Source organism: Eriocheir sinensis, chromosome 27 (assembly GCF_024679095.1).
Source record: "Eriocheir sinensis breed Jianghai 21 chromosome 27, ASM2467909v1, whole genome shotgun sequence".
NCBI classification, from domain to species: Eukaryota; Metazoa; Arthropoda; class Malacostraca; order Decapoda; family Varunidae; genus Eriocheir; species Eriocheir sinensis.
Window position 1 is genome coordinate 4,907,622 of NC_066535.1, and position 70,424 is coordinate 4,978,045.

The following is a 70,424-nucleotide window of genomic DNA, read 5'->3' on the forward strand; positions in this document are numbered from 1 at the left end:
AGCACTCACAGTATAAGACCCTCTAGTTTCTCCCAATCGTGCACTGCTCACTACATCAACTCTCCTTGGAGTTGTAAGAAAGTGAATTACCTCAGCTTTCTTTTCACTATGGTGCAGTTCAGTAATTCGATCATAAAGCAATGCTCACTTTATTGTAACTTCTATAACATAATTCATTTAGGCTTTGAAACGACTCGTTCTTGATGTATTTTTTATATTTTTGCACACAGGAAGGGAGAAAATCAGTCCTGTACTATTTCATCATCAACATGTTCAGTGATAATGGCTGATGAGTCAATGATTCAGTGGCCCTCTTCATGTTGTCATGTTCACAGATGGTAAAGATAAAGGAACAGGCGGGGGCATTCGTTTTGCGACGCTAGAGGTGAAATTCTTTGACTGCCGCAAGACGAACTACTGCAAACGCATTTGCCACGGATGTTTTCATTAATCAAGAACGAAAGTTAAAGGTTCGAAGACAGTCAGATACCGCCCTAGTTCTAACCATAAAGAGCTGAAAATTAAGGTGTCGAGTGAAAATTGGGAAACAGAACTCCTTAAATCTTGGTGTTACTTCATAATCTGTTTGCATATTTGTTCAAGTAATAAGGGAAATCACCAGTCGTTAAATATTGCAAGGGCCTTTGCAACAATTCTGATGAGTGAGGTAAAGTAAAAATTTGTAGGAAAATGAGGTAAATCTACCTTAGGGAGTAAAACTTTTTTTTGTAATTCAATTTACTGAGATGATTAGGTAAACAAGTGAACTGAAAGAAAAAAAAATGGAGAAAAAGTTTATTTTTGTAGCGCTCTTAGGTTTAAGTGCACTGCATAGCGATGATGATGATAGTATTTAATGAGCATTTGAGATTCCTTAAGTTTGCTTGTCTTAATTAAGGGACGAGGTGAAGGAAAACGCGTAGTCTTCGCATTACATCAGTTTCTGGACTATTAAACTTTCGTCTTTCCTCACAAGGTCTAGTTTTTCATCAGACCATTGCACTATATTTAATAGATACTGAAAGGGCGCTGTTGAGAACCCTTTCAAAATAAAGTTTCCACTGATGGCGGGTTACGATGCAGTAGCCTCAGTGTGTTGTTGGATAGATAACAATCCTGTAGGCTGAGGGAGACACGTGAGGCGTTATCTGATCGCCCTCGCACCGTACCCGTACTGCTGTCCGGGACACGTGACTAAACATGCGAGCCGCCACTGCGCTGACCAAAGAGACTGCGCACCATAATATAGAGCCAATTTCGCAGTTGTATAATCACACTCTGTACTGCCTTGGGGTTGGGATGGCATGCTCCTCCCTTCTCCTTTGTTGTTTACTTGCAACAATAAACTATCAATCAATCAATCAGTCCAACACAATGGTCTTGTAATCCCCCGAACCAAAACTATTCCGTCTTCTACACCATAAGGATTAGGTTTTCGATGCGACATCAGATGTACCTACAAGAGATTTCCCGTTTGGTTTCCTCAAATTTCCGAACTTAAATAGAAACACAAAACACTACACAAGGAATTTTCGAAGTCTTTAATTGACATTGGTTTGATGGCTTACTAATTAACCCATCATGGAGAACTATGAAAATGGCCCTTTAGTCTTGTTGCCGAAGCACTGACCGCTGAAAGGAATTATGCGCCGTTTTTGTCAGATCAAGAATTAGTAGTAGGCTAGTAGATGTAATGATGTGAAAGTGGGAAAAACGAGAAAATAAAAAAAATACCTTCGAAATTAAAGGACTATGTAATTATAACGGAACAGAAGTATATGAAAAACAAAAATGAATCAAAACTTTTTTTTTTTTTTTTATCCGTGTGTGTGTGTGTGTGTGTCGGAAGATACAACAATGAATGCTGAGAGTTCCACAGCTGGCAGATCATTACCCCATTGGGAGTATATATTTTCCATTACTTGCGGTCGCTTTCAACACACTGCTTATCACGTACTTGTCACCGCTATCGACAAACTGCTGCTGCTTGCATAACTTTTTTTTTTGTTTGTTTGTTTTTTGGTATTTCGTTGGGGACATACCCCAAGGGAGGAAGGCGGTGCATGCCGCGCAACCCCCCAGACGGCTGGTAGAGAGATGCCCAATTCTTTCAAGGAGGCGGCCCAACAACGGGGCTGAGGGTGTCGGAAAGAGCCCACCTTTCCACTCCCATGGCAGCGGGCAGGTCTCGAACCTATACGCTACAGCACCCCACCGGAGCGCAAGGCGCAGACTCTACCACGGGAGCCCCCCGATTGCATGACTTGTGATTCCTAAATAACTCAGTCCGCAACTACATTCAAAGGGTACGAGTAACATTTCATCATTATAACCATGCGTAGTGTGCCCAGAGTTCAATTTCATACTCTGTATCTCGGAAATTTCACATACCTTGGTAGAGTAGTTCTGAACAACGGTGAGTCTCGCCAGGAAGTCTTACGGCAGATTGGCTTGGCCCACGGTGTTATGGACTCCTCAGCAAGATAGGTATCTATGACGTTGTCGATACCTCTGCTCGCTGTCTTACTCTATGGATATGGGACATGACACTAAGCGGGGACTTTGAGAGGCGGACTGGTGCATTTGGTAATAAATGTCTACGCAGAATCATGGGGATATCGCTGGAATGACTTTATGTTAAACCGGCGACTACTCCGTGAGATTGATTCGACATATATTACTTGCATAGTCCTTCAACGCCAACTCGACCAGGCTATACGGAGATGTGGCACGTGCGTTACGCAGAAGCTGACACTGGTCATCGGGTTGTCTATGTAAGAGACACTCCTGAGTGGAGAAGGTCAAGGGGACGCCCACGGAGTTTGTGGCTTGAGCAAGTCGATAGATCCTGTCGGGAGGTACTCACCGGATGGGAAGGGGGCCTGCATGGAGATTCGCCCGGAGGGACCCCCGGACTTGGACGTCTTAGGGTGGGCGAGGGGACGCAACCCCCGGCATATGCTTGATTGATTGATCTTAAGTAGGTTATTTTTGCAACATTTGTTTGAGGCCAATCACATTTATGACATATGCTTCCATTATAGATAGGTAGAGATGGGACGAGGGGATGCATCAGCCGTGGTTCGTAGCGTGATTAAACGTGAGATTGACCTTGAGGGGTGCAAGTGCCCGGGAAAGCAACCGCCACCTTTGTGTGGGAATCCGCCTGTCTCTACCCAATGTGTGTGTGTATGGGCGTATGAGAGAGAGAGAGAGAGAGAGAGAGGGGGGGGGGATGGGGATCAGACAAATACGGAACACCTAAGAGCGATCAATGAGTTAATAACGTTCCTAGTGCTAGATCAGCTCACTTAGTAACCAAGTGAAACTTGTTGTAAAATGTTCAGTACATCCCCCTGTATAAAACACAAACCGTGCCAGAAATTTTCATTGATTGCTTACCCCCGCCAGAAGCCTAAAGGGGGTGACCATGCCCAAAGTGATGGTACACATAACAATTGGTAACCTTTTCAGCTAGGCTCACCTCTCTGGGCTCCCGGTCTAAGACTCGCCGTAACACTGGCGGATGAGAAACGGTAACCGAGAAGCAGTGTGGTCGCCAGGATGAGATGCAGACAGGCATTGGTCTGCCTGAGAGGAACCAGGGTCACCTGCACCCAAAACAACCCACATTGCCAGTCTGGACTTTGAGGCGACGGTGGTTGATAGCCGTACCAACCACAGGCTCTGCTAGCTTAAGAACAATATGTAGGCTATAATGATGTTTGAAATACTAACTAAATAAAGTAGGTTGTCGGTCAGTTATTGGCGAGGCTGGGGACAATGAATTACTTTGTGAAAGAATTTGAGAAAAATAACTCTCAGAACGTAACTCTAACGGATGGAGGCCGTAGTAGTAGTAGTAGTAGTAGTAGTACTTAGTAGTAGTAGTAGTAGTAGTAGTAGTAGTAGTAGTAGTACTTAGTAGTAGTAGTAGTAGTAGTAGTAGTAGTAGTAGTAGTAGTAGTAGTAGTAGTAGTAGTACTTAGTAGTAGTAGTAGTAGTAGTAGTAGTAGTAATAGTAGTTGTAGTAGTAACAGCAGCAGCTTAAGCTTACATAATAAACGCACGTTATATCAGTTTTTGACAAGGCTACGTAAGGGCAGTCACGTGACGCTCTCTGGTAACAAGAATATTTTATTGATGTTAAAAGACAAGCAAGAAAGAAAGTATCAACGGCTCCTAACGTCTTTTCTTGCCTTACAGCAGCTCAAGTACATGAATCCTTGATACGACACTCCTGGAAGTCATTTACCTTGACTTAATTTATTTGTTTTCCTCCAGTGTTGTTTGCCAGTTGTCACACACAAGTCAGGCGGGTGACATCATGGTGACATGCACGGGGTGGCATGACCCCGTGGTCCAGATGCCCGCCTTCCCACGACCCACGGCCCGCCGCCTGATATATAACAAGGGCGCCGGGAGGGTCCGACACACACACTGCCAAGGTGAGACCTCTTCGGGACCTAACTACATTGAGGCGTTCTTCTAGTGGAAGCGATGGTTTATTCATGTGCAGTCTTCTGCATAGATTTTTTTGGGGGATATCCTTGGTTCACAGTACTTTATTTTTCCATTAAGATTTTTTATATATTTATCATATATGAGAGATCACTTGTAAAACTGTCGATTAATCTTGAATGAAGGTAAAATAACGATGTCTTGTGTCTACAGATGAAAGTCTTCGTACTCGCCTGCCTTGTGGCCGCTGCGGTCGCCACCCCGACCCTCAACGAGTGGCAACAGTTCAAGGTAAGTGGGATGCTATGCATAGAAATTGTTTTTCATTGTATTTGAGTTAAATATAATCTAGTATATCCACAGTCAGTAGACACAGGCAGCACCTCACCACGTCCCCCTACAGGCACGGTATGGGAAGCAGTACCGCAGCACCAAGGAGGAGTCCTACCGCCAGTCCGTGTATGAACAGAACCAAGAGTTCATCAACAGCCACAACGAGCAGTATGAGAACGGCCTCGTCTCCTTCACCCTCGCGATGAACCAGTTCGGTGACATGGTAGGTTGATGGGTTAGCTCGTGTGTAAAATCAAGACATGCTTGTCGGATATGAATGAATGAAAGAACCAGTGAACCTTAATTCGTCGCACTGTTTTTTCGACTTTAGTCCATACAGATGTCTTCGTGTTGCCAAGACAGCCAAAGTGATTTACAACTGCAGTGATGAAACTCTTGGCCCACTCATTCTAATGTAATAAGGCAAAATGTTTTTGTGTGTAGCAATGAAAGTGTATTAGCACATTCGAGGGGAAGAGAATGCGATGGCATAAGTTTTAGCTTAAAATGAATTGAAACGATTCTTTTGCCTTAACTTTTTATTTCTCATTAATACCAAGTGTTGTGTCGTGCGAAAATACAAACTGGCTTACTCTTATTGTGTTCCTCATCTCGCAGACCACCGAGGAGATCAACGCTGCTATGAACGGCCTCCTGTCTGCCGGGAAGAAGGTGCCGAGGGGGACCATGTACCAACCCCTCGTTGACGAACTGCCCGACACCGTAGACTGGCGCGACAAGGGCGCCGTCACTCCTGTCAAGGACCAGAAGGCGTGTGGCTCCTGCTGGGCATTTTCTGCGGTGAGTTGGTAACCCATGGGGCGAGGTGAGGGGGGGGGGGGGGCAGAAAGTTGGAAGGTGGTATCATATTATGGTATGTAACATCGACAAAGCGTTACCTCGCCTCAGACCAATAACATGCGGCTGGCATGTTATTCAGTGCACCAACTCGAAGTTACTGTCATGCTTTGACGCACTACTCTTCTAAGTTTAACGAGGGCTGGGTCTTCCTGCAGACTGGCTCCCTGGAGGGCCAGCACTTCCTCAGCACCGGCAAGCTGGTGAGCCTCTCGGAGCAGAACCTCGTGGATTGCTCTGATAAGTACGGCAACTTCGGCTGCGGCGGCGGCCTCATGGACAATGCCTTCCGGTACATCAAGGACAACAACGGCATCGACACTGAGGAATCCTACCCCTATGAGGCCAAGGTGAGTTCCATGACACAGAAAATGACACATACAACTCCTGTCCGTGTTTCCCTTGAAAACTTCGAGCATTTTCCCGTTTGTTAAGATAACCTCATAGCTGTCCATCTCCCTGCTCTCAGAACGGTCCTTGCCGCTTCAACTCTGACAACGTCGGCGCCACCCTCAGCAGCTACGTTGACATCCAACACGGCAGTGAAGATGACCTCCAGAAGGCCGTGGCTGAGAAGGGCCCCGTCTCCGTGGCCATCGATGCCTCGACGTCCACCTTCCACTTCTACAGCAGAGGTAAATACACACACACACACACACACACACACACACACACACACACACTATACTGCCCATTATTATTACCACACACCCTTATCAAGTGCAGCTCTTCTATGGTTTAAAAACAATCCTAGGAACATGACGATGTTATAGCACATTCCCATCCTGTGGGATCCAGTCAGCATATGTATTTATTTGCCTCCTCTTTTAAGGAATCTACTACGATGAGAAATGTTCGTCCTCGTTCCTGGATCACGGGGTGCTGGCGGTGGGCTACGGCACAGACGACTCGTCCGACTACTGGCTGGTGAAGAACTCTTGGAACGAGACGTGGGGCGACAGTGGCTACATCAAGATGTCCCGCAACAGGAACAACAACTGCGGCATCGCGTCCCAGGCGTCCTACCCCGTCGTCTAAGAGCTCCGCCTCTTCGAGCTCTCTCCTCTATGGCCTCGTCTTGGCTGGAGGGTTATAATACGCATCAGTTTTCACGTGTTGCTAAAAAAGAAAAAAAAATAATAGCATCTAATGTTGGCGTATTTGAGGGCTTATGTTATTCTTTGCAGGAGATCCTGACTCTTTCGTACAAAATAATGAGGAGCCCTATATGTACCTGGTACGATTAGAGTAGTGTACCTAGATAATTAAAATGATATAAAAGATAAATGTAATCTTCAATCTTGCTTTGTCTTCTCTAAGGAAACTAGACTTCTAAACTCCTTGGTCTTGGTGGTGGTGGCGTTCCGCAGGTACCGAGGCGCCTGGCGTGGGTGCTTTTTGGGGGACAAAACATAACGATTCCAGAAGCAGGAGCGATAATATCAAGGCACGAATTGAAATGCACTGCCAGACATCGACCAAAACTCAATAAAAATGCCGCATGCTCTTTACAATCGGATATGTAGAGCCTCAGAATTGTGGCGAATAACTCAATAAAATCTGCAATCACCAAATAAATTAATGATCAAAATCTGACCAAATAAAAACATTAACAAAATCTGCAGTCACCAAATATACCTGGCTCTTGGAGAGTGTTTCTGTGACTGGCGGAGAAAGAAAAGTTCCAGAAAACACATTAAGCGAAAACAAGTCGTATAGTAACTATCGTCAAGCACTTATTCGGTGGGATAATCAATGGGCGATAGTCTTGTGTTGCCATGGCGACGACTGTCAAACACTAGAAGGCGACCAACCATCCATGCATTCCTTCACTACATCCTTGCCATTGCCTCTCCATCTTCACTAAACACCCAGGAAATACATTTCTTTATATGCAAGCAACTCGAGGTGTAAAGCGTATCGTTCAAGGAAAAAATGACAGCATGGTGTTTTTAATTAAAGATAATAACATCGAAGTTAAATATTTGATAAGAATATAAGTTAATCCTACTGCTTTTCCATTTGCTATTAACACTATCCATGCAGCCTGAAAATATACATCCTTATGCGCAAGCAAATCGAGATGTAGAGCATAATATCGTCCAAAGGAAAACTACTTCAAGATGTTATTGAGAAGTAACAACATTGAAGTTAAATATTTTATAAGAATGTAAGTCAATCCATGCAACTGCTTCTCCATTCTCACTAAACACAATTTATGCACACCCCAAAATACATTTTATACACAAGCAAATCGAGATGTACAGCAAGGGAAAACGACTGCAAGGTATTATTTTAGCGGCGACAACATCGAAGTCAAACATCTGATAATAAATGTGTCAGTCATTCCTGCTGCTGTTTTTCGCCTCCCGTCGTGTAGGTGTCCGAGCTGCCCTCACCTCGCTCGCCCAGGAAAGCCACGTTGGCGTAACCTTTCCCGCGTCACACAAACAACGGCGGCAGCGGCTTCATTATCATTTATCTTGAGGAAAACATTTTGGGGTTTTGAGGCAACATGGCTGTCCACCTTGCTGGCCACGCGCTGAAATCATTAACAGCGGAATGCTTTGAATATTTGCTTATTATTGACTTGATAAAGGGTAGAGTCAGTTCCTATAGATATAGTAGTCAGCCGAAGCTGTCGATGTTGGTTTATCATTTACCTAGCATGTAGAGATTTTTATCTACCATCCACCTTCAAGGCTTGCAGTTTATTGGTGCAATTATCCCCTCAGGCATCAGGAAGAGCTTGATGTTGGATTAATTGGCAACTTGCAAGGCGGCAGCGGCGGAGAGAAGCCAGCGCCTCTCACATACGCAGGCATTCCTCGCCTGACCTGCGCGACGTCCAGACGCTTCTCCCGCTGCTCCGTTCACCTGCATACAGTCCAGGTGTGTTGGGAAGGGGGAGGTGGAGAGGGTAGAAGTTTCCCGTAAGCTGCTAGAGGTATGATCACTCAAAACATGTTTAACTCTACGTCCTTTTTTTATTTTGTAATATTATCTGCTTCCTCCTGTGAGATTCACCCGTTAAACTGACAGGTCATGATGAAAATGACTTTAAAATTAATGCAACAAGCAAGATATGTAAGTGAGGTTGGAGTTACTCATCACAAAGTATTAGGGATATAACCAGTAGGTTATATCCCTAGTTAGTAAAACCTTATTTAGGAAAAATCTCATTTACTGAATATTTTAAGGCAGTTCACTATAATGCGAAGATGAATATGCATGTTTGCAGTATACATTTGTATGATGTCTACGCAACTTCCTTTTTGAATCTGTGGAGAGTATTACGAGCTCTTTATCACGATGCACATCGGAGCGTGACAGCCGCTGCTCGTGTGTCATGTGTCACGCTAACGCCGCGGCGGCAGACGTCCTGGGCTGCCGGGGAGAAGGGCGGGGGCATAGTCTTGCATTTCTTGGACTTTGGTAGTAGCGGCCTCAGGTAAATGTCCTTAGTCCACTTACTGAGTATTGTCAACCAACTTTTTTGCCCTATATATATATATATATATATATATATATATATATATATATATACATACATATATATATGTATATATATGTATATATGTATATATATATATATATATATATATATATATATATATATATATATATATATATATATATATATATATATATATATATATATGTATATATATATTCTAACCCCAGACTGTTGCCGCAGTAATCCCGCCGAGTGCACCCAGATCATTGAAGTTCCCAGGCCGCCGAGTGTCGGCTGTGAGGTAACGATTAGCGAATGAGGCGACATGATATCTAATGTGGCAGGACAGTAAGAAAGCTTTGATGCAGGAGTTTAACTTATTACGTAAATAGAATGTGCCAGTAATTAAACTTGGTGTTTTTTCGGAATGAAAGGGCAACAAAAAAGATAGGCGGCGCAAGGCATGAGTTCACAGTATAAAATCGTATTGTGAGGCATAAACCCTTGCAAAACTTTATATTATCTTTAGATTTAACTACATAAACTTGTTTTCTTCCCCAAATTCAAATATCAATAGGTAAGTTTGACAGACATATGATATGACTGACGCATCGGCTTCATGTTAAGAAGAGCAGCTGACAGAACAGCGTATAGCAATTACATGAGATGCAAAGGTGGTGTGAAACTAACATGAATTAGTACTATATGAGGGACTTTAATAACACCAACAAACTAAGCGTGACGCTACATCAGGAGCATTTAGAGAGTTTAGGGGGTGGGGAAGTAGAGCAACGTATTCCTCGTGACAAAGTGATGCTTGAGTTAGAGTATGACACAGTGAGCGGCGAAGTATGTATCGAAATGTCTACTTTTGGGGCACCGAGCGTGGGCTATAAATGTATAAAATGTAGCGAAGACAGTAAGGCAGAAAAAATAGAAAAATGCAGTAGATGAGACGGTAAGCTACATGGAAATATCAATATAGATATCTTCCTTTCGCTGACGAAAAGTAAAGTAGAAAAATCGTAGACCATTATTATAGGAGTCAAGGTGGGCGAACAATGGTGCTAATTACTAAAAACGAAAGGAATATGAAGGTTGAGGTAGCTGACGGTGCAGGAGGAGGCAAGGGAGATGGAGCACGGTGATCAGAATTTGAATTACGAGCATGATCATAAGGAGGGGAAGGAAGAGGAGAAAAATGGGATGGATCGTAGGGATCAGAATTATAATTACGGCCATGATTACAAGGAAGAGAAGGAAGAGGGGGAAAGGCTGAGGAAGAGGAGGAACGCGGGGAGTAGAATCAGGATTACGATCACAATTAAGAAGAGAAGAAAAAGAAGGAAGACAAGGAAAAGGCTGAGGAGGAGAAGGAGTAGGAAGAGGAAAATGGAATAGAAAGCGGGTGATTAGAATGAGTCAAGGAGAAGAAGGAAGAAAATGAAAAGACTGAGGGAGAGGAGAAGGAGAAGGAAAATGAGATGGAACGCGGAGAAAAGAATGAGAACTATACGATCATGATTAGAAGGAAGAGAAGATACAGGTTGAGGTAAAGGAGGGTGAGGAAAAGGCTGAAAAGAGAGACGAAAAGGTTAAGGAGGAGGAGGAGAAGGCTGAAGAGGAAGAAGGTGAGGAAAAGGCTGAAAAGAGAGACGAAAAGGTTAAGGAGGAGGAGGAGAAGGCTGAAGAGGAAGAAGGTGAGGAAAAGGCTGAGAAGAGAGACAAAAAGGTTAAGGAGGAGGAGGAGAACGCTGAAGAGGAGGAAGGTGAGGAAAAGGTTGAGAAGAGAGAAGAAAAGGTTAAGGAGGAGGAGGAGAAGGCTGAAGAGGAGAAGGAAGAAGAGGGCGAGGGGAGGTCATGTGGGACAAGGGCATGAGGAGTAGGGAGAAGGAGAGGGGAACGAGGTGTGAAGTGCGGACGCCTCTGTATCATGGAATGTTTGCTCGGTGGTCGCTAGGCAACGCATGTGACACGCCCTGGTGTGTGTGTGTGTGTGTGTGTGTGTGTGTGTGTGTGTGCATTAGCAAGTGCATATGGATAATTTAGAGCAATTGGAAGTCATGGAAACGCTTACGCCGTGTACTAAACAAACACAAAACCTAGTAATTAAGACGTTGAGGAGACGCATGCAACACTAACACAACTCACGCAATACACTCACTCATGCACAACACCCACACGCAACACCCGAAATTGATCTCCACCCAAAATTGACCTCCACCCAAAATTGCCCTCTTTTCTAGCCTCTCGTTCTTTCTTTCTTTTTTTTTTTTTTTTTGAGCAGCGTATAACGGACTTTTTTGTTACTGCCTTTGTTTTTAGCCATTGAGCCGTTTCCCGTGCGCTACCCCTCACACGCAAAACAGCCACCCATGGCCAGGAATTCCTGCCACGTGTAACGCCTTGGGAAGCAGCATAACATAAATAATAAACGAAGTAGATAACAGCAGCCAAGGGGTACTTCACTAGCGCTCTAAGTGCACGCAATGCTTTATTTAGCCCCCGAAGCACTCCGCCCATCCACCCGCTGCTCGTAGTGGAGTCGTGGGGTGCTCATAACGCTGGGTAATGCATAGTTTGAGGCTTTAGTACGGGACGCAGTATGGCTAAGCGTACCGTGGTATTATTCGCGTGCAAATAAATTACCGAAGCACTCCAGCTAGGCACGTGCTGCTCTTAGGGGTGTGGAATGCATTTACGTTGGACAATGATGTTAAGTTCAAGGTCTTTATCATGCAAGTTTTGGGGAGGCGGTAGCTGAGTGAATAGCGTGACGGCGCCGCGTCCAGGACGACGCGGGTTCGCGCTCTGGCCGGTGCCACAAGCTGGGATTTTTCAGTCACCGTCGAGTGCCTAAGACTACCCACATGCTATCCAGAAGACCACCTATCAACCCGGACTCAAGATTCTAGGATCAAAGATGAGCTCCGGGGGGGCAGCATAAGCCAATACAAGATAGCGCCACTATAAATACTTGCCTGCGCCACAACGGGCTGGGGCCGACCATCGGGCCCCATCAAGAAAGCCAAGCAGCGCCATAGGCGAATACGTAAAAAAAAAATCATAGGTAAAGTGCAGATGATCAAAGAATCCCACGCGAAAAGTCTAAAAAATATAGATGGATATGAACCTACATTTTACACTGACAAATATTGGGTGTAGTGGAGAATAAGCGCTCACTGCTGAAAAAAATTGCTTTATGCTGAAGAGTTCACGCTTAGTAGTGAAGACTGCATGGTTAAGGCAAAAACATGGAGGCATTACTGAAAAATCCACAAGTAATACTAAAGGATGCACGTTTAAAGACGTACAATTAGGGATAAAAGTGCAATGTTAAAAATGCACCCGAAATACTGAAAAAAAAAAATCTACGTACTTATAGTTAAGACTGCAAATGGATATATATTTAGAAGAAAAAAAAAACAAGACCTAACTTACGGAATCTATGTAGTTCAGAAATCTACTTGTATACTTTTAAAGACCTCACTTGTTTATATATTTTGGAATACAAGAGCTAACCTACAGAATCTATGTAGCTCAGAAATATCCCTGCACATGCATTGTAGATCTTCGTCCTCTTTCACCCCTCCCCCGACTCACACAAAACATATTTATGGGAAGACTTCAGAACTTACAAGATCTATGTATAGCTTATAAATATTACTGCATATGCATTGTAAATCTTTTCCCCCTCTCTCATCTTATTCTCCGACTATAACACAAAACATATTTATGGAAAGACTTAACTCTAATCCTCAGAGATGCACGCACGTGAATTACAGCGCAAGGGGAGAGAAAAAAACAAGAAAAAAATGAAGCTTATCCCTCGTCTTCTTTGTTGTTATTTTGTTGTTGTCCTGTGTAGGTAATCGTGAGTCCTTGTTTGCTTTCTTTCCTACTCTCGTGACTCGGAATCGCTCTCAGGACGTTCGTGTGCGTGTCTGCGAAATATTCAGACGAGCCACACACACAAACTACTAGGTCAGGGTACCCATTCTCTCTCTCTCTCTCTCTCTCTCTCTCTCTCTCTCTCTCTCTCTCTCTCTCTCTCTCTCTCTCTCTCTCTCTCTCCCCCCCCTCACACAAGAATACCAATACATCATCCGGCGGCTCGAAGTAGTTTACACTCAATACTTGCGTGCCTGATACAACGAATTTTGCTCATTATAAGTTTACCGTCCATGGCAAGCGTGACTAATAACACAGAGGGGGCGCGCGCACACACACACACACACACACACACACACGGACAGGATGACCCCTCCAAAATAAATGTTGTCTGTTTGTATGTATCTTTTTTTATTCTTTTTAGACAGGTGTGGAGTTGATATCACCTGCGTAGTCAAGGAGGTTAGAAAGAAAACGTCAAGAAAGCCCCAGAAGGTTTATTAAGTATGCATTAACTCCACACTAGGTATTTTTAGCAGGGTGTATAATTATCGCCAACTTTGTATTCCGGCTAATGGTCTTAATGCATTATTTTGGAGCTTTTAACCTTTTTCTTTTTCTCTCAACTCCTGACATTTTATTTCATGGTAATTCTTTTCATCTCTTAAATATTTCAGCTTTTATGACTTTAGCGCAATTTAGCTTATATTTGCTCGGGCACCTACGTATGTATGTATGTATGTATGTATGTAAATATGCAGGTGTTGATGTGTACGTGTCCCAGGTGGTTGCTGTGGTGTCGAGGGGGAGAGGGGGCGTGTCCGGGAGGGGAAGCTCGATCAAAGTCACCTGGAATGGGGTCTCCGGCATGTGGAAGGGGGGGCGAAGGGAGGAGCGACGCGCCCCTTCCCTCTCCAATCCCCCTCCCCTCTTCCCTTCGCCGCCCCCCGCCCCCTGCACTCTCCTTGTCGATAGTGAATATGGTCTGTCTCACCTCCCTTGCAAGCGAAGTATTTTTTACCCGACAGAAAATAGCGGAGGAGGTTGTTGTGAATTTGTTAAGTTTGCTGGTTTTCTTGGGTGCCGGATTACATTAAGGATTGCCATTAAACCTTAGAGGAGCAGTTTTAAACAAAGGGTGCCGTTGAAAACACGAAGGGCGTTGTAAATGAGGGCGGTCTATAACAGTTGTAAGGATAATCCACCCGAACACGTATCAAAGCGGATCGAGTCTTGGGTCCGTTTCTCAGATACTTTCGGCTTTCAGAACAAATATTTCCAAGGGTCACAAAGGAGGTTAGTCGGGTTCTCATGAGTGCTTTTTGTTTTTTTGTATTCATGGTGCGGAAACTGTCAGACTATCACTAGGCTCATAAAACTACCCACGGAAACATCCACAACAATCTCACAAAAAATCTTATCAAATGTGAGATTGTGAGCTCCGAAATGATTGAGAATTTGTGTATTAGGCGTTTCGTTAATTCAGACACGCAGAGGGCATGGGATTGGGGTGCGTTCTGATACTAGTTCTTCTGGGACGACTGACACAGAGAGAGAAATGTGTAATAATAAAGAATAAAGATAATACCAGACCATCGGGTGTTACATAAAGTCAAGGGAAGGAACGCTGCTTTCTCTGACTCATTCACACGGGAATAGACGGATTGGGGAGAATAATGAAGATACGTGATTCTGAAAACCACGATACCAGACATTATAGGAAGTCTTCTAAGTGGTTCTATATAAGGCCTTGAAAATGAATGTTGCTTTTTCCGACGACTTCGCATGAAAATAGACGTCTTGGGAAGAATAATGAAGATGTGTAATACTGAATGAATGAAAACCAGACAATAGGCAGTCTTCTAAGTGATGCTATTATAAAGCCTTGAAAATGAATGTTTTTTTTTCGACGACTTTCATACCAGACAATAGGCAGTCTTCTAAGTGATGCTATTATAAAGCCTTGAAAATGAATGTTGCTTTTTCCGACTACTTCGCATGAAAATAGACGTCTTGGGAAGAATAAGGAAGATGTGCAATACTGAATAAATGTAAATCAGACAATAATATGCAAGTCCTCTCAGTGATATTACAAAGAGTCAGGGAAAGGAGTGTGGCTTTCCCTAACTCATTCGCATGGAAGTAAAGGGCTTGGGGAGAACAGTCAAGACCAAGCTGTATGTAAGAAACCCTTTGAGTATTGTTACATAAGGTCGGGGGGAAAAAAACTCATTCGGAGCAGGATAAGGCGAATTGAAATACACCCTAAGCAAGTTATCGAAATCCTTTGAGTGGTGTTACATAAAATCAAGGAAAGAAAAAAAAATATTTGGGGCGAGGCTTAGACGAATAAAAATAAAACCCAAACAAAATATCGGAAGACCTTTAAGTGGTATTACGTAAAGTCGGGGAAGGTAACTATTTCAGGAGAAGCAAAATCGATGTAGGTTTTTCTTGGTAACGTGACTCACGCTTGGAGTGATACAGCTCCTCTTAAAATTATCCTCCACCTTATGAGCGATAGAACAGATAATGAACAAAACCTAGAGAATATAGACACTGTGAATATTAGAAGGTGAATATAAAGATGTATAATAAAAGGAGTATATTATTTTTTGACATGTTTAGTGGTACAGAAGCTCTTGAATATTATCTATCTATCTATCTATCTATCTATCTATCTATCTATCTATCTATCTATCTACCTTATGAGTTACAGAATAGAGTGAGCAAAGACAAAAGTATGGATGATAGAAATAACAAATGGCGTGTGTATTTTTTTCCTCCAGGTAACGTGACTCATACTTGGTGGTACAGCTGGTCCTAATATTGTTATCTTCTTTATGGGTGATATAAGAGAGAGAGTATACAAAAAACTAGAGTATGGACGATAGAAATAATAAATGGAGTATGTATTTTTTCTCCAGGTAACGCGACATACTTCTACTACAGCTGCCCCTTAAAAACTATACATCTACTTTGAGGAACAGAATAGAGGGCACACAAAAACTAGAGGACATAGGCGATAGAAATAATAAAAAAAGGTGTATATTTTTTCTCTAAGTAACGTTTCGCATACATAGTGGTATACAACTGCCCTTGGAATTATCGTCCACTTTATGAGCGACAGAATAGACGGAGTGAAAACTAGACGGCGTGGACGCTATGAATAATCAAATGTGTGTGTTTGTAGTTTAGCTTTTCCGTATCACGCCACACACAGGGGTTGTAGGTATACTTTCTGACTCACATCTACATCTGACTGAAGGCAACTTTGAATTCTTACTTTGGTACAATGGCGAAACTTTCATTATTATTTATGCAAGGTGCGTGTGTTGTATATATTACTAATTGGAGTACTTATTTCTTGTTTTGTTCCTTCCATCACGCGCCTCCTTCATTCACCTCATCAAAGTTTCTATAAAATACTTCACGTAAAGGTCAGTGACGTCACCGTTGACCCATCGTACTACCGTCATTACCTGAGGCGATGGTTCCTTTCCCGAAAATTTAAATGTGAAAGGAAGGAGATAAAGGATGGAGTGTGAAGGGGTAATATTTCACAGCAAGCACAAAGAACGTATTATAAAAATTGCTTTCCCGTACGAAGAAAAGGGGAACAATAATAAGAACAAGAGCGAGAGGTGAGAAAGCGAGAATATTGATGGAAAAGAAAAAGAAAAAAACAGGGGTGAGGTTATATCAGGTATTTGGGTCTGGTGTGTTTTTGTATTCTGTTGATTTCCTATAACACGTCACTAACTCACCCACCACCTCGTCGCCACCTCCACCACCAACACCCCTCCACTTCTCCCTCCACCTCCTCCATCACCACCAGCAACACCACCTCGCCACTCCCTCCACCACCAACGCCCCTCCACTTCTCCCTCCACCTCCTCCATCACCACCAGCGACACCACCTCGACCCCTCCCTCCACCACCAACGCCCCTCCACTTCTCCCTCCACCTCCTCCATCACCACCAGCAACACCACCTCGCCCCCTCCCTCCACCACCAACGCCCCTCCACTTCTCCCTCCACCTCCTCCATCACCACCAGCGACACCACCTCGACCCCTCCCTCCACCACCAACGCCCCTCCACTTCTCCCTCCACCTCCTCCATCACCACCAGCAACAACACCCCACAGGGGTCAGTGCTGGGACCCATACTTTTCATCATATATATCAACGACCTAGAACTAGGATTAAAATCCAATCTTTCAAAATTTGCCGACGACACAAAGGTGGGTGGGTGGGCGACGACGAACTGCTGCGAAGAGTAGAGAGAGAGAGAGACCTGGACCTCAGTCACTCAGTGGTCGAAAAATGGCAGAACCAAATTCAAATGTAAAATGTGTAAATCCGATCATATCAGCAGACAACATGTATACCATACCACACCACCACTACATGTTGTGCAGTGCAAGAGAGGAAGAAGGGTCACACCATCACAATGACTGAAACAAAACAAAAACAACACAGTCCGCCTGTCAAGAAATAAGAATACAAATACTGGGTTCATATCGAGGAACGAGAAACACAGACGAATTATGTTATATTATCCTTGTATAATTCGCTGGTAAGGCCCCATACTGGATGCGATACAATCTTACAATTCTGACATTATTTGAGACACTTGAATTGATGACGATAGAGCGCCGCGCCACGCCACACTGATACCATACCAAAGAAGAACGGAAAATGACTCGAGCGACTCAACCTCTTCAAACCTCTTCACGAGACGAAGAGAGGAGACATGATACAAGTCTTACAAGTCTTTACTAGCTGAACACAAGCTCAGCAACGTTGACTCTTCACACTCTTCTAACACACGAACACAAAAGAACAAAAAACAAAAAAAAGCAAAGCCAAGCCGACAGATACAGGGCATAAGCAGTTATTTCTCGAATGAGCCTTCTCTCGAGTTCACTTAATAGAGACCATCAAAACCTTCCAAACGCAGATCCACCAAGAAAAATCAAAACAGCCAAGAAACTTTGCTGCAAAAGTTCACTGCCACTGAACAAGGTCCTCCCTGAGGTTAATCAACCTTCCCACAAGCCCTCCTGTGGCCTTGAAAGATTAAAATGATTGAACGAGCCATGACTAATAGCATGAGGAACAGCCTCTTTAGCCTGCGCTGTCCCTCCCTCCACCACCAACACCCTTCCAATTCTCCCTCCACCTCCTCCATCACCACCAGCAACACTATCTCGCCGCCACCTCCACCATCAACGCCCCTACACTTTTCCCTCCACCTCCTCCATCACCACCTGCAACACCACCTGGACCCCTCCCTCACCCACCTCGCCTCTCCCTCCACCACCAACACCCCTCCACTTCTCCCTCCACCTCCTCAATCATCACTAGCAACCCCTCCACCACCTCCATCCCTCCCTCACCCACCTCGTTGCCACCTCCCCCAATCCTCCCTCCACCACCACCACCGTCATCACCACCGACCCAGTTTCGACCACTCCCTTCCTTGACCACCACCACCACCACCGCCCTTACTCCTCCCTCCCTCCCTCCCTCTGCCTCCACACTTCAGCAAACAACACCTCGCCTTCACGTCACGCCTGTCTGTCTGTCCGTCTGTCTGTCTCTCTCTCATTACCAACACGCATTGCTATTGACCTGTCATCTCACTCTCTTCTCTTATTCTTAGGTTTCTTGGACCGCCCTTTACGTTAATCCTATTCTTTTTATTTCTTTATATATAGTTTCTGTCCATTTATCAGCTCTCTCTCCTTCTCTTTCTTACCCTACCATGCAATCGCTAAATGAGATGATGGAGAAGAGGGAGTCATAGGGAATGGGAAACAGCCAGAGAATGAAACAGAACGAGGGAAAAGGAAGAGAGGATATCAATTTAACCATAAGAATTAGTTCAAAAAGACAGTGGGGAAGTTTCAATGACATGGGTTAGGTTTTGAGTCTGTTAGAGAGAATATGTCAATTTAATAATAAGAAAAGGGGTAAAAGGAAAGACAGAGGGAAAGTTTTCAAGATATGGGTTTGATTATCAGTCTATTAGAGGGAAAGATAGATGACTAAGAAATAAGAATGAGCAGGAGAGGGAGGGAGTGGTGAAAGGGAGAAATGCGTGGATATAATATTCGAAAAAGGAGAAAGAAAATAGAATGACAGCGGAGGACTAAGGATGGGGAGGGTGGGAGAACATATCGTCACCCTCATAAAATAATCGCCTAAGTCATTTTTCAGCGATTTCCAGGTTTTTGTTTACATCAATTTTTCAACATGTGACGCCCATTTTTGTATAGTTGCCTTCGTCATTCAGGGTTTGAGTGTTCTAGAATTGGCCTTTCCATTTCTGCCTAAATCTTGAGCCAAATGAAATAATGACCGTTCTTTTTCTGATTTCCTGTAAAGTAGAAAATAATGACTTAGGTGCTTTGTTTACGAAGGTGACGATATATAATTCGAAAATGGATAAAGAGAGTATAGTTGCAGTGAGCGGCGGAATCCTCTAAGGCGTGGGTAAGGTTGTGGATCCATTCCTAACCTAACCTTTAGACTAGGCTTAGAAGAGGTTTGGAATGTCATGCCTACAATCGATCTCATTCCTCATTCCTCTTCCTACTCTTCTCTCCTCTCCTCTCTTTTCCTTCCCTTTATTCTTATCTCCTTTCCTTCCTTTCCCTTCCTTTCTTTTCCTTTCCTTTACTTAAATTTCCTTTCCCTTGCTCTCCCATCCTCTCTGCCACCCCATTTCTTTTCTCCTCTCTCTTCTCTCCTCATTTCCCTTCCTTTCTCTTCCCTTCCTTTCCATTCCTTTTCTCTCCTCTCCTTTTCTTTTCTCTTCTCTCCTCTTCATCCTTTGCTTTCTTTACTCTTTTATTCTCCGTCCCTCTTCTCTTTTCTATTCCTTTCCTTTCCTTTCCATTTCTTTCCTTTCCTTTCCTTGCCTTTCCTTTCTTTTCCTCTTCTCCTCTTAACTCTTCCTTTCCCAGACTCTTCTTCTTTATCGTCATCTTCCTCTCCTCCATTCCTCTCCTTTCCTCTCCCGTCATCACCCTCCTCATTACTATTTGAGGGCATTAGCTGGCGCTCTCGAAAATAACTCGCCATGGCCTCGGCCATCCATTCCTGGCGCACACCGAAAGGCCACGCTCACTCAGGGGGAGGGGATCTAAATGTCCTCTGGGGGGGAAGGGCGGATGCGTGACGTCAAGCAAACATCACGAATACCTTTTGATAGCACTACCTGGCTTGTATAGAGGAGGAAGAGGAGGAGGAGGAGGAGGTTAGGGAAGAGGAAGAGGAGGAGGAGGAGGTTAGGGAAGAGGAAGAGGAGGAGGAGGTTAGGGAGGAGGAAGAGGAGGAGGTTACTGAGGAGGAGGAAAACGAGGTTATTAAGGAGGATGAGGAACACAAAGGAACACAAAGGAAGAACAAACAACAGCAGACATGATGGTCCTTACGAGGCTGTTTGTGACAAGCTACACTAACTATCTAATCAAAAGTGGCAGATGAAGGACAGCAAAGGCGAAGGCTCCTCCCCACCCCCTCATCCCTTCAGCCAAAGCTGGCAGGAATGGAAAAAGAACTATGCAGCATGGAAAAACTGCATGGAAATTATGTAGGAAAGAGGAAAGAACTACCATTACTGCTACCACTAACCGGGTTATAAAAACGAACAAGGACACCAGTATTCGAAAGAACTTAACGTTATTACGACAATAAGTAATATCTTAGTTGCTGGTTGGATTCAAAATACTTGTCTAATCTATTCTTGAAGGTCGTAACTGTTGTACTATAAACGACGTCACAGGGTAGGGAATTCCAAACATTAACGACTCGATTGAAGAAGAAGTGTTTGGCTTCGTGCGACGATAATCTTTTACCACTTATCTTGATATTGTTATTTCTTCTTGTGCTATTTGATCGATCATTTGTAAAGTAATCTTCCGCATTCATATCACTGAGTCCTTTAAATATGTTAAACACTTCTATTAGATCGCCTCGCATTCTTCGTTTTGATAGACTGCATAAATTTATTTCTTTAAGCCTTTGTTCAGAAGATACATTTCTCAATCTAGGAATCATTTTTGTTACTCTCCGTTGAACCCGTTCTAACTTTTCTACGTCTTTTCTGTAATAGGGAGACCAAAACTGTACACAGTACCCTAGATGGGTTCGAACCAGCGAATTATACAGTTTTAATATTACTTTTTCCGATTTATTATTAAGATCTGTTTCCGTCGAAATGTATTTATTGAGGTTATTGAGGAGGAGGAAGAGGAGGAGGTTAAGGAGGAGAAGCTTAAAGAAGATGATGAAGTAGATGAATAATTAGATGAGAAAGAAGATGAAGACGACGACGAAGAAGAACAAGAACGAGAACATCAAGAAAGATAAGAAAACAAAAACAAGAAGAACATAAAGAAGAACAAGATGAAAAAAACAAAAACAAGAGCAAGAAGAAGAAGAACAAGAAGATCAAGTAAAAACAAGAACAGAAAGAAGAGCATAAAGAACAAGAAGAAAATAATAAAATAATAAAAAAGAAGAAACGAGCCGAAGATCAATAACAATAACAGCAGCAACAACAACAACAACAACTACTACTACTACTACTACTACTACTACTACTACTACTACTACTACTACTATTACTATTACTATTACTACTCCTTCTAAAAATAAAAACAATAACACCACAAGTAAGACAAATAAAAAGAAAATATGATGATTGCTTCCAATAAAAAAAACGGAAGCAATTTTTTTTTTTTAGCAAGTCTCTTTTATTCATTCTTTGTTTTTAAGCAGCTTTAATAATATGCTCTCTCTCTCTCTCTCTCTCTCTCTCTCTCTCTCTCTCTCTCTCTCTCTCTCTCTCTCTCTCTCTCTCTCTCTCTCTCTCTCTCTCTCTCTCTCTCTCTCTCTCTCTCTCTCTCTCTCTCTCTCTCTCTCTCTCTCTCTCTCTCTCTCTCTTTTTTCCCTTCTTCTTCTTCTTCTTCTTCTTCTTCGCCATTTTCTTTATTTTCCTTTCCTTTCCTTTCCTTTCCTTTCCTTTCCTTTCCTTTCTCTCTCTCTCTCTCTCTCTCTCTCTCTCTCTCTCTCTCTCTCTCTCTCTCTCTCTCTCTCTCTCTCTCTCTCTCTCTCTCTCTCTCTCTCTCTCTCTCTCTCTCTCTCTCTCTCTCTCTCTCTCTCTCTCTCTCTCTCTCTCTCTCTCTCTCTCTCTCTAGCCACAAGCATGACGTGTCTGAGGCTCATAACCTAGGCGGAGCACGGGGCGTCCAGACTCGTTACTACATCACTCTCCCCTGGACGGCTCTTGACATTGATAGGTGGAGGGGGGGATGGGGGAAGGAGGGAGGGAGGGAGGGGAGGGAGGGGTTTTTTAAGGTCAAAGAAATGCCAGTCCTATCCAGGCCGGAATGCATGAATTTTTTAAGAAGATGAGTGAAGAAAGTAGGCCACAATGAAGTCTCTCTCTCTCTCTCTCTCTCTCTCTCTCTCTCTCTCTCTCTCTCTCTCTCTCTCTCTCTCTCTCTCTCTCTCTCTCTCTCTCTCTCTCTCTCTCTCTCTCTCTCTCTCTCTCTCTCTCTCTCTCTCTCTCTCTCTCTCTCTCTCTCTCTCTCTCTCTCTCATTTATTTCTCTATAATGATAATGGTTTTCAGTAGCTGACGTTTCTGCTTATTTGACTTTAATGTTGCAATCAGTATCGAAGCTATAATAGATTGATGTGTTAAAAGTATGCATGCGCTCTCTCTCTCTCTCTCTCTCTCTCTCTCTCTCTCTCTCTCTCTCTCTCTCTCTCTCTCTCTCTCTCTCTCTCTCTCTCTCTCTCTCTCTCTCTCTCTCTCTCTCTCTCTGCGACCTGCTATACCTGTCTCATTCCTGTCCGTCTCTTCCCAGCATGACTCGCGAAGATGAGATGAAGGAGGCAGCTGCCGCGGCGGCCGACGAGGCAGAGAGTGGGATGGACAAGCTGCGGTGCCTCCTGCTGACCCGCGGCTACAACGGCATCATGCAGTTCGGAAGGTAGGGCAGAAGGGAGGGTTGGAGAGCGAGGGGCAAAGTATCATATTCATAAATCTTTCGGCACCCAACCTCTCATATTTCACAAGGCTTTCGTAGGAGTTTTAGGCAATTCCAGTAGCTTATAGTTTTATGTTCCTTCTGATAGTTCGACCCTTCTTCCGTATCATGAACCTAAAAGGGCAGTCATTAGATCCCGACTGATCTCTCCTTTTTGGCCCTTGGAAATAGTTGATGCGCAAGACGAAAGTGTCTGACAATAGGTGCCTAAGTTCCTAAAGGGGGGAGGGGGTTCCTAATAGGGGAGGGGGGTCCTAAAGGGTGGAGGGGGGTCGTAAAGAGTAGTGTGGGGGAGTCCAAATTAGGCATATTTGGCTGGGATCGGAAGGTAGTGGAGAGGGAAAGGTTAGATGGTGAGGGGGAAGGTTCCGAAAGAGTGTGGGAGTTTCTAATGGGGGATGTTAAGTAGGGCTCAAAGGGCAGTGCAGCTAGGAAGGTTGGGTGGTGAGGGGCAGGCTGTAAGAGGGAGGGGTTCCTAAAAGGTGTTGGGTGAGTTCAGAAGGTAGCGTAGAAGGGAAGGTTGGGAAGCGAGGGGCAAGGTTCTAGAGAGGAGGGAAAAGAGGGAACCAAAGGATGATGCTTGGGTAAATTCGGGAGGTAGTGTATAAAGGGTGGTTGGGTGACATGTGGCAAGGTTTCTGAAAGTGGGAGGGAGGTTTCAAAGGGTGATGTTTGTGTGGGTTCTTAAGGTAGTGCAGAGAGGGGACGAGGGGGCAAGGTTCTTATGGGGCAGGGAGGTCATAAAGAGCCACGTCTGGGTGAGTTCAGAAGGTAGTCTAGAAGGGAATGTTGGGTGGCAAAGGGGCAAGGTTTTTAAAGAGGGAAAGGGGTCCTAAATGATGATGCTTGGGTGTGTTTAAAAAGCAGTGCAGAAGGGGAGGTTGAGTGGTGAAGGGCAAGGTTTCTAAAGAGGGGGAGGGGGTTCCTATAGGTCGATTTTTTGGTGGGTTGGGAAGGTAGTGTATAGAAGGGAAGGATGGGTGACGAGGGGCAGCGTTCCTAAAGGGTGGAGGGGTTTTTGAAGAAGAAAGTTTGGTGAGTTCGGAAGGTAGTGGAGAGGGTTAGGTTAGGTTAGGTTAGTTTGGGTGACGAGGGGCATTTTTCCTCAGTGGGATGTCTTCATGTTTTTTTTTTAGGATGTTTTGGGAGTTTGGTGTTTGTAGGAAGTGATACCTTAATGTACGAGTATTGATGTCGAGGTTTTGATGATCTGAAGGTGGTGGCTCTTGCATGTGTGTATGGGGACTAAGGGAATAGCTGGATAACATGACTTTAGGTTATCTATATGGTAAGACAAAAGTGGCCAGCAGGAATAGACAAGTCCCTGTACAAAAGTAGCCAGCAGGAATAGACAAGTCCCTGTAATTGATCCCACGTCCCATGATACGAGTTCCTGAGCATGTTTAGATACCCACGCCCTTGTTACACGTCCTGCAGGCTCTTCCGGATATCCGATGATGACGGCAGCCACACCCTGAACCAAGAGGAGCTGACGGAGGCTCTGAATAACTTTGGGCTTGAGTTGTCCGAAGATGAAGTCACCGAGATCTTCAGCTCCATGGACGAGGACGGCACCGGCTCCGTCAACTACGACGAATTCCTCGACAAGCTGAGGGTGAATATCTGAGGCTGTCTGGTGTAGCTTAGGAATGAAGTGGCAAGCGTTGTGATTTGAATAACGAGTGTACTTTCTTTTACTATTACTTTGATGTTGTTATTCGCTTCATGTTAACTTTGTAGATATTTCATGTTGAGAGTACAGCATATTCTAGCTCGTTTGGTGTGTCTGCATGTATGTTAGTGTGTTTATTGCAAAATGAAGGTATGTGCCTGATGTAGTCTCTTGTCCGTTCCCCCGGCAGCCGGAGTTGACGGAGGATCGCACGGCCATAGTGCTGGAGGCCTACGACAAGCTGGACCAATCTGGGGACGGCATGGTGACACTGGAGGACGTCAAGGGGCACTACGACGCCTCCAACCACCCCAAAGTCCTGGCCGGGGAAATGTCGGAGGATGACGTTCTCACTAAATTCCTGGGCCGGTTCGAGGGCACCACCAAGACTGACGGGCAGGTGGGTGGGGGTGTGCCTCCGGGGATAATGGTGACCTTTCCGCATTCCCATGACCTAGTTTTGTTTACAGAGAGGCCATGGCATCACCCTAACGAATGGATGAAGCTTGTGTCTTTCTCTCTTCTTTGGCTTCAGAGGAGAGATACAACAGGGTATTTTAGATCCTAGTTTGGTTTCCCTTTTTGTTAGTCTATAACACGCACAGCTGATGGATTAGAGCGTTTTATTTACAGAGAAGTGTTGCATCACCCAAGCGAATGGGTGAAGCTTGTATCATTCTCTCCCCACTGGCCTTAGAGGAGAGATACGGCAGAATATTTTGAATACTAGTTAGTTTCCTTTCTGTTAATCTATGACACGCACAGACGATAGATTAACACGCTCACCCGTCAGTAGTCAATCGCCTCTCTTCGATCAGTCGCTGACGGACAATGAGTAGCCTTCGCTTCGGGCAGACATAACCATTGATCAAACCGTACACGTACATATCCAATGCTGTCTTGAGCCACGGCAAGTGTTGGTATTCGAAAGGGCAACACCCAAGTGAGTCAGACGAGATACTCAAATATTTTCGACGTGAAAGCCTTTAACCTTTTGAAAAGTAACAGCAGTTTACTGAAGTTCCTTATTGATTAAAGGACATTAAGGCGATACTCTACAGTAACAACCAGTGCATGAAGAATTGAGTATTTGCATGTGTAAGTGGTCTGTTACACAGAAAAGCATTACTACCTCCAGCTACTCATGTGCCTGGTATGGGATCTTTCCTGAGGCGTGCGTGAGGTTGTCCAGTTATTTCCTGGATATTAAAATGCCCAATGAAAGGCCAAGCTTCTGATGCTGTAATACTGTTAGATTTAATGTGAATAAAAAATTGAAAATAATCACTGTCACGGTGTGTGTGTGTGTGTGTGTGTGTGTGTGTGTGTGTGTGTGTGGATAATATTTGCAAGAAGGAATGGGATGAAATATGTTTATTTTTCATATATTTATTTTCTTTGCATAAGCTTTTACTGATATGCAAATTTACACTTTCTTCCCCGTCCCACAGGTGACAAAAGAGGAGTTTTTGGAATATTACTCTGGAGTCAGTAAATCCATAGACGAGGACGAGTATTTTGTGGAGATGATGAAGTCAGCTTGGAAGTTGTAAGGCGAGCGGAGCAGCTGCGGGGCGGGGAGGCACCGGCAGGGCGAGGTTGTCCCGAGCGTCGCCGCGAGCTGGTTCGAACAATGCGGCTCCTGAAGCAGTGTTTGAAGCGGCCACGGCAAGCGACTGGCGCCACTTCACCATGACGAGCCAAGGAGCGTGTGGACGAGGTTGCTGGAGATACCTTTGGGAAAGAGGCATTATGCTAATTCTGTAGACTAACGAACAAAAAAAATAATGATAGGTGGTTAGAATTACTCATATGAGGGAAGCCTCACAAACACTTGCGGCGTGTTACCAGCGTGTAAAACTATTTCATGTTATATTTTTTATGTAATTAAGAGTACACGAGGATGGTTGAGCAGTCCACAAATTGGACTTCTTGAGGCATTACATCGAAGTGTGCCGTCATGATTGCTAGAGTTGTTGATTTATGAAAACGAAGAAATCATCGGTGAGTGAAACATTCGAGCATTGTTTCATTGTTTGCATTGATAGCAGGTTTGGTTAAATGTTGGAATTGCATAGGCTTATATATTTAGATTTTTTTATCTATATTTATTATTTATTATTTACATGAAAGGGACATAAGGGACTCTGTTGTGGATTAGCTTTACGAAAACTTTGTCGTGACCGACAGTCAGTCAGGTCATCTTGAACCTTGGCTGTATACCATCTTGCTTCACGAGAAGTCACGAAAAGGCCTCGAGACAGCCCGAGAGTATAACCTGGTGTGACCAGCGCATCAGAGTGATTTTGGGCAGTAATCATGGTGATCAAAGAGCATAAAAGCTTCTGAGAAGATATGAAAATATAAGAATAAAGGAAATGTCTCAAATAATCTTCGTCGCAGTTGTGGTGGTGGGCGGGAATAGATGATTGTGTTTTTGATGCTGGTATTTGCATGGCCGGTGATAGTGCTTGGCGAGGGACAGTGGTGGTAGTGCTGCTGGTGCTTATGGTAGAAATCAATTATTAAACATTCATATTTGTAATCACCTGCAGCACCTAATTCTGAACTGATATTGCGCTAGGGAGGAGCTGGAGGGAGAATAGGAGGAGGAGAGGAAGGAAAAACAGGAGAATAAACTATTACAGGGAACAAGGAACAACATGATGCATATAAGGAATAAGACGCAAAGAGTCAAAATGTCCTACTTCCTCTCTCTCCCCTGTCCCTCTCTCCCTCCACCTGGCGCCCGGACACTCACCTCTACACTAATTGGTGCTCACGACTCCGCACCTTCACATTCGTACACACCTTTGGATCCACCTGCCGCGTACCTTCAATTAAGCCGTAGCGAAGTGCTCCCCAGTATTGTTTGGTGGTAAGACAAGGGAAACACCAATACTCATTTAGTTTAGTTATTGTTTGATGATGATTTGTTAGAATTGGTTGTTTCTTTATCGTAATGTTTTCCGTCTTGTCCGTTGATATTGTTGTTACGTGTCTTCAACGTCATTGGTATTGCGCAAACCGTTGACGTTGTATATTATTTGTTACTATTGATTACTATTTATTTTTTGTTACTGAAATTCAACCCCAAACTAAAATTGTAAAAGAAATACTTGTTGTTTCCGCAATATTGTTACTCCTGTGTAGATTTTTATTTTAATTTTATTTTGGGGTTAGTATCGACAGCTGAGGCGGGAGAGGAGCATCGTAGAGCAGCTGCAAACTCTCGTGCACGGTGACGCTTGAACCTTTGTGTACATCATATGGTCTTTCGCTTCACCGATAAAGTGCAAATGAATAAATAGTTGTTTCTCTTAACCCTTCTTGATAAGTGATGCTAGTGAATGGTGCTGTGACTGCTGGTGTGAATAACTATGGTATTTTATGGTGATGGTGGTAGTATTAATGTGGCTCGGCTTCATCAATTTAACCTTTGAACTTTTGGTGGCTAAAAACTCATTACCTTGGGACAGGATAGTTGTGACAGCAGGGTAACCACAGTCTAGCTCCTCTCCAGGTTTCTCAGTGCATCCATTTATCAACCAGCCGTCCAACAGGAAGGAAGAACAGGTGTGTGGAATGTGTGCCGACTGCATTGGCCAGTATCGAACCCGGGCCCACGGAATGTAGTGGTTAGGCGTGATTACCACCACACCACACAACGGAAATTCACAGTAAAAGTAGTTATTGTAGTTGTTGTAGTTACTAAGCGTTTCAGGGACCATGTCACACATTTTAACAGAGCGTCGGACAAGGATGGTATTTTGGGAGAGGATGTTTGAGAACCCAACCTAATTGGCAAAAATAGGCTTAGGTGCCAAATATCAATGATTACGGCACTTGTAGGAGTAACTTTAGGGTAAACCACTAAAATATACGGGCACAGGTAGCGAGGCTAGGTGTCGTCATCATGTATGCACCGCCTCTCATTCAAGTCGTGACGTCGATGTGACATTTAACCGTGACGTAGTAGTAATCACTGACGCAACCGGTAGTTCTCTCTCTCTCTCTCTCTCTCTCTCTCTCTCTCTCTCTCTCTCTCTCTCTCTCTCTCTCTCTCACACACACACACACACACGCACACACAGTAACAGTAGTTCAGCCACTGCACTATGTTATATGCATATAGCTTGTACCAAAGACCGTATTTTCCTTGCAAAGGATAAGAAATTTCCTACGAGTAAAACTGGTTTTCGCCAAAATATAAAATTTCATATGAGCACCATCCCTACAGGCTGAACTTCTGTTACTGTGTAATTCACCTCTTGGTCTGCTGCGGGTCTCTCTCGAGACAGCCAGCTGTTCCTCTACGGAAGAGCACAGAGCTCATAGTACCGATCCTTGGGTAGGAGTGAGACCACTCACGCACAACACACCGCGACAACGAGGCCACAATTCCTTGCCTTACGTCGCGTACCTACTCACTGCTAGGTGAACAGGGGCTACACGTGAAAGAAGATAAACCCAAAGTATTTTCACCCGAACCAACTTATCTTCACCCGGCCGGAGAATCGAACCCCGGTCCTTCTGGTTGTGAGTCAGACGCTCTATCCACTGAGCTACCGGGCCGTGTGTGTGTGTGTGTGTGTGTGTGTGTGTGTGTGTGTGAGAGAGAGAGAGAGAGAGAGAGAGAGAGAGAGAGAGAGAGAGAGAGAGAGAGAGAGAGAGAGAAGTACCGATTGCGTCGGTGATTACTACTATGTCACAGTTAAACGTCACATCGACGTCACGACTTGAATGAGAGGCGGTGCATACATGATGACGACACCTAGCCTCGCTACCTGTGCCCGTATACTTTAATGAAGTTTACCCTAAAGTTACTCCTACAAGTGCCGTAGTTTGGCACCTAAGCCTATTTTTGTCAATTAGGTTGGGTTCTCAAACATCCTCTCCCCAAATACCATCCTTATCCGACGCTCTGTTAAAATGTTATTTTTGAAAAACTGTGTGACATGGTCCCTGAAACGTTTATATTTTTTTTAGTAGGTGTTCTGTTTAGGTATTGGGAATGTGATTACATCCTTACATTTAGCTTGTATATATTATTTTCATCTAAATAAGATGTTATTTACTTAGGCTTTACAAGGAAAAGAACTATTTTACCTCGAACCAAATTCTATCATTATGAAAAAATAAAAAATGTCGCTATAGCCATGTGCGTGTCCTCGTCCCTCCCTGTGCAGACCTTCACTGCCTTGCAAAACTTTACTTTTTGTGGGTTATCATTTTCATACGAGACAAATTCCAGGATAGATATAATTACTCTTGAGTGGTAGGGACTCAAGAGCTACGTATTTCGTACCTCCTTTCTCTTTGTGCACATTACAATCTGTCACAATACATTTTACTCTCGTCTTATTGCAGATGCATCACCTTCGCTGCTCTGTCATTATTATCTTGCATCGCATGAGGACAGCCTATTCCAGTGCATTCTCTTGCGAATGTTAACACCGGCTCCTTCCACGAACGGAATGTGATGAAGGGGATGGTGTTAGGCAAGCTCAGGAATTATGCCTCGATCCGATATTTATGTTTGCTATCCTTTTTGTGGGAGGGGTACTGAAGGTCACTACTTGAATGCGTGTGTGAGTGGTGTGTGTGTGTGTGTGTGTGTGTGTGTGTGTGTGTGTACCTTCCCAAGTATGAAACCAAAAAATAAACTATGTGAAGAAAAGTTATTACGAATGAACCCGGCAGTAGGACACGCGGCGAGCTGAGTTAATCTTGAAAACTTTATATAAAGTAGGAAGAGGAAGAACGGGTCTCTAAAGCATTCTTGGCACTCACTCCTGAGCGTGAGTCTCAGTACACTCTAACCCTACTAAATCACGGTGTAGGAAATAAAACAATTCGACGGTATTATTTTTTGTTATTTAAATTCCAGGAAACTCACTTTTACTATAATCCCCTGAAAGAAGTGTCCCGAGGCGTGGAAGGACTGGTGGGAATGAGTATTGTCACGTACGTACTCATGACTACATCGGAAAACTATATATTTTTTTGGCATCTGTATTAATTTCTGAGAGCAGCGAGTTGCGTTATTTAAAGTTTTTGCTTTGTCCTTAGTCTACACTCCCTATAGCAGAAACAACAAGTGGGAATGAACATTGTTACGTATTTAATTTGATTACTACCTGTGTTTTGTGCACGTGCTCCTTTTGATTGTCTTCTTTACAGCAGGAAAAAATGTGGGATTGAGAATTGTCACGAACTAAATTTGATTACCTTTTTTTTTTTTATTCTTGTTAACAGTGTGGTGGGGGTATTTTTTTTTTATTTTGTCTTTTTTTCTGTTTCTTTTACCGCTAAAGAAAAAGAAGAAGAAAAGAGTAAATAAATGAATACTGTCACGTGCACAAGCCCTGATCTAATTACGTACTCCTCTTTGGCATCTGTATTTTATAAATTCGGGAGCAGAGGATTGCAATTTCCCACCCCTTGTTTATTTCCTTCACCGTAAAGAAATAATAATGAGACTAAAACTCATAGATGAAAAAAAAGTTAGTTTGCAGCACATAACCCTTGGGGCTGGGACTCCCGTCAGGTGCAGCCCACGTACCTACTACGTGATGGGGAACACACACACACACACACACAGAAAGTATGTAAGTTGGTATCTATGAACATTGGTGCGCACACACACACACACACACACACACACACACATAAAGTATGTAAGTTGGTATCTATGAACATTGGTGCACACACACACACACACACACACACACACACACAGAAAGTATGTAAGTTGGTATCTATGAACACTGGTGCACACACACACACACACACACACACACACACACACACACACACACACAGAAAGTATGTAAGTTGGTATCTATGAACATTGGTGCACACACACACACACACACACACACACACACACACACACACACATAAAGTATGTAAGTTGGTATCTATGAACATTGGTGCACACACACACACACACACACACACACACACAGAAAGTATGTAAGTTGGTATCTATGAACACTGGTGCACACACACACACACACACACACACACACACACACACACACACACACACCAGAGATGGAGTATTCGTATTCGGTATTCGTATTCGAATACATTCGAATACTGTATTTGGGTGTATTTGTATTCGTTTTAGAATAATTATTGCTAGAAATCGAAATATTCTCTTCGGATTCGAATACAAGGGAAAAGTATTCGTATTCTGAGAATAATTTGACGAATATTTCAAAATTTATCATCAGAAGTAACGGCCGTTGTTCCTTACAGCTCCGACCTCCTGGGCGGACGTGTAATGGTTGTGTATAGTACAGGTTCATGAGCTCATTTATCCGTTGCACAACTAAAGAACAGTGCAATAGCCAGTTACGTCAAAAAGTTATTTTTCAATGAAAAGTTTCCATGAATGTATTCATGAATATCTTCAAGAAGTATTCGTATTTGTATTCCAATTAAAACCATTTCAGTGTGTTCGAATTCGTACTCGTATTCGTTGGAATTTGAAGTATTCGTATTCGTATTCACTCCATCTCTGACACCCACCCACCCAAACACACACACATAGAAAGTATCTACTGACCACACTGGCATCCCCCTCCATACACACACACACACACACACACAACACACACACATGCGCGCGGGCGGGGTCGACGGATGATGATTGATGTTATGACTTGTCTCCTGCCTGTGGGGCGCGTGGTGTGACAGACGTGCCCCCCTTGTCACGCCAGGCCGGCCGACGCAGTGCTCCTCAGAGAAGGCCACTAAATCACCTGTCGCAGAGCCACATACGTCTTGCAGCGGCGAAGACAGTGATTTAGTATGCAGTTCAACGTAGGGTGGTGAAGAATTTAGGTATCAAGCGGAAGGGGGATGTCGTGCGTGAAAGAGATAGCTATACATAAATATATATTTGTTTTCTTTTTTTCGCTGGAACTAGGAATGCGAAGCTGTTGTATCGTGGAAATTGCACCGTCTATGATATCATTACCACTATCATCATTATCATTTGAGGGGGATGATTTTGTATGAATATAATTTTTTTTTCTTCGCTGGAACTCGGAACGCGAAATTGAAGTATGGTCTAAGTAGCATCATCTACATTATCGTTACCAATAACATAATCGTCATCATCATCATTACCATCAGTATCATCATCATTACTATCATTACCAACATCCCTTCCCTTTACTCCCTCCTCTCCCTCCTCCTTCTCATCATCATCATCATTACTATCATTTCCAAGATCCTTTTTCTTCTCTAACCATTCATCTTCCTCCTTCTCCACATCATCACTACCACCATCATCATAACCGTCAGCCACAACAACAACCACAACAGCAATAATGACCGATATAAACCCTCCAAAGCGGCAGGCGTGATGGCCGGTCGCGCCTCGTCAACGCCTCCTTCGTGTTGACTCGTGCCCAATCAAGACAGGTGGCAGGGAGGGGTGCGTGGGGGGGGAGGGGGTGGTGGTGCGTGGCGTGACTGCCGTGACCTCCGAGACAGTGGATTGGCTGACTAAAAAAAATCTGGAAAGAACGTTATTTATCATTGTTTTATCTCATTGCCTTAACTTTATATTAATTTTCGCTCTTTAATCACCGCTTTTTTCATGTAGAAATGAATGAATCGGTAGCCAGTAACAACCAGTATCGGCTGAACGACTGGGAATTTCTGGTTTTGCCTCATCAATATTTTGTTCATCCCAGGGCTTCAAGATTTCGATAATTTCCACATAATTTTCCTTCTTTCCGAGCACGGGGATGAAAATATATTGATCGGAGATGTTGTTGTTGTTGTTGTTATTGTTGTTAAAGATTTGTCATTGCCAATTTATGGCGGCCTGTAGCAAGGTGCCGACCAAGGAGTCTATAGACTATAGAGTAAAGAGTATACTTTAGAATCCTTGGTGCCGATCAAAGAGTCTAGAGGAGATAATTCTAGAATCCTTGGTGCCGACAGACCGACTCTATCGGCTGACGTCAGCCTAGCCCACCAAGTCGATCTGTCGACGAGGACTGGCAGCTCTGATCGGAGATAATTCATAGCATCTTATATTTTTTTTTAAATGCCTTGTGAGCAACATAAGCCAGATATCGATAAGGTAAGCGTAAAGTGAAAAGGGGAAATAACTACAGTGATTCTCCGCCTCCTCGTTACCGTCATCGTGGATTACTGCTGCTTCATGTCAGGCTTGCGTCCCTGTGAAGACCCGTAGCGTAGTCACCTCACTCGCCAGGTTTCTCTATACCATCAATTACTCTATTTTTCTCAGACGGAACAGGAAAGGAAAATGTTTTACAAGGCCAGTTTTGAGTATTAATTAGTAAGAGAGGGCCATATATAGGAATAATATAGCGGCAGAGATGAATGTTTCTTTAGTGTGTCCTCAAAATATTCGTTTTCTTCGACGCTCGGCGGCAGTCACGGGGCAGTGCGACCCAAACAAACTCGTGTGGTGGCGGCGTGCGCGTGTTCCCATATTTAGTGTTTCTTTGACCGTTTCTGTTCGCTCGTGATGTGCTTATGGTGTGTGCTACGTAAGTGATCCGTCATAAAAAATCCAACTAAGGTGTCTCAGCAGCCCAGGAAGAGGAAGAAGAGGAGGAGGGTGAGTTTAATGATGCAGACTTCATTCACCATACTGATTATTTTGGTGATGGAGATGATGGTGGTGATGTGCAATATGTTTTCATTGGTTATTCTTCATTTTCTTGTTCTCTATTTTGTCTTGTTGGTGATGGTGGCGGTGGTACTACGTACGTGATGGTATAGGCCTATTGGGTCTTGCACTGAGCTCGACCTGCCACCTAGAGGCCCTTTTGGAACCCCTGCGAGATCCAAACCTGTGGACCCCTGGGAGTCCAGCGAGGCTTAATGGGTATTTTGATGTACCAAACTAACAACATATCAGAGCTGTAATGGTCACTATTATGTGTACACCAAAAATTCCGAGTGCTGTATATTCATAAACAGAGTTGGCAAAATTAGAACATTCAACGATATATCCTACAACACTCCATCCCGTGGATGATAGAAATGGATCAATGCTGACTCGTGGGTAAATATTTCCTTCATGCAAGAAAAGAGAAGTCAAACAAGTCAAACAATGGTGTCAGGTTTTTAATTTCTTACAAGTATTGGTGAAAGGTGTTAAAAATTTTGCCACTCAGCTTTTCCTCCGGCAGGTAGGCCCCTCCCTCACATACGATGCATTCTTCTAGCTCTCTAATCAGGGGCGTATTTAGGTTCTTGAAATATTGGGGGCTTAGCCCAGCTCAAAATGCAGGGAGGTCGGAGGCGAGAGAAGCGCGGAGTTTTTAGGGTAATTCTGAGGCCTCTCTGACATACATTAGGGCCAATTTATCTGTTATTGTGTTTAGCAGTAACACTGAAAATATGGCAAGAGTGTCATAATAAAACTCAAGGTCATTATCAAATTATAGTGAAGCATAAGCACATTTATATGTATCATACATATAAATGTACTGTACAGACAACTTCAAATTAAAATTTATTCTTTCAGGTACGTTTACTGCAAAGAACAAGGCACTAAAAACTGATGAAAAGCAATTGGCCGTTTTTACAATGTACTATAGTAAAATAAGGAACATCTGAGTAAGTGAGCATCAAGTAATTAGCAATCAGAAACTACAGTGTTCTACAAATTCATCTAGTTTTTTATTAAGTTTATTCTTTTACCAAGGAGCTTTAAAACTGCAACTCATCACTCCTATACTTAACTATTTTTTTTTTGCCCGGAAAAAAAATTGCCCGTGTGGAAATTAGACCGCCAACACGTTCAACATAATGCCCCCTTGTTTTTTCAATAGGAAGATTAAGCAATTCATTTTGTAAATAATATTAATATTAATGGTAGCCACAACTTAAGTCTGAAGAAAAAATAACTGTTCACACTCCAGCGGCAACGGAACGATCGATTTATTTTTTTGCTCTACTCACTTAAAAAAAGAAGAAAAAAAACTTTCAGCCTTTAGCCTTATAATAGACGTATTGTTTATCCCGTTGTCATAGCCTAGGCCAGGTAATCATATCACGATACTAAATAATGTGGCCTGTCAGGTTTCATCTCATACAGCCTACTACTCTACTACTACAGTTTATGAATTTAGATGCTGGTTTTTACTCCTGCCATGTCATCAGTTCCTGTAGACTGTAAGTTTATTTAATACAGGGTTAAAGACGTATTAAAAGCTCATTTTTTTTTTATATATTTATCCCCTATTATTACTAGGGGGAAACGGGCCCTTGTCCCGTTAGGGGTGCAAAAATGCTCCCTCCCTGCGCGGGGGGAGCACGGGCTAAGCCTATTGGCGGCCCGTAGCAGGATGCAGACAGACCGACTCTATCGGCGATCGAAATCTAGCCGACCGAGTCGGTCTGTCGACGAGGACTGGCGTGTCTCTGGGGGGCTTCTTTTATTGTTATGCTTTTAACTTATTTTTATATCAACGAAGTTCGATCTCGCGTAATTGTCACGCAACTATATAATGACCGCAGGGTTTTTGCCTACAGCAAAATATCAATAAATTACCTCTTGAAATTCGTTAAATAATAACTGGATCCTTTGGAAACTGGAAAAAAATTGCGGTCCCTCGGAGTACTTCGGTGCAGTGTGCACATTTCCCATCATTACAGTATACATAACTACCATATTTTTTAAGGGGTTAGTATGCCTTGTGTGACAAAAACGTTTGAGAACCACTCAGCAAGACTATGGATACTTGCTAGCTGGCTAAAGAGCCCTCTGCTTCACCAACCTGAGCTAACAGACAATGTAAAGGCAGTGGTAGTCTCCCGTTATCACTCATCTGCAGTTACAGCAACAGCAGGAAGTAACTCTTCCTCTTCCTGCTCTTGCCTTGCAGGCTGCAACTCATTGTCTTGATCCCCTTTCTATTTGAAAAAAAGCTGCTTATATCCATAGCCTCAGACTCAGGTCTTGCTCGTCACTACCAATCAACAAGCTCTCTCGCTCACACGTGTGCGTGGGCCGGGATACTCACCTTGGCTGGCGCCTGGCACCACTGCCTGACTGATGGCCGACTGGTGAGTGGCCGTGAATACGTGATAGGAACGTGAACCGGACGGGAACAAACCGCATGATCTCCGTATGAGATCTATGAAATATAATTCCTGTTACTAACGTTTTTCTTTTCTTTTTACAACAAAAGAGCCGGCCCAAGAACAACAAAAATTATATATATATATATATATATATATATATATATATATATATATATATATATATATATATATATATATATATATATATATATATATATATATATATATATATAAAGCCCGCTACTCGCCGCTCCCACAACAGAAAATAGACAAGAGTAGCCAAAAGAGAGGTCAATTTCGGATGGAGAGGTGTCTTGATACACTCTTCTTGAAAGAGGACAAGTCATAGGCAGGAGGAAATACAGACGAAGGAAGGCAGTTCCAGAGTTTACCAGTGTAAGGGATGAAAGAGTGAAGATGCTGGTTAACTCTTGCATAAGGGGTTTGGACAGTATAGGGATGGGCTAGAGTGGACAGTCGAGTGCAGCGGGGCCGCGGGAGGGGGGGAGGCATGCAGTTAGCAAGTTCAGAAGAGCAGTCAGCATGAAAATATCGATAGAAGAGAGAGAGGCAACATGGCGGCGGAATTTAAGAGGTAGAAGACTATCAGTAAGAGGAGAGCTGATGAGACGAAGAGCCTTAGACTCCACTCTGTCCAGGAGAGCTTTGTGAGTGGAGCGCCCCCACACACGAAATGCATACGAGGGCGGACAAGGCCCCTATAAATGGAAAGCATCTGTGAGGGTGAGAAGAACTGGCGGAGACGATACAGAACACCCAACCTCGAGGAAGCTGATTTAGTGAGAGAAGAGATGTGAAGTTTCCAGTTGAGATTTTGAGCTAAGGATAGACCAAGGATATTTAGTGTTGAAGAAGGTGACAGCTGAGTGTTATCGAAGAATAGGGGATAGGTGTTTGGAAGATTGTGTCGAGTTGATAGGTGGAGAAATTGGGTTTTTGAGGCATTGAAGGACACAAGGTTCCCTTTACCCCAATCGGAAATGATAGCAAGGTCTGAGGTTAAGCGTTCTGCAGCCACCAGTCTGGAGTCATGTAATTCCTGTTGAGAGGGTTTTCTATTGAAAGAAGTTGAATAATGCAGAGTGGAGTCGTCAGCGTATGAGTGGATAGGACAGTTTGTTATTGAGAGAAGATCATTGATGAATAACAGGAAGAGAGTGAGTGATAGGACAGAGCCCTGTGGAACACCACTGTTAATAGGTTTAAGGGAAGAACAGTGACCGTCTACCGCCGCAGAGATAGAACGGCCGGAAAGGAAACTGGGGATAAAGGAACAGAGAGAGGGATAGAATCCGAAAGAGGGCAGTTTAGAAAGCAAAGACTTGTGCCAGACTCTATCGAAAGCTTTCGGTATGTCTAGCGCAACTGAGAAAGTTTCACCGAAGCAGCTAAGAGAGGATGACCAAGAGTCAGTTAAGAAAGCAAGAAGATCGCCAGTAGAGCGCCCCTTGCGGAATCCATACTGGCGATCAGATAGAAGGTCAGAAGTGGAAAGGTGCTTTTGAATCTTCCGGTTAAGGATTGATTCAAAAGCTTTAGATAGACAGGAAAGTAAAGCTATAGGGCGGTAGTTTGAAGGATTGGAGCGGTCACCCTTCTTAGGCACAGGCTGTATGAAGGCGTACTTCCAGCAGGAAGGAAAGGTAGATGTTGATAGGCAGAGGCGAAAGAGTTTGACCAGGCAGGGTGTCAGCACGGAGGCACAGTTTTTAAGGACAATAGGAGGCACTCCATCAGGTCCATAAGCCTTCTGAGAGTTGAGGCCAGAGAGGGCATAGAAAACATCGTTCTTAAGAATCTTAATAACAGGCATAAAGGAGTCAGAGGGGGGATGAGTAGGAGGAATATGCCCAGAATCGTCCAGAGTGGAGTTTTTACAGAAAGTTTGAGAAAAGAGTTCAGCCTTAGAGATAGATGAGACGGCGGTGCTGCCGTCAGGGTTAAGGAGAGGAGGGAAAGATGAAGAAGTGAAATTGAAGATGTTATTGGCTAGATGCCAGAAATTCCGGGAAGAATTTCGAAAAAGCAAGGTTTTGACATTTTCTATTAATGAAAGATGTTTTGGTAAGTCGAAGAATAGATTTGGCACGATTCCGGGCGGAAATGTAAAGATCATGGTTAGCGGGAGTTCGAAGGCTCTGGTACCTTTTGTGAGCTGCCTCTCTATCTTTGACAGCACGAGAACAAGCGTGATTAAACCAAGGCTTTTTAGTATGAGGAGTAGAGAAAGTACGTGGAATGTATGCCTCCATTTCAGAGACAATCACCTGTGTGATGCCCTGGGCACACACAGAGGGGTCTCGCTCCTGGAAGCAGTAATCATTCCATGGGAAATCGGAAACGTACATCCTCAGGTCGTCCTACTGAGCTGAAGCAAAATGCCAGAAGTATCGCCTCTTCGGTGGGTCCAAAGGGTGTACAGGAGCGATAGGACAGGATACAGAAATAAGGTTGTAATTGGAGGAGTCCAACGGAGAGAACAGTTTGACAGAGTAAGCAGAAGGGTGCGAGGTAAGGAAGATGTCTAGTATGGTGGGCCGGTCCCCAAGACGGTCGGGAATACGTGTAGGGTGCTGAACCAACTGCTCAAAATCATTGAGGAGAGCAAAGCTGTAAGCTTGCTCACCAGACTGGTCAGTGAAAGAGGATGAAAGTCAAAGCTGGTGGTGAACAATGAAATTTCCTAGGATGGAGATTTCAGCGAATGGAGAGTGGGTCAAGATGTGCTCCATTTTAGAGTTCAAGTAGTCAAAAAAATTTACATAGCTAGTAGAGTTAGGTGAGAGATAAACAACACAGATGTATTTATTAATAAAATGTCAATGAAGCCTTAGCCAGATGGTGGAAAATTCTGAAGAGTCAAGGTCGTGGGCACGAGAGCAAGTGATGTCGTTCCGCACGTAGGCGCAACATCCAGCTTTGGATTGAAATTTAGGATAGATAAGTGTTGTTGTTGTTGTTGTTGTTGTTAATGGTGGTGTTGGAGGTTCAACTCTTTTCTCTTCTAGTTTCTCTTCTTTTCAATGTCCATCTTCTTCTTCTCATGTCTTGTTGCTGTTTGGGTGATAGGGGGCGGCAGGGGTTCATGGCCGCGGCAGGGTTAGTATAGTTCTCATCTCTGCATCGGGGGAATCACAGAGAAAGGCAGCACCTGGGTGGGGAAATGATTAATTTTTCTTACGTGATGTTTTGAAGAAGCATAGGCTCGCGTTTATTGGACGTTCCGTATTTTCATTTATTTGTTATTTCATCGTCAATGGTATTAGCAACATAAGATAACAAGAAAACTAGCATAACGGAGGTTTGTGGCTGTTTTAAAAATTGTGTGATTTGATTTTGAGGTGCCGTTAGTTATCCCTTTTGCCACCCTGAAATAATGGGAAAATAACACCACCCGCATCATTTGATAGTGTTTATACTTGTTGATCCGGTAGAGTGGTTCTCTTCTCAAACATTACTGACCACTGTAGTGGATAGGAAATATATTTTGCGTAACATTCACGAAGGATGTTGAAGCGGGGAATAGAACTGTACCCTATAGACCTTCACGTTTGATGCCATGTGATGTTTTCAGAAAGTTTGATTTCTTTTTAGGTGCAGTGTTGTCAGGTTATTGAGAAAATTATTTGTTGGAATTTCTATAATGTTTGACGAAGCCTTGAAGACAGCCAATGAAATGCTGTGAACGAACATGTGCTTCTCTGAAAACGAAATCGGACGACAATTTTCCTGCTTTTATCTCTGAAACACGAGAGGCGTGGGAGGCAGCACGTGCGTATCGTTTTATTTTTCTATCACCACCGAGCTAACCATGACCTTTCTCCGGTATAAATTCCGTAGCTGAGACTGGCTCCTCACGCTTCCCATCTTGCCTCGCGGAGATGAAGAGCCTTCTGGTCCTGCCTTTTCTGGTCACCCTTGCCTTGTAAGCTTCTCAATGTACCATTCGATTCGTTTTATGAAAACCACAATACTTGTAAAAAACTACTTTACTTATGCAATATCGCAAGTAGTCTACTAATATATTTCCTAAATGCCTGGCCGTGTTTGATGATTCATTCTGATTTCTTCCTTAGTGAACTAAGCTACAACAGAACTAATTTCAAGGCAAACTTTTTATTATCGGGCAGTGAGGATCAGGTGGTTGACTGCCTTTATGGTAAAAAGACTCTTTATATACAAGATATATTAAATACCCTTCCTGAAGATGTGGCGGTGAGGAGGGGGAAGTTATGACCTGTGTTGTGTTCCTTGTGTGTACAGCGGGCAGGAGGCTGTGTGTAGGTGTGGCGCCTTCGTGTCCACTTCTGAAGCCGAGGTGGAGGTTTTGAAGTTCCCGAACATTCAACTTGCCGACTGCACGCAAACAAATTACTGCGCCCAGACTTGCAAGGCAGAGGTGATGACACGTTGATACGTTTACTTCCAGTTAGTTAATATTCCTGTCCATTGGTAATCTATCATAAATTTGGTCTGCCAATCCAAAAGTACAAGTTGGCTACTGAGGTTTCTTGATTCAGTTGAAATTTGATCTTCCTTCTTTTTATGATTATCTTTTCAACAGATTTGTAACAGATAATCTTGGTCTGCAATTACATACACTGTTCGTTTATGTATAATTATAGGAACGTAAGATAATTCACGTAAAACATTTTCACTTTTTCGAAAATTTGATAAGACTTATCTTAGGAAAAAAAAGTGGGCGATGCTTCCAAGTTTTATCTGCAGCGACTAATTGGTGTCCGCAGTGGGAGAGGATTACGAACGACGGGGACCTGTGCTCTGTGAAGCCTGACGGAGACACGGTGGCCCAGCGCATGTGTAACAACCTGGCGGACCTGGGCAAGGAAAACCTCCAGCCACACTCCGTAAGTCTGCCCTGGGGCTGAGTGTTCTGTGTGGCGCCGGAAAAATGACTTAGGGTAGAGGACATGTTCATTAATTCGTACAGACCATTCCAATTAGTACTAATATCTGAAAAATAAATATGTCTCGCAATCTGAGCCGAGACAGAAATGAACTATTGTCAAAGCAGTTATTTTTTCTCATCTCAGCACATTTCTTCTTGTTCCGAGCACTAATTGGGTGGTACTTGCGAATTTCCATTCATACTCTGACTTAACGTCGCCCTAGAGTGTTGTGTTCCGCAGGAGTGTCATGTTTATTAAGGGCCGCTTTCACAGTCACTTTTGTTTGTTTAGATCGTCACCAATGAGCGGCGATCGCCGATATAATATTTCCACGTGAAACTGGCCGATGGGGTAGTGGCGGCTGCAGAGGAAGCGAGGTGTTGAGTTGTGTGGCAAGGTGCGGGGCGGGGCTAACCCCGCAGCCGCCACTACCCCATCGGCCAGTTTCACGTGGAAATATTATATCGGCGAGCGCCGCTCATTGGTAACGATTAAAACAAACAAAAGTGACTCTGAAAGCGGCCCTAAGATGTTGAATGGCGCTTAAATGTTATTTTGTTTGTTAATTGAGAGAGGTTTGCAGGAAGGTAACCCAAGAATGCTAGAGTATAGGGAATTGTATTTCTGCATCTTCCTCTCTTTTACTATTTAAGCTACTGCATGTTATACGGATATTGTCAGAGAGAGAGAGAGAGAGAGAGAGAGAGAGAGAGAGAGAGAGAGAGAGAGAGAGAGAGAGAGAGAGAGAGAGAGAGAGAGAGAGAATGAGATGTCCGTCCATTCCACCTCACGCCAACTCGTACCCGCAGGTCTACCTTTACTACAACGTGTGCGGAGGCCCGTGGCTGTTTGACGGCCAGATCAGTCGGCAGGAACTCGAATGCCGTAACACCTTGGCGGTAGTCGAGTGCTGATAGGCAGACAAAGGATGCCAGAGTGTCTCCTGGGGCCGGAGTAGCATACACAATTGGTTACTTTGGTGATGTATTCGGAAATGTCGATACTCCGCTGTAAAAGCTCACAATTCTCCTACAGACTTGGGATTCATCGATTCGCTTACATTTACATCATTGGTTGCCCAGAAGTATTAGTCACATAAGTCGATTCAGAAACATCATAAAGCCATTGGATTCTCTCCCAAAATTTAAGATCCCTCCATAAAGTGTAACAGATGCGTGGACATAAATGTCTCGTTTTAGAAATGAGCTTAAAAATGACATCTAATACGGTTCACTTTTTCGCCGTCCTTAAATAGATAAAAAATGTTTTTTCGGAATAAAATATACGATATGGTGGTGTGTGTTTGCTTCCAGCTCTGTGCATATGTGTGTATGCGTGTGAATATGTTTGTATGTATATATATGTATGTATGTATGTATGTATGTATGTGTTATTATATTGACATGATGGAAATTGATGACCCGTTGCTCAAAAGATAAAAAAACAAAAACATGAATGAAGTAGAATAAGAACAAAAATAAGAAAAGTTAGTGACCTCTTCCCCCAATGGCGGTTACCAGCACTACGCGAGCGTTGTATGCGGCAGTTACTCTTATTATAGTTTTTCGTGCCTTAGTGTAGTGATAACTCTGTTTGGTGAAAAAGAAGAGCAGTGCATAAACTATCTGTGACCTTTTTTTTTATTTTTTTTATTTTTTATTTTTTTACGCCTATAGCGCCGGTAGGCTTGCTTGAGGGGCCTGGATGGTGTTCGGCCCCAGCCCGTCATGGCGCAGGCAAGTGTTTATAGTGGCGCCTTGACCTGTGGCTGGCTGGGGAGGTGTCACGGCCGATTGATGGGATCGTCCGTTGTATTATTCAATGTATCTACTTATTGAAATGAATTGGTGTCCATGCCCAATGATGTCCGTTGTCCGAATGGACTGCGTCTGGACGGCAAGCGGACTGCCACCGATGGTCGACATATGACCGTAACTGATGAACGACGACCGGATGATGAGAAGACGCTGCCGGTTGCTGTCAAGTAGTAAGTGGTCGCAGATGTTCGCCGTCTACTTTACATTTGTCATTGGCCATGGTCGACGTCCGACCTCCCACCACACGGCGAGTTGTGCGGCGACAGGTGACCCTTGACCGTAAATGAGGTACATTCCTGAGGAATGACGTCACGCGCCCCTCAGCCCATCCAAGTTCCGTTTCAACTCGACCTGCTCCATAGGTCAAGCACACCACCAAATGCGTAAGGATCATCCCTGCCAAACGAAAATAAAGTACTGCAGAACGTGATGTACACAGCAAAAACAATGAAAGTGTGGAGCTGACGGCCTCTATCCATGTAAAAAAAGGATTGTTAATTTCATATGCTTGTCTGCTCAGGTAAATGAAAATGCTTCAGAACAAGTATAGTGTAACATACATACTAATAGGCAGATTAAACCAAGATTGTTTGGAGTATTTTTTGGCACGTATATGGCGGAATGGGGGGGTTAACAACCATCTGTCACCTGTTGCAGTGAAGCATAAAACTAAACTGGTAAACTCTGGAATAATCTTCCTTCATCTGTATTTCCTCCTGCCTACGACTTCAACTCTTTAAGAGGAGGGTATCAGGACACCTCTCCTCCCGAAATTGACCCCTCTTTCGGCCACCTCCTTGGATTCTTTTTAGGAGCAGCGAGTGGCGGGCTCTTTTTTATTATTGTTTCCTTTTTTTGTGCCCTTAAGCTGTCTCCTTTGTTGTAAACCCCCCCCCCCCCCACTTTGTAAGGACATTCAGTGAAGATAACTTGATGGCAGGCTCAGTATTTCATTATCAAGGTCACCCTCCAGCAAATTATTAAGTTTAACTTCATTAAAAAGATAGAAAATGAAATTACAAAACTTGTGAACTTGATGTGTCTTTGCTGTGTAAATATAATGTATAGAATTCATAGTTCTTAACCAGTTGTCACCCTGGTGTAATTATTTTACTTATCAAAATATGAAAATCCGCATAGATGTATTCGTACTTTCATTACCCGCGGAAGGTTACTTTTCAATTGATCGATCAAATAGAACAAGAAGAAATAATAATTTCAAGATAAGTGGTAATAGATTCTCGTCGCACGAAGCCAAACACTTCTTCCATCGAGTCGTTAATGTTGGAATTCTCTATCCAGTGATATCGTTGATAGTACAACAGTTACGGCCTTCAAGAATAGATTAGACAAGTACTTTGAATCCCAACAGCAACTAAGATATTACTCACTGTCGTAACAACGTTAAGTTCTTTCGAATACTGGTGTCCTTGTCCGTTTTTATCGCCCAGTCCTACATAAATTACATGCAGTTTTTCCATGCTGCATGGTTCTTTTTTCTTTCCTGCCAGCTTTGGCTGGAGGGATGGGGGTGGGGGGGTGGGGAGGAGCCTTCGCCTTTGCTGTCCTTCATCTCCTACCTTTAGTTAGATATTTAGTGTAGCTTGTCACAAACAGCCTCTTAAGGACCATCAGGTCTGCTGTTGTTTGTTCTTCTTGTGTGCTCCTTTGTGTTCTTCCTCCTCCTCCTCCTCCTCCTCTTTCTTATTATTGAGATTCATGGGCGAGTTTCAAAAGAAAAGTGACAAGTGCGATTCGTTAACGATTCATAATAGAATGCTACATATTGGCCTGGAAGGGTTTTGATCACTATTATACAACCTTTAAAAATATAAAGTTACAGTAAATGAATTTTTACACATAATTTTGCAAACGCTAATGCTAAACTCTGTTTTTTTTTTATTGTTTTTTTACGTCTTGGCCTATTGCGACGGTAGGCTTATTCCCGGTGGATCCTGATGGTCGGTCCAAGGCTTCTTCCCGGTGGGGCCTGATGGTCGGCCCAGCCCGTTCTGGCGCAGGCGAGTGTTTATAGTGGCGCCATCTTGCATTGGCTCATGCTGCCCTCCCGGAGATCATCTTTAATCCTAGAATCTAGAGTCCGGGTTGATAGGTGGACCGTCCGTCCACTCAGAATAGATGTTGTGGACCTGAATAGGTGGCTTATGAACGCAGTAGTTGTAGGCAAATTGATGTAATTGTATATTTACTCATTCGTTTGTGAAATTATCTAGTTATTGGCTATTTTAGTAAGTATTATTAACTCATTCATTCAGTCACTCATTTATTATCAATTCGTTTATTTTCCAGGTCTGGGCTCATTCCGCCTCCACCCAGAACGTGTTGGAAGTGATGCTGGGTAAGTGTTTTGTGATGGTCGTTTTGAGTACCTGCATGTTATCAGAGAGACCCGGAGAGGCAAAGGGGAGCTGCTTGTTGCTGGGATGGTGGAGTGGAGGACGGGGAGGGAAAGCTGGAGATTCGGGAGATGGTTGTTGCAAGGATCTTGGACGTAGAGGAAAGGAAGAGAAAAGCTGAAGGAGAAAGAGGAGAGGGTTGATGTAAGGCAGTATCCAGGTTTCCCCCTGTATCCTTTTATCGAGCATCCCGAAAGGGAGGATGAACAGCTAGTTGAGCTGCACACGGACTGTCCGGCCCGACGTTAGAACCTGGGCCCGCGGATTCACAGCTACCCACGCTATATAACCACTGCACCACGGATGCTGTAAGGAACGTGGAAGTGAATGAACGGAAGTGAAGATGAATGAGAAAGGGAGCGAATTGTAAAAATGAAGGGTCAGTGCAGCAGAGCGTTTCCCTGGGCGAGAAATGAGCGGGAAACCAAAGGAATTAAGAGCCTTTGCATGCATTCCCCTCATTAGTTGTCACGGCACGGCGCGAGTCTGAGGGCCGGATTGCTAAACATCCCCGTCAGGCGAAAAGGTTGTTCGTCACCTAGGCCGTACCGTTAAGACATTTTGAGCCACGAGACTTTATCGTTAAAATAGTTAATTGCTAATGTTTCTTGGCAATAGTTACGCGTCAGAAACCGGTCAACTCTATGCTCTGAGTACGATGATCTGGCAACGGTGTCCATGGCTTTATCCAACCTCCTCTTGAATGTATCTATGGCATTGTTACTCACTGCCAAGCCTGTTCCACTCATCCACGACTCTTTTTTTTCTCTTTTTTTTTCTGCTGTTTCTGACTCTTCCATTTCTCCCTCTTCCTCTTCCTCCTCTTCCTCCTCCTATAGTTTGTTAGTTAGTTTGTTAGTTAGGTAGTTAAAGTTATGTTGTTAGTTTAATTTTACTGTATTATTTATTTATTTATTTATTTATTTTTATTTTTATTTTTGTTGTTATTTTGTAATTTTGTTTTTCTTTTCTTTCTTTTTCTTTCTTTTCTTTCGTGTTTTTTCTTGCTGTTATTTTCTTTTTTGATGTTTCTCTTTGATGTTCTTTTTTTCATATCATCCTCTTTGTTGATGTTCGTAGATGGTCTGGGTGCGCCTCTTTCCTCCCAGAAGAGACCCGCCCATAATTTTGGTGATGTTAGTGAGGGCCGAAAGGTGGATGATGTTTGTATTTTTCTTTTCTTGATGTTGTTCTTTTACTGCTGTTACTCTTCTTTTTCGATGTTCTTTTCTTTTTCTCTTTTTCATTCTTTCTTGATGTTCTTTTCTGTATCATCCCTTGTTGATGTTCTTTGGTCTGAATGAGCCTTTTTCTCCCCAGAAGAGACTCACCCATAATTTTGGTGATGTTAGTGAGGGCCGAAAGGTGGATGATGTTTGTATTTTTCTTTTCTTGATGTTGTTCTTTTACTGCTGTTACTTTTCTTTTTCGATGTTTTTCCTTTTCTTTTTCTCTTTTTCATTCTTTCTTGATGTTCTTTTCTGTATCATCCCTTGTTGATGTTCTTTGGTTTGGATGAGCCTTTTTCTCCCCAGAAGAGACTCACCCATAATTTTGGTGATGTTAGTGTGGGCCGAAAGGTGGATGATGTTTCTTATGTTTTTCTTTATTGATGTTTCTCTTTGATGTTCTTTTATCCATATCATCCTCTCTGTCGATGTTCTTCGATGGTCTGGGTGCGCCTCTTTCCTCCCAGAAGAGACCCACCCATAATTTTGGTGATGTTAGTGTGGGCCGAAAGGTGGATGATGTTTCTTTGTACTTTTCGTTTCTTGATGTTGTTCTTTTATTGCTGCTACTTTTCTTTTTCGATGTTTTTTCTGTTCTTTTTTCTTTTCTATGTTTTCTAGATGTTCTTTTCTATATCATCCTTTTGTTGATGTTCTTTGGTCTGGATGAGCCTTTTTCTCCCCAGAAAAGACTCACCCATAATTTTGTCGATGTTAGTTAGGGCCGAAAAGTGGATGATGTGTGTTTTCTTTTTCTTTTCTCGATGTTTCGTTTCTACACTTTCCTTTTTCTGGTGTTCTTTTTCATTTTCATTTTCTTTGGTGTTCCCATCACGTGGATTGTCTACGACATCTAACGGGCACCACAAACCCGGGTTTGTTGTTTGGAGTTTGCTCTCCTAGGCGAACTGCCTACCACGGCTAACGAGCTCCACCTGCCCGGGTTTATTGTTCGGAGTTTGCTCTCCTAGGCGAACTGCCTACCACGGCTAACGAGCTCCACCTGCCCGGGTTTATTGTTCGGAGTTTGCTCTCCTAGGTGAACTGCCTACCACGGCTAACGAGCTCCACCTGCCCGGGTTTATTGTTCGGAGTTTGCTCTCCTAGGTGAACTGCCTACCACGGCTAACGAGCTCCACCTGCCCGGGTTTGTTTAGAGTTTGCTCTCCTAGGTGAACTGCCTACCACGGCTAACGAGCTCCACCTGCCCGGGTTTGTTGTTCGGAGTTTGCTCTCCTAGGTGAACTGCCTACCACGGCTAACGACCTCCACCTGCCCGGGTTTGTTGTTTGGAGTTTGCTCTCCTAGGTGAACTGCCTACCACGGCTAACGAGCTCCACCTGCCCGGGTTTGTTGTTCAGAGTTTGCTCTCCTAGGTGAACTGCCTACCACGGCTAACGACCTTCACCTGCCCGGGTTTGTTGTTCAGAGTTTGCTCTCCTAGGTGAACTGCCTACCACGGCTAACGAGCTCCACCTGCCCGGGTTTGTTTAGAGTTTGCTCTCCTAGGTGAACTGCCTACCACGGCTAACGAGCTCCACCTGCCCGGGTTTGTTTAGAGTTTGCTCTCCTAGGTGAATTGCCTACCACGGCTAACGAGCTCCACCTGCCCGGGTTTGTTTAGAGTTTGCTCTCCTAGGTGAATTGCCTACCACGGCTAACGAGCTCCACCTGCCCGGGTTTGTTTAGAGTTTGCTCTCCTAGGTGAACTTCCTACCACGGCTAACGAGCTCCACCTGCCCGGGTTTGTTTAGAGTTTGCTCTCCTAGGTGAACTGCCTACCACGGCTAACGACCTCCACCTGCCCGGGTTTGTTGTTCGGAGTTTGCTCTCCTAGGTGAACTGCCTACCACGGCTAACGAGCTCCACCTGCCCGGGTTTGTTGTTCGGAGTTTGCTCTCCTAGGTGAACTGCCTACCACGGCTAACGACCTCCACCTGCCCGGGTTTGTTGTTCGGAGTTTGCTCTCCTAGGTGAACTGCCTACCACGGCTAACGACCTCCACCTGCCCGGGTTTGTTTAGAGTTTGCTCTCCTAGGTGAACTGCCTACCACGGCTAACGAGCTCCACCTGCCCGGGTTTGTTGTTCGGAGTTTGCTCTCCTAGGTGAATTGCCTACCACGGCTAACGAGCTCCACCTGCCCGGGTTTGTTGTTCGGAGTTTGCTCTCCTAGGTGAATTGCCTACCACGGCTAACGAGCTCCACCTGCCCGGGTTTGTTTGGAGTTTGCTCTCCTAGGTGAATTGCCTACCACGGCTAACGAGCTCCACCTGCCCGGGTTTGTTTAGAGTTTGCTCTCCTAGGTGAATTGCCTACCACGGCTAACGACCTCCACCTGCCCGGGTTTGTTTAGAGTTTGCTCTCCTAGGTGAACTGCCTACCACGGCTAACGACCTCCACCTGCCCGGGTTTGTTTAGAGTTTGCTCTCCTAGGTGAACTGCCTACCACGGCTAACGACCTCCACCTGCCCGGGTTTGTTTAGAGTTTGCTCTCCTAGGTGAATTGCCTACCACGGCTAACGAGCTCCACCTGCCCGGGTTTGTTTAGAGTTTGCTCTCCTAGGTGAATTGCCTACCACGGCTAACGAGCTCCATCTACCCGGGTTTGTTTGGAGTTTGCTCTCCTAGGTGAACTGCCTACCACGGCTAACGACCTCCACCTGCCCGGGTTTGTTGTTCGGAGTTTGCTCTCTTAGGCATATTGCCTACCACGGTTATGGAACCCCACTGCTCGGCTTTGTAGCCGGAAGATCTCGGGCACCTCCGTCGGGGCCCCGGGGGACGCATAGGTGCCTTGCCTGGAGCCCTCTACTCCTGCCACGCTCGCCAGGGAGACCTTGGGCTCGCTGGCGCTGCCCCGCCCCGCCGAGGCGAGGAGGGCGAATGCAAGAACTCGCTTCTTAAAACTACCAGACTGGATTATGAAATTAATCATAAATGTACCGAAAAGTCGCCGGTCACCGAGTTTAATCGGTTCTGAGATGGGAGGCGGAAGGGTCCTGAAGGAACCCTCGCGACGGCTCGCGGTGCAGCTTTCGTCTCCTCTTTTTCTTACTTTCGATATTTCCTTTTTATTATATTTTCCTTTTCTGATTGATGGACTGATTGATTTTACTCAGTAAGAATTAGTTCACTAATTAACATCTTTCAGGTTCATTACATTCATACAGCTGATGAGATGAAACACTTGTAGTGAGTGTGCCGACGCTCACGAGGACGGCGGCGGCCCACTAAAGTTTCCTAACATTTCCATTGGCGGCCCACTTCTCAAGGGTCGTCTGTTTCTTTACTTTTCTCTTCTTTATTTAATTTTATTTCTCCCTTTCTTTCATCCCTGCTCTCCATTTATATAGTTTTCTTCATTCTTCTTCTTCTCTCTCTCTCTCTCTCTCTCTCTCTCTCTCTCTCTCTCTCTCTCTCTCTCTCTCTCTCTCTCTCTCTCTCTCTCTCTCTCTCTCTCTCTCTCTCACACACACACACACACACACACACAGCTCGAACATTCTCTTTTACATATACTTTCGTCTCTCTTCGCGAAAATTATGGATATATATAGATTTCAGAGTGCGGGAGAGAGGGAGGAAATTAGACAGCAAGTTCAATGCTAGACAGTTCTTAAATTAGGTAGCTTAATAGTTAGTTTGGGTGACAGTCAAGCAGTTAGTTAGCTAGATAGATAGATGGTTGACCAGTTAGTTAGTTAGATACGAAAGCCATATCAAATGTGGGTGAATATTTACCGAAGAGAAGGATGTGGAGTAGGAGAGGGGGAGGAGGAGGATGCAAGGATGTACTCAGTGACACACCAATCGACATCTTTAAGATGTCGGTAAATACTGGTTATGTGCCCAGCCTATGGAAAGTAGCTAATGTGACGCCGATTTTCAAAAAGGGAGAAAGGTCAGCTGCTTCAAACTATCGCCCAATTAGCTTAACATCGGTTATAGGCAAGATGCTGGAGTCCATAATAGCCAGGAACATTCGGGAGCATCTAGAGAAACATAGCTTAATTCACGACTAGCAGCATGGGTTCACGAAAGGTAGGTCATGCCTCACAAATCTCTTGTCCTTCTACAATAAAGTATTTGAGGCGGTAGACAGAGACGAAAATTATGATGTGATCTATCTTGATTTTAGTAAAGCGTTTGACAAAGTTCCTCACCAACGACTGTTGCTTAAACTAAAGGTTCACGTAGTAGAGGGTAAAGTTTTGAACTGGGTCAAGGCGTGGCTTAGCAATAGGAAGCAAAGAGTGCAAATCAATGGTAAAAACCTGGGTAGGCGGTGGCTGAAGTGGTAGCGTGCTGGGCCCACATTCACCGCGTGATGGACGACACGAGTTCGAATCCCCACGCTACCACCTCGGATTTTTCAGTCACCGCCGAGTGGTTTAAAACTACCCACATGCTGTCCTGAAGACCACCCATCAACCCGGACTCTAGAGGAAACCGTCCAAGAATCAAGAACGAGTTCCGCGGGGCAGCATGAGTCAAGAGAAAATGGCGCCACTATAAACACTTGCCTGCGCCATGACGGGCTGGGGCCGAATACCATCCAGGTCCTTCAAGCAAGCCTACCGACGCAATAGGCGGAGACGTAAAAAAAAAAAAGAAAAAAAAAAGATCTGACTGGGGATGTGTTACGAGTGGGGTCCCACAAGGTTCAGTATTGGGTCCACTTTTGTTTATTATTTATATCAGTGACTTAGATACAGGAATAAGTAGTGATGTCAGTAAGTTTGCAGGTGATACCAAAATCGGTAGAATAATTGAGTCAGATCAGGACGCTTGTATTCTCCAGGATGAACTAAACAGATTGTATGATTGGGCGGATAAATGGCAGACGGAGTTCAATGTAGGGAAGTGCAGTATTCTGAGTGTAGGTAGGAACAACCCCTCACATAACTATTGCTTAAATGACACTCCCATAAGCAGGTCTGGGTGTGAGCGGGATTTAGGGGTCTTAGTGAGCTTTGATATCCGTCCAAGGGCACAATGCATTCAAACTATAGAAATCGAGCTTTATTTTAAGGAGTGTAAGTAACAGAAACGCCGAATTCTTCCTCAAACAATATTTAGCATTAGTTAGACCTCATCTTGATTATGCGGTTCAGTTCTGGTCACCTTACTATAGAATGGATATCAAAATGTTAGGATCGGTGCAGAGGAGGATGACTAAGATGATTCAGGGGTTGAGAAACTTGCCATACGAGGAAAGACTCAAACAGTTAAACTTGCATTCTTTAGAAAGGCAAAGGGTGCGTGGAGACATGATCGAGGTTTATAAATGGATGAAGGGCTTTAATAAGGGGGATATTCATAAGGTTTTATTGGTAAGAGAACTGGGTAGGACACGAAGTAATGGGTTTAAACTGGATAAATTCAGATTCAACAGGGACATAGGCAAAAATTGGTTTACTAACAGAGTGGTGGATGAGTGGAATTGGCTTAGCAGTCATGTGGTGAGTGCCAATACAATTGTCACATTCAAAAATAGATTCCATACATTCATGGACAGTGATATTAAGTGGGGGTAAATTCACGGGAGCTTAGGTTCAAAGGAGCTGCCTTGTACAGGCCTACCGGTCTCTTGCAGACTCCTACGTTCTTATGTTCTTATGTTCTTAATAAGGCACCGCGGGAAGGAGCCAGAGCAGACGACAACGAAGACCCTGCGGACCGTTTCCCAGACCCCTTCCAGTGCTTGTCAGGTGGCGTATGGGCCGTAGATATTACCTCAGTACTCCTCATTGCATTTTTTGTTCAGGTAGGCACATTTCCTTCACTTTGTTACTTATTAGCTGTTTAATGACGTAATTTGCCTGTGTGCATGACTAAATAGCTACCTTGTTGTCTTATTTGCCCGAATGAGTGTAAGCCAAAACTTTATGGGATTTTTTTAGCATCGTTCATTCATTCACTCATTTAATGAAATATTTATAAATTCGTGCATTTTTCAGGTCGATGCTTAATCTTCCTTCATCCATAACCTTGTGCTGGAAGGGGAAGGTGATGATGGTGATGATGAAGGCGTTTCGTGATGCTGGGTGAGTGTTACGTTATGTTTGTTTATGTAGTAGTTATCTATATATAGGATCGGGAAAGACACGGGGAGCTGCATAGTGTAGGGGGAGTGGGCGTGGTAAAAGGGGAGAGAAGAGATGCTGAAGGGGAAGGGGAAACGGGTTGTCTGAAGAACCGTTAGAGTGGAGGAAGGTTAGGTAAGGAAAACGTGCTGTTGTGGAAATGGAGGGTGTAGTGGAGCGATCCCTTGGCGAGGAGTGCATGGGAAGTGGAATGCATGGGGAGTCACCTGTCTGGATGCGTCTCTCTCATTAGTTGTTAAAGGCACTGCTCGAGGATGAGTTTTTTTTCACTACACAGAGGATGTTAGCTGTGTAGGGTATGTTCGATTTCGCTTATTACGCCTTACCCCAATAATTAGAAAAAAAGGAGAAAAAATGGAGGTGAGGAATATAACTAAACTGTAGTGCATCATCATAGACATAGAGAAGGACGCGAGGCCACGTCCATCCCTATCTTTTTACCATAGTTACTCCGTTATCTTTTTACCATAGTTACTCCGTTGTTATTATATTGCGAAAAGAAAGTGAATGGCAAAATGGTACCTCCAAATTATTCAGTTATCATTCGTTGAAGGAACACGAGCTACAGAGAGAAAAGTGTACGTAAGATATTTGTCATTGTCATCACCACCATCATTTTGATCTTGTACTTCATGTTCTTGTTCTTATTCTCCATACAGAAACTGTTGTCTGACAAAAAAAAAAAAAAAAAAAAAGCCTCACAGGGTGTAGTTGTGTAAAGGAATATGTCTTTGTATTCTTTGGTTACTCCTTAAAAGTAGCCAAGATTTTTCTCTTCACGTGTTATAGAAAACATTTTAATCTTTGTGTAACTGATGTTAAGTCCTCGTACGGGTGGCAGGCATTGGCCGTGAATCCCATCGAGTTGCTCTATTAAAAACAAGAGAAAATGGAGAAAGCGTATCATGTCATGAGAAGTGCTTGGCTTACAACCAAGAGATTTCGGATTCAATTCCTTGGCGGAGTGGTGACTAAGAGGGGTCTCCTTACACCTGTGCTCCTGTCCGCTCAGCAGAGATTGGATACCGGGTAATTGTTAGGGCTGTGTCCTACCCACTGAAGTGGTAGTCTGACTCCGCAAATGGCGAATAATCTAAGGATGATAACCCAAGTCCTTCACACCTGGGAGACATGAACTTGTAGCTCAGTCAAGTAAGATACAAGTATGTGAACTACACAAACTATAAACTAGCGCACACACACACACATACACACACACAGGCGAGTGGCTGAGGGGAGGCGGTAGCTGAGTGGACAGCTTGACGGCGCCGCTTCCAGGACGACACTGGTTAGCGCCCCACCCTGTGTCACAAGCTGGGATTTTTCAGTCACCGCCGAGTGGCCTTAGACTACCCACATACTGTCCAGAAGACCACCTATCAACCCTGACTCTTGATTCTAGGATCAAAGATGAGGTCCGGGGGGGCAGCATGAGCCAATGCAAGAACGCTTAGCCTCAGACCTTACTATTATTTCCGATTGGGGCAAGAAGAACCTGGTGTCCTTCAACGCCTCAAAAACACAGTTTCTCCACCTATCCACTCGACACAATCTTCCAAACAACTATCCCCTATTCTTTGACAACACCCAGCTATCACCTTCCTCAACACTAAACATTCTCGGTCTATCCTTAACTCAAAATCTCAACTGGAAACTTCATATCTCATCTCTTACTAAATCAGCTTCCTCGAGGCTGGGCGTTTTGTACCGTCTCCGCCAGTTCTTCTCCCCTGCACAGTTGCTGTCCATATACAGGGGCCTTGTCCGCCCTCGTATGGAGTATGCATCTCATGTGTGGGGGGGCTCCACTCACACAGCTCTTCTGGACAGAGTGGAGGCTAAGGTTCTTCGTCTCATCAGCTCTCCTCCTCATACTGATAGTCTTCTACCTCTTAAATTCCGCCGCAATGTTGCCTCTCTTTCTATCTTCTATCGATATTTCCACGCTGACTGCTCTTCTGAACTTGCTAACTGCATGCCTCCCCCCCTCCCGCGGCCCCGCTGCACTCGACTTTCTACTCATGCTCATCCCTATACTGTCCAAACCCCTTATGCAAGAGTTAACCAGCATCTTCACTCTTTCATCCCTCACGCTGGTAAACTCTGGAACAACCTTCCTTCATCTGTATTTCCTCCTGCCTACGACTTAAACTCTTTCAAGAGGAGGGTATCAGGACACCTCTCCTCCCGAAACTGACCTATCTTTCGGCCACCTCTTTGGATTCTTTTTAGGAGCAGTGAGTAGCGGGCTTTTTTTTTTATTAATGTTTGCTTTTTGTGTGCCCTTGAACTGTCTCCTTTGCTGTAAAAAAAAAAAATAAATAAATAAAATAAACACTTGCCTGCAGCACGATGGGCTGGGGCCGACCATTAGGCCCCATCAAAAAAGCCTACCGGCGCCATAGACGAATACATAAAACGCACACACACACACACACACACACACACACACACACACACACACACACAGAACTAAGGAAGTGTGTAAGACAAATTTTTTCCTAGGAAGATCTTATAATCGTGTCAACAACAAACGCCGTTTCTACATTATGTCTTCACCTCAAATCATATTTTATAAACATGTAGACGCACACAAAACAAAGCTAATAACCTTAAACGAAGCCAAGAGAAAAACTCGCCTCGCGCCCCAAGAGTCCAGTGACCGTCGGGTCCCACTGAGTGAGCTCGTCTGTCAGCGCGGACGTGTAAACACCGGGACACGGGCGCTGACAGTCCCGGCACGTTCCTCCACACCTCCAAAACTGTCGCCACCACCACGGAGACACGGAGGACGAGGAGGAGCAGAAGGGTTAAGAAGGAGGAGGTGCAGGAAGGAGGAGGAGGAAGAGAAGTAGAAAAAAGAAAAAGAAAAGAGGAGAAATATAAATGAAATAAGAAAAAGAGAATATGGACGCGAAAGAGGAAGAATATACATCTGTTCTGCTGAGAGAGAGAGAGAGAGAGAGAGAGAGAGAGACTCCAGATATCATCCATGCTGTCTGCTGTAGTAATCAAGGCGTCAGATAAGCCTCCCTGATGTATGTGGGCGCTCGTGTATGCAGGTGTGTGGGTGCGTACCTGTCCGCTCGCCTGCACGTGTGTATTAAAGATTCATGGCGATGCGTAAATTCCACACCTTCCAGTCAGCCACGTCGCCTCGGCCTATTACTCTCTGAAGGCTGAGGAGGGGGTATAAAGGAGGAGGAGGAGGAGGAGGAGGAGGTAGGGTCATTAGGGGGGTAATATGTATGAAAGAGGAGTCCAGGAAAGAGGCCTATTGGATGGAGGTTATCAAGTGAGATGAAAAGTGTGTCTTGAACTCTGTACCAAAATAAGTCATGAATACACTGAAGCCCCTAGAAGTGTTAAGGAGGAGGAGCAGGAGGCGGAGGAGGAAGACTTGCAGGATGGAGATATAGGTTAAAGGAGAAGTTCAGGAATTCCTATTGGATGGGGGTTATTAAGTCAGATGAAAGGAGTGTCTATAGAAAAGAAGTAAAGTCAAAGATTGGACGGTGAATAAGAAGGGAAAAAAATGCAAAAATCCAGTAAGTAAAGAAATAACTGCAGCGATATCACAGTCATCTTACCGAGTCTAGATATTGTAAGTCGAAAATCCTTTGTTTATAATTGAACAAAAAATGGAGTATGAGATGAATGCGTTGCGTTATTATCTTTCGCAGCATCTGGATGGAGACTTCACTGTTAAAGATCTAAATGGGAACGGCGTGTGGCGATGAGTGAAGGAAAAAAGTCAGCACTCTGTAAATGTGAACTTTTGGCAATGAAAAAATGAGGCTTTATAACATGAACCCCAAAATACTGAGTAGGTAATAAAGAAACAAAAGAAGAGATTGAGTTAAAAGCAACAACGTCACTTCATATAAAAACCCACCCCCAAAATCGTAGCTGTTAAGATAATTTTGATATCTACGTTAAAGTCAAACTGTTCATGAAGAAAAAAATACCATGAATTTTTATCTTCCGCGGTATCTCGATGAAGTCAGTCTTAACATCCAACAAGATCCGAAGTGAGAGGAGGCGTAGCATGTGTTGGTATTGAATAAAAACAAACTTAAACAAGCTATAAATCTGGACTTTCAACACTGCATGGAAACAAAGCAAGTCGAGGAAGAAGCCCCGGGCGGGATGAAGCAAGTATTAACACCCACACGAACTAAAGAGAGAGGGGAGTGACGTGCGGTGAGAACTGAATCAAAATAAACGTAAACAAGCTCAAAGTCTGAACTCCACACTAGAAACGAAGCCCAAAGAAAACCCCAGACGGCGGTGCTCCTCTTCTGCGGCCGGAATTAAGTAAGTAACATCTAACAAGATCTAAAGAGAGACGAGCAGCACGCGGTGAGAACTGAATCAAAACAAACGTAAACAAGCTATACAGGTGGACTCTCAACACTGGAAACGGCAGAGCTATACTCGTCTTCTGCGACCTAGGCAAGTTGCTCTCAGCGGGGCGTGTCGACGAGATGACAAAACGCCTTAACTCTTGTCAAATCTCAGCGCAGCCTGCCGTCCACATCTGCTATCAGCCCTCGCCATCTGCTCCAAACAGGCTTATTGTTGTGGTGTTAGGCAGAGAGGGAGGGGAGAGGGGGTAGAGGCAGGAAGATTATCGGTGTGGGGTTAGGGAGGCAAGGGAGGGGAGAACGTGTGAGGCAGGAAGCTGAAGGAGGTGTAAATCGCTGGTCTAGAAACATTGACAGTGTGACCTCAAAGGCTTTATTCTGAGTGGGAACAATGCGGAAGAGGAGAACTTTGTAGAAAAAAATAGTTACCCATTTAAAGTAAAAGTAAAAAAAAAGGGAGGATAAGATAGAACATAAAAAAAAAGCATAATGGTGGATAAGATAGTGAGATGGACTTGTTGATATATATAGAGAGAAAGGGGAAAAAAAAGAATGTGGTGAAGAGAGGAGCAGTCTGTGTGTGTGTGTGTGTGTGTGTGTGTGTAAGGGTATAGGGTATAGGCGATAATTGACAAGGGCGATGATCGTTATCTCTTCCATATTGAGGGTGTTAGCGTTGTTTGTCGTGTTGGTGGTGGCGTGATCTGATTGACGGACGGACGGGTTGATGGATGGACGAGGAGGATGGGTAACGGGGGAGTGGGTGGCTGAAAATAGGGGGGTGAATGGGGATGGGGGGTGAGTGGGAGAAGGGGGAGTGGGTGGCTGAAAATAGGGGGGTGGAGGGGGATGGGGGGTGAGTGGGAGAAGGGGTAGTGGGTGGGCAGGGGATGGTGGCAGAGGTGGTTAACAAGTGGGTGAGTACTATGGATAGTTTAATAGCAAGTGGGTTAAATGGATGATGGTTGTTGGTGATCTTAACCTCCATACTGATTATCTACTTGTCTATTGGTTGGCTGTCTACACACAAAACAAGGGGAAAAAAAGGACACGGGATGTAAAACTGATGGTACAAAGAAATTTATTATTATTATTATTATTATTATTATTATTATTATTATTATTATTATTATTATTATTATTATTATTATTATTATTATTATTATTATTATTATTATTATTATTATTATTATTATTATTATAGGTAATTAACAAAGCAATTTAAAATTTGTACCAAAGCAAAATTTGTTCACGAAATTAGTATGAAATAAAACAACTTATTTTCGAGTTATTTTATTTCATAGTACTTATTTCGTGACGACATATTTTTGCGTCGAAAGGAGGGACATAAGTGTGTGTGTGTGTGTGTGTGTGTGTGTGTGTGTGTGTGTGTGTGTGTGTGTGTGTGTGTATAATTCACCCACGACCTGATCATGAGCTGGACTCGTCATCGCCAGGAAGTGTGCTCCCGATTAGAGCAAGGTTCATTAACCAACCTCTAGGTACTGCTGGGGCCCTCACACACCACACGCCCATCCCCCTTGCTCAAGGAGGGACAGTACCCGCCTTTTAAGTTGTCAGTCCCGGCCTGAGCGGAGCTCCAATCTCCGCCTGCCAAGTCGTGAAGCCTGGCAGCGCAAAGCCATACCACTGAGCGGTGTGTGTGTGTGTGTGTGTGTGTGTGTAATTCACCACGGCCTGATCACGAGTTGGACTCGCTGTCGCCAGCAGGTACCCTCCCGACGTGAGCAAGTGCTCATTATCGTCGATCTCTGGGTACTGCCAGGACCTCACACTCCACACACCCATATCCCTTGCTCAAGGGGGGACAGTAACCACTCCTAGTCAACGGAAAGAATCCGGCCTGAGCGGGGCTCGAACCGCCGCCTGTTTGGCCGTGAAGCCTTACAGCGCAGCGCTCTAACCGACTGAGCTACCAGAGCTGAGCTGAGCTTTAATTTGGTGTGTGTGTGTGTGTGTGTGTGTGTGTGTTAAAGGAAAGTCAGTGGCGCGTGTGTTTTGTTTTAGCTTTTTAATTTGGTACTTCCTGGGTTGAGAGACTAGTATTCCCACGCTCAGAACCGAGAACATAAAAGGTTTTGGCACACATCCCGACCTCTGTTTGCAGTGGATGGATGCTTAATAATGACAATAATGATCGTCCGCTTTCTCCTCCACCTACTCTTCACTTTTCTCCTAATCATTCTCTACCTCCTCCTCTTTACCTAAATCATTCATAACTCTAAGCAAAATCAACACCTTGCCTTTTTCACCTCTGATGACTGGACAGAGTAAGTAAACGTGACCAAACTTTTAAAAGGACCAGAAGCGGAGGGGCTGAAGGGACGGTCTGATGAGGTGAACGGGCGAGCGATAGCGGGGACAGGAGGAAGAGGGAGTCAGCGGCCGCCAAATTCCTCGCCTTTAAGGGTGTCGATGATTGCCTCAGTATCAGAAGCCAATTTAGTCCCCGAGGTGATCTAATGATGCTCCTCCTGGCGTGGCTGTGTGATGTGTTGAATGTGGTTTTCGTAAATAACTCTTGTGTTGCTCTTTATTTGAGCGTCGATTTATCACCACCAAGCGTGTGATGAGTACATGATTTCGAAATGGTGGTGATGATGATGCTGATGATGAGGATATTGTTGATGGTGATGGTGAATAGAATGATTACACCAGTCGGCCTATACACCTATCACACTTATCATCCCTATCTATGCATTTACCAACATTAAGAAAGTATCTATCGTAATGGCTCTTGCCCCACGACTGACACGACGTGCGTGCACACACACACACACACACACTCAAGAGGGGGTGAATAGGGAAGATAGGGGGTACTTAGCGGGAAAGGCCCTTGATGAGAGAGAGAGAGAGAGAGAGAGAGAGAGAGAGAGAGAGAGAGAGAGAGAGAGAGAGAGAGAGAGAGAGAGAGAGAGAGAGAGAGAGAGAGAGAGAGGGAGACTTTCCCCTTCTTCCCCTCCTACCCCTCATCTGCAGCGCCTCTTATGGGATCCTGAGAGCGCCATTGTCCCCTCGAGGGCCGCTCACGGGGTCTCTGCGTCTGGAGAACCTAAAGGGCCGGTAGAGTGGTGAGGGAAGGGCGGATGTTATTAGAGGGTTGATGGGAAGGTGCACCGTGAGTGATGGGGCTGCTGGGAGGGAGAATGCTGTGGGTGGGGATGAAGAATACGGCGTTCTGTGAGGGGGAGAGTTAGGGTGCTGGAAGTATGGATGGGTTGTGGTGAATTTGTGAGCTGATGGCGAGTGATGGAATGCTGTTTTGTGATATGTGTGGGATTTTGGAGTCTGTGCTGCTGGTGATGGTGAGCTAGGGTGTTGGAAGTATGGATGGGTAATAGCGAAGTGGTTTGCTGTTCGTGGTGTTTTTTGATACAGAGAAACGGTTCAGGGTCGGTATTTTCAGACTTTTCCACCTCTCACCAACTATTTCCAAAGGTCAGAAAGGAGTTCAATCGGGTTTTGATGAGTGCTTTTTCACAATCATAGCAAAGGAGAAGGGTCAAACTACCACCAGGGCCATTGAACTACCCCCGGAAATGCCCAAAACTCCTGCGAAAAGCGTGTCAAATATGTGGGCTGGGGCGCCGAAAGGTTTAAGAATATGACCCCAGAGCATCTTTTTTTCTTTTGCCCTTATTTTGCCCTTGAGCTGCCTCCCTTAATTAATGTAAAAAAAGTCAAGGGCAAACAGAAATGGGAAAACAGCCTTCAAATAATAACGTGATAGAGAATTCCGAAAGATTATTGAAAAACGGTTGTAAAGGGGTGGGAACGGTGGTTAGAGGTATATGTGGGAAGGGTAGTGTTTGTGCTGGAGACGGTTAGTGTGTGTTAAAGACGTGGATTCTGTAGGTGGTGTAGTCTTCTTCAGGTTGTGGCATGGGAGGATGCTTGTATGTTTTGGTGATAAGGGTGATGAGAGGGAGTGGGGAGCCTTGACACTAGATAGAGAGTGTATCCTTATTTAAATGAATGAAGCTTATGCAGATACATGTAGAATATAGTTTTTGTTGCTCTTGTTTTCTGTTCACCTTCCTCGCAGTCACGGAAACTAAGCTACCTATAACACACACACACACACACACACACACACACACACACACACCACACGACCCTCCTCCCCCCACACACCTCTTATCTCCCACACTGACGCCAGGAAATGCCCTCTCCACCCTTACACCCACTACCTCCGCACACTCTCTGGCCTCCACCTCAACACCCACGCCCTCCACTGACCCTCCACCCTCCACCCTGCACCCCTCCATCCAGCAGCTACTTCCCTATCGCCTCCAAGCTCACCCCTTCCTCCCTCCACCTTCCCTATCACCCCTCCCCCATCCACCCTCTATCCTCCATCTTCCTTTTGCACAATCGCCTTCACCCGTAGCTCGACAGGAAGTGATTGGCTGCAGAATGTCGTCTTTGCTCTCCCTCCTCGTCCTCTTAATCTGCAGTCATAAATCTCTTGTCGCTGCGTATAGTTCACCTTTTTTTTTTTTCATTTCTATGTTGGGTTATTTTTTCCCCCTTTTTCTTTTGTTTATTGTTGCGAGGATCGTGTTGTGCATTGTTGTGGTTTGTTTGTCTCGTGATTGGTTTGTGTGTGTCTGGGGTTGTTGTTATTGTTGTTCTTGTTGTTGGTGCTATTGTATTGGGTATTGTGTTGGTGTGGGATGGATTTTTCTTGTCTTCAGTGAGGCTTAAATAAGTAATTGGGGCTATATATCATTTTTAGGCCACGCACTGTCTTAATTTTCTATTTTATTTTCATAAGTTTTCCTTTGTTGTATTTGTTTGCGTTGTGTTTGCTATGTTTGTTATGTTTCTTTTGCTATGTTTGCTACGTTTTTTCTTCTGCTGATGTGATAAGGAATATTTCTATTTTGTTGTACGTTTATTATAGTTTTGTTGGCGTTTTCATACTAAAAAAAAAAAAAAAGATTGGACTCGGAATTATACATATTAAGAGAGAGAGAGAGAGAGAGAGAGAGATTTACACAGATTTACATAGAAATTCAGCCCACACAGACCCTATGGCCCAGACTAAGTGGGATGCTGTTTTGAGACGTGTGGGTTACTAGATGCTGCGTTGCTGGTGGTGTAAGGGTGTTGGAAGTATGGATGGGAAAACCAAAACATCTCAAATATTCCCCGTTCCTACCACTTAAAAAACCCGAGAATTAAGAAACAAAAATAAGCGTTACATAAGCATTTCAAGGCCGCGTTTCGTACCCTCCATCACGCCGTCTCTTTTACGACACTCTGCAACGCTTATCAACGGGGAAGACGGGCGTGGACGAGGGTGGCCGGCGTCCGCGAAAGGAGAGACGGGAAGACAGGCAGGCAGTTAGGCGGGGCGGCAGTGGGGACGAGGCAAGGGACGAGGCAGGCCCACCGCGGAACACATGATATCAAGCCGTAAACTAAGGGGACTCAGCCATTAACCACGCGGCTCGCCAGGCAGACAGGAAGGAAGGAAGGCAATGCTAAAGGGGGTCGTTCGTCTGGGAGTGACTTACGGGGACAGGGCAAGGAGTAGGTCTCGAGTGTGAGGGTTGTCTTAGAAGGGAAAGGGGAGAGAAGTAACGGGTGTAGGGTGAGTGTAGGGTGAGGGAGAGAAGTAACGGGTGTAGGGTGAGTGTAGGGTGAGGGAGAGAAGTAACGGGTGTAGGGTGAGTGTAGGGTGAGGGAGAGAAGTAACGGGTGTAGGGTGAGTGTAGGGTGAGGGAGAGAAGTAACGGGTGTAGGGTGAGTGTAGGGTGAGGGAGAGAAGTAACGGGTGTGGGGGGAGTGTAGGGTGAGGAGAGAAGTAACAGGTGTAGGGTGAGTGTAGGGTGATGGAGAAGTAACTGGTGTGGGGTGAGTGTGGGGTGAGGGAGAGAAGTAACTGGTGTAGGGGTGAGTGTGGGGTGATGGAGAAGTAACTGGTGTAGGGTGAGTGTAGGGTGAGGGAGAGAAGTAACGGGTGTAGGGTGAGTGTAGGGTGAGGGAGAGAAGTAACGGGTGTAGGGTGAGTGTAGGGTGATGGAGAGAAGTAACGGGTGTAGGGTGAGTGTAGTGTGAGGGAGAGAAGTAACGGGTGTAGGGTGAGTGTAGTGTGAGGGAGAGAAGTAACAGGTGTAGGATGAGGGAGAGAAGTAACGGGTGTAGGGTATGTGTAGGGTGAGTGTAGGGTGAGGGAGAAAAAGTAACGGGTGTAGGGTGAGTGTAGGGTGAGGGAGAAAAAGTAACGGGTGTAGGGTGAGTGTAGGGTGAGGGAGAAAAAGTAACGGGTGTAGGGTGAGTGTAGGGTGAGGGAGAAAAAGTAACGGGTGTAGGGTGAGTGTAGGGTGAGGGAGAAAAAGTAACGGGTGTAGGGTGAGTGTAGGGTGAGAGAGAGAGAGAGAGAGAGAGCAATATCGTTTTCAATTGAATCGTCACATTGCAAGGGGAAACCCATCCATTTTCTGGGCTTCTCTAACGTCAGGTATTGTTTCATGTGTTATTATCTTCACGCCTGTATTGAAAACAAAAGACAATGACCTCTCTCTCTCTCTCTCTCTCTCTCTCTCTCTCTCTCTGATGACTGACAACACGCAACCCCGAACGGAAAGGGAAAACGAGACATTAACAGAAAACGCGTCATAAATTAGGGAAGACTCCGCTAGAATAAGGCAGTCAGGTGGTATTATGGACTCACGCTCGCGGTGGTCTCCCTGGACGCTCACTTCTCTTCTAATCTGGTTTATGTCTCCACTGATTTGTAAAATACGTTGGCAGTTCTTTGATTGCTACTTTCCGTATTTGCAGTGTCTGGGCTTAGTTAAGAAATGTACTATGGGAAGAAGATATCACGGAGGGGGGAAAAGGAACGTAGGAGAGAGTGAAGAAAGTCAGAAATATCAAAGGGAAAATCAAAAGCGAGTGGAAGGTGTGAGATATGAAGAAATCGAAGGAAGTAATCATCGGAAAGAGGATGGTTAAAAGAAACTGAATCCGTGAATGAATGAAAGGAAGTAAGGAGGGAGAGAGGGAGAGAATAATGGAGGATCAAAGAGTGAGGAGAATTAGGAGGAGGAAGAGGTGGAGGGAACGAAGGGAAAGTTGAAGGGAATGTAAGTTTTATGAGAGAATCGGAAAGACAGGAGATACAAGAAGAAACAGAAGGAAGGAGAGACTAACCGCGAAGAAGTGAAAGGGAAAGGAAAGGAAAACGAACACCAAGGAAAAAAATACTATGCAAGAGGTAATTGAGAAACCGAAACAGCGAGGTAAAAAGAATATTACGACAATGAGAAAAAAAGTCAGAGAGAGAGAGAGAGAGAGAGAGAGAGAGAGAGAGAGAGAGAGAGAGAGAGAGAGAGAGAGAGAGAGAGAGATAACGAAAACGAGAGATAACGAGAACGAGAGAACGAGAGAGAACAAGAACGAAACGAGAGCGAGAGAGAACGAGAGAGAGAGAGAGAGAGAGAGAGAGAGAGAGAGAGAGAGAGAGAGAGAGAGAGAGAGAGAGAGAGGCGGCATGTGGTGGAGGCGGGTGAAAAAATGCCAATCGCCCGCAGGTAAGGAAGTGTGAGAGTATCCTGCGGGAGGCGACGAGGAGGCGGGTGGTCCTTCTCGTCTGGGCGCTATCCTTCCCTTCATCCTTCCCTCCGTCTCTCCTTCCCTCCCTCCCTCCCTCAGTCCCTCCTCCATCTGGTATGTTCCTTTTTCTATTCTCTGTTCTTCCCTCCAATCCTCCTTCCTTCATCCTTTCCTCCTCCTCCTCCTCCTCCTCCTCCTCCCAGTCCCTCCTTCCATCAGTTATGTTCTCGTCTCTTCATTTTCTATTCCCTGTTATTCTCTGCTTTCTTCCTTCCCTCACTCGCTCCTCCTCTTTCTTCCCTTAGTCTCTTTTTCCATCTGTTAAACTCCCCTTTTTTATTTTTATTTGTTCGGTTCTCCTCACCAATCCTGACTCCTTCTAGTAATGCTTCATATCTTCCTCTTCTCCTCTTCGTATTCTTTCATTCTTTCCAGCTTTTCTTCAGTTCCTCTTTCGCTCATGTTCCCCTCTTCTTTTTTCTATGGCCTCCTCTTCTTGCTCTTACTTCTTCATCCTTCCCTCCTTCTCTCTCTCTTCTTTCCTTCCCTCCCTCCCATCCTTCCTTGTTCCTTCATCCCTCCCTCCTCTCCTTATTCAATCCTTCCCTCTCTCTCCCTTCATTCCTCTATTCCTCCCTTCATTACTCCTTTCCTATCCTATCCTTCCCTCCTTTTTCATCCCTCTGCTCCTTCCTCCTCCCTTCCTCTCCCTATTCTCTCCTTATTCAATCCTTTCCTTTCTCTCCCTTCATTCCTCTATTCCTCCCTCCATTACTCCTTTCCTATCCTATCCTTCCCTCATTTTTCACCCCTCTGCTTCTTCATTCATCCTCCCTTCCTCTCCCTATTCTAATCATCCCTCCCCTCATCTCTATCTCTCCCTGTTATGTTTTATTTTTTTTGTGCTCTACCCTGTCCTCCTTCCATCCCTTCCTCCTCTCCCTACTCTATCCTTCCCTCCCTTTATTTATCCCCCCTATCCCTGGGTCCCTCATTCCAAGGGCTGCTTCTGTCCTTCCCTTCCATTCCATCATTCCCTTGTACCTCCTCCCCGTTTCCCTTCTCTCCGTCTCTCATTCTCCCCTTTTATCATTGCTTCCTTCCATGCCTCTCCCTTCATCCCTGTCTTGTCTCTTCCTCCTCCTCCCTTTTTTTTTTATTCTGCTGTGTTCTCCTCCCATCTGTCTTTTCATCTTACCTTCCTTACCTATTTGCATTGCTCTTTTTTTCTCTCTCTCTCTCTCTCTCTCTCTCTCTCTCTCTCTCTCTCTCTCTCACCCTCCCCTTATCTCCCTCCCTCTTCGCCCTTTTGCTATCACCTGTTCTATTCTCCTCCTTTCTCTGGTTCTCTTCATTTTACCTCTCTTATTTTTCGCACCCCTCTTTCATTCCTCTCTACTCTCCTTCTTTTTCATTAATTGCAGTATCTTCCTCCGTACCGTCTCATCCCTCTCTCCCCATGTTGCTATTTGTGTCTTTTATTAACAAGGATTTACCTAAGGATGTACGGAGATTATGAGAGGTGTCGGCCTCCACATGGCAGCCTCGAGGAATGCTCCAGTAATTCGCCATCTGTCTCTCTCATTCCTATCTTCGGTGTCTTTCCTCATCGCTCTCGACTCTGAAATGTCTTATTCTTCCACCTCGTTGTTCCTCTATTGATCCCTCTGTCTCTCCCTCCTTCCTTCCTCTCATATGCCATTTATCAAGCATTCACCCGGCTCAATTAGCTCTTCGATGATCATATTTTTATTTGACTAAGAAAAACGCATGTTCGTGAGGTTCTTCTTATGAAATTTTACTCTCTCTCTCTCTCTCTCTCTCTCTCTCTCTCTCTCTCTCTCTCTCTCTCTCTCTCTCTCTCTCTCTCTCTCTCTCTCTCTCTCTCTCTCTCTCTCTCTCTCTCACTCTCTCTCTCTCTCTCTCTCCGTCTCCCCCCCCCCCCCCCCCTCTCTCTCTCTTTCCTCTCCTCCCCCTCCCCTCTTTCTCCCTTGCTCTCGTGTGTGCTTCAGGTTATGCAAATCAGACCATGAAGAATATAAGATGATAATAGATATTAATGTTCAGTCCACTCAAGTTCCTGGGCTGACGGGGAGGTGAATAACAGTGGTCAGGGAACGATGGATTTCTCTGCCTGAGCGTTTCCTTTTTCTTTTTATTGTGTATGTATTGGTTGTTCTAAGCGTCTGTCTTTTAGTTCTAGAATGTTGTCGGGCGGATGAGGTTATGCCGTCGCTGCCTTGTAAAGAGTGTGTGTGTGGGAAAGGGAGTCTGTGTTATGGTGGTTGTGGGTGGATGATTTAATGATAGTAGTAATAGTAGTAGCTGCAGTAGTAGTGGTAGTAGTAGTAGTAGTAGTGGTAGTTGTACTAGTAGTGGTCATGTGTGTGTGTGGATAGAACGATTTCAAGTTCTTTAATTTCTCCTGAAGAAGAATTTGGCGTTTTTTTTTCCTGGTACAGATGAAGAAAATAAAATGAAAAAATAAAAAAAGAGGAAATAAAGAAGAAAAGAAGAGAAAAATTAAAGAAAAGACCAAGAAAAACTAAGAAAAAAAAACAATGATTATGATTTTGATGATAATGGTGATAATAATGAAAGTGATGGTGGTGGTGATTTTGGCTGATGATGACGATGAAAGTAAGTACGAATTTAAGTAAGAAAGAAAATCGGGAGAGAGAGAGAGAGAGAGAGAGAGAGAGAGAGAGAGAGAGAGAGAGAGAGAGAGAGAGAGAGAGAGAGAGAGAGAGAGAGAGAAGACAGACAGACAGACAGACAGACAGACAGACAGACAGACAAACAGACAGGCGGAGAAAGACATGCAGAAATAGAGATCGCGAGACCGAGGCCGAGAGAGCGAGAGAGAGTAATGTATGCGGCAGTGCAGGGGCCAGAGAGGGAACTTCAATTCACGCCGAGGAGCCAAGGCGACAATTAGGCTCCCGGCGCGGCTGCCCGGAAATTGTGCTGCCGGTTGAGGCGTGCAGGGAGGTGAGAGGCTGTGGGAGGAGGATGAGGATGAGGAGGAGGAGGATGGGGAATATGAAGAAGAGGAGGTGAAGGAGGAGGAGGACGGGGAATATGAAGAAGAGGAGGTGAAAGAGGTGGAGGATGATGAGGAGCAAAAAGAGGAAAAGGAAGAAAAATGAGAAGGGTTAACGGAGAGTGTAACGAAATATTAAAGAAAAAAAGTTATTTGCAGTTTTATGAAAAGAAAGAAAGGATATTAGTTACTTTTAACATTATCATTGTTATTGTTATTAACTGAAGAAAAGGCACGGTAATGATGATACTAATTAGGGTAACAGCAACAATGGATAAAGACATAATTATAGGAGAAATCTATGGAAAAAAAAGAAAAAGAAAGAAAAAGATAAACTGAAAGAAAAGAACATCATAAATTATTAGAGAAGTCACTAGAGAAAGGATAGAAAAGAACATGAATAAAACGATGCTTGCAGAATTTACAGAAGCCACTCAAGAGAGGAAAGATGACAGGCTAAAAAATGCAGAAGGATGTGCTGAGGAGAGACAGAGAATGAGAGAAAAAAGAACGGAGAAGAGGACAAGAAGAACAATCAGTATCGAAAGAGAAGAATTGAATTTAAAAGTGTTAAGAAATTAAGAAAAAAGCAAAAGAAAAATGAGTTGGAAATTGTTGCGCCAGAAGTCAAGGAAGAGGAAGTAATAAAATAAGAACCAAAATAATGTAGAAGAGATACAAGGGATAAGAAGAGAGAGAGAGAGAGAGAGAGAGAGAGAGAGAGAGAGAGAGAGAGAGAGAGAGAGAGAGAGAGAGAGAGAGAGAGAGAGAGAGAGAGAGAGAGAGAGAGAGAGAGAGATGCACTTATAATGTGTAAAAGCAGTCGAGGAAGGAAAGGAAGAAGAAGAAGAGGAAAAAGAAGAAGAAGAAGAAGAAGAAGAAGAAGAAGTTGAAAAGAAGAAGAAGAAGAAGAAGAAGAAGAAGAAAGAAAAAAGAAAAAAAAAAGAAACGAAGAAAACTAAGTAAAAATAAAACAAAGGAGGAAGAGGAAGAAGAAAAAAAGAAGACAATATAAGAACCAGAAAGGGAAACAGAGGAAGCACTAAAATAATAATAATAAAACGAAGAATAGAAGAATGAAGGAAGTGGAGGTGCAGGAGGAAATTGAGGAGGAGCAGGAAGAGCAACAGGAGCAGCAATAGGAGGAGGAAGAGAGCAATCTGTCGAATTAATATACAACCTGAAGGAGACACGAGTGAGGAGCACCTTTGGTCATGCAATCAGGCAGGTGTGAAGGAAGCCGCACGCCGCCCTCCTTCTGGTGTGCACTGAAAAAAAAAAAAAAAACAGAAAAAGCAAAGCAAAAAACAGAGACCGGAAATGAAACAATGGAAAAAAAGAGAGAAGAAAGTAGACATGAATATTGCGAGCGTTCTTACCTTTGTATTAGTATTAGTAGTAAAAGGAAAGGAAAAAAAAAGAAAGCAAGAAAGAGACGGGGAAAAAACGAGAAAGGGAAAGAAAAACTAGACAAACGTAGTAATCGTTTTTGCATATTAACGTCCATTGTAGTAGTAGTAGTGGTAGAAGTAGTAGTAGCAGTAGTAGTAGTAATAGTAGTAGTAGTAGTAGTAGTTGTTGTAGTAGTAGTAGTCGTGTGTGTGTGTGTGTGTGTGTGTGTTGAGTGCGTAAGTGAGTCAAGCAGAGTTCCACGTTTCTCATCATGGGTCGTAGCGATTGATGGACTGCACCTGTTATCAAGGAGGAGGAGGAGAAGGAGGAGGAGGAAGGGGCGGAGAAGTAGGTGGAGGTGCAGAAAGAGGACACGTTACTAGAGGGGAGGGAGTCTTCTTGTTCTTCGTTTTCTTCTTCTTCTTCTTCTTCTTCTTCTGTGCGGCCGCCTCGGAGTAGCAGTGTAAGTGTCGATTGCAAGCCTGTTTATCCCGGCTAATGGGGGCTGAGTGTAGCGGGCGGGAGGGTGTTGCCAGCCAGCCCGCAGCCCACCAGCCGGCCGGCTAGCACCATGCACCGCGGAGGGAGGGAGAGAATGTGTTGGCATGGAGGATGAGGCTTCTTACATGTGTGTCTGTGAGGGGGGGGGGGAGGAATGTGTATGGGTGTGTGTGTAATGTGTGTGGGATTGTGTAGGGG

General features: G+C 44.3%; 3 protein-coding genes and 2 long non-coding RNA genes across 22 annotated transcripts; 4 read left to right on the top strand and 1 right to left on the bottom strand.

Annotated features, from left to right (window-relative positions):
* Positions 1-4,429: 4,429 nt before the first annotated feature.
* On the top strand, positions 4,430-6,951 carry LOC127004025 (procathepsin L-like). 3 transcript variants are annotated; one of them, XM_050871250.1, is made up of 7 exons: positions 4,430-4,448; positions 4,675-4,752; positions 4,865-5,017; positions 5,413-5,595; positions 5,811-6,002; positions 6,122-6,287; positions 6,485-6,951. In XM_050871250.1, exons 2-7 carry the CDS (start codon positions 4,675-4,677, stop codon positions 6,688-6,690), a joined length of 978 nt encoding a protein of 325 aa, XP_050727207.1. In that variant the 5' UTR covers positions 4,430-4,448; the 3' UTR covers positions 6,691-6,951. The 3 variants fall into 3 exon arrangements, with proteins under 3 accessions (XP_050727207.1, XP_050727206.1, XP_050727204.1); XM_050871249.1 differs by lacking the exon at positions 4,430-4,448 and adding an exon at positions 4,482-4,503; XM_050871247.1 differs by lacking the exon at positions 4,430-4,448 and adding an exon at positions 4,486-4,560.
* Positions 6,952-7,093: 142 nt separating this feature from the next.
* Positions 7,094-28,050, top strand: LOC127004026 (crustacean calcium-binding protein 23-like). The gene is made up of 5 exons (XM_050871251.1): positions 7,094-8,544; positions 22,888-23,013; positions 24,508-24,685; positions 24,933-25,142; positions 26,194-28,050. Exons 2-5 carry the CDS (start codon positions 22,889-22,891, stop codon positions 26,293-26,295), a joined length of 615 nt encoding a protein of 204 aa, XP_050727208.1. The 5' UTR covers positions 7,094-8,544; position 22,888; the 3' UTR covers positions 26,296-28,050.
* Positions 28,051-40,642: 12,592 nt separating this feature from the next.
* LOC127004300 (uncharacterized) lies at positions 40,643-43,060 on the top strand. Its single transcript, XM_050871861.1, has 4 exons — positions 40,643-40,781; positions 41,120-41,255; positions 41,605-41,724; positions 42,576-43,060. The coding sequence occupies exons 1-4, from the start codon at positions 40,738-40,740 to the stop codon at positions 42,678-42,680; spliced, it is 405 nt and encodes a 134-aa protein (XP_050727818.1). The 5' UTR covers positions 40,643-40,737; the 3' UTR covers positions 42,681-43,060.
* Positions 43,061-46,993: 3,933 nt separating this feature from the next.
* LOC127004028 (uncharacterized) lies at positions 46,994-50,028 on the bottom strand. Of its 15 annotated transcripts, none has more exons than XR_007757578.1 (6): positions 49,885-50,028; positions 49,560-49,754; positions 48,966-49,429; positions 48,706-48,900; positions 48,301-48,501; positions 46,994-48,232 (listed from the first exon to the last, which is right to left on the bottom strand). It is a non-coding gene; the product is annotated as an uncharacterized LOC127004028 (long non-coding RNA). The 15 variants fall into 15 exon arrangements; XR_007757576.1 differs by having other exon boundaries at positions 49,560-49,819; XR_007757574.1 differs by having other exon boundaries at positions 49,560-49,630; positions 49,761-49,895.
* On the top strand, positions 47,007-49,590 carry LOC127004027 (uncharacterized). 2 transcript variants are annotated; one of them, XR_007757562.1, is made up of 6 exons: positions 47,007-47,154; positions 47,366-48,064; positions 48,402-48,469; positions 48,674-48,933; positions 49,067-49,403; positions 49,469-49,590. It is a non-coding gene; the product is annotated as an uncharacterized LOC127004027 (long non-coding RNA). The 2 variants fall into 2 exon arrangements; XR_007757563.1 differs by lacking the exon at positions 47,007-47,154 and adding an exon at positions 47,217-47,365 and having other exon boundaries at positions 47,581-48,064.
* Positions 50,029-70,424: the final 20,396 nt, after the last annotated feature.

Coding starts and splice junctions, on each gene's coding strand:
- LOC127004025 (XM_050871247.1), top strand. CDS start 4,501: ATGGTTTATTCATGTGCAGTCTTCTGCATAGATTTTTTTGGGGGATAT. Junction 6,003..6,121: donor CCTACCCCTATGAGGCCAAG/GTGAGTTCCATG, acceptor CCCTGCTCTCAG/AACGGTCCTTGCCGCTTCAA. Junction 6,288..6,484: donor CTTCCACTTCTACAGCAGAG/GTAAATACACAC, acceptor TCCTCTTTTAAG/GAATCTACTACGATGAGAAA.
- LOC127004026 (XM_050871251.1), top strand. CDS start 22,889: ATGACTCGCGAAGATGAGATGAAGGAGGCAGCTGCCGCGGCGGCCGAC. Junction 23,014..24,507: donor GGCATCATGCAGTTCGGAAG/GTAGGGCAGAAG, acceptor CACGTCCTGCAG/GCTCTTCCGGATATCCGATG. Junction 25,143..26,193: donor CCACCAAGACTGACGGGCAG/GTGGGTGGGGGT, acceptor CCCGTCCCACAG/GTGACAAAAGAGGAGTTTTT.
- LOC127004300 (XM_050871861.1), top strand. CDS start 40,738: ATGAAGAGCCTTCTGGTCCTGCCTTTTCTGGTCACCCTTGCCTT. Junction 40,782..41,119: donor TTTCTGGTCACCCTTGCCTT/GTAAGCTTCTCA, acceptor TTGTGTGTACAG/CGGGCAGGAGGCTGTGTGTA. Junction 41,725..42,575: donor AAAACCTCCAGCCACACTCC/GTAAGTCTGCCC, acceptor TCGTACCCGCAG/GTCTACCTTTACTACAACGT.